The 72,089-nt window shown below is 31.4% G+C and overlaps 1 protein-coding gene across 1 annotated transcript; it reads left to right on the top strand.

The window, feature by feature from the left end:
- The first annotated feature begins 27,758 nt into the window (after positions 1 to 27,758).
- Positions 27,759 to 68,930, top strand: LOC143062584 (calcitonin receptor-like). Its single transcript, XM_076234246.1, has 13 exons — positions 27,759 to 27,915; positions 40,274 to 40,387; positions 43,746 to 43,834; positions 45,865 to 45,968; positions 47,231 to 47,357; positions 51,061 to 51,214; positions 54,486 to 54,552; positions 61,087 to 61,150; positions 61,686 to 61,765; positions 62,153 to 62,288; positions 64,489 to 64,530; positions 66,942 to 67,064; positions 68,307 to 68,930. Exons 1-13 carry the CDS (start codon positions 27,825 to 27,827, stop codon positions 68,352 to 68,354), a joined length of 1,239 nt encoding a protein of 412 aa, XP_076090361.1. The 5' UTR covers positions 27,759 to 27,824; the 3' UTR covers positions 68,355 to 68,930.
- The last annotated feature ends 3,159 nt before the right edge of the window (positions 68,931 to 72,089 follow it).

Below are 72,089 nucleotides of genomic sequence, written 5' to 3'. Positions count from 1 at the left end.
GACTATACAATATTAAAATTTCATAAACCCACTTTTTTTTTATCAATTATTAATGAAATTGAAACAGTCAAAATAGTTAAAGTAACATTAGTTCTGGAACATTTTAACATGCTTTCCATAGATACTTTTAATGTGATTATCTCCCTTTTATCAACACAACGCATGATTGCTCGCTTGAGAACTATGAATCGATTTTTGTCGTCTTATTGTCCACACACTGTAAGTTATGCTTTATTTGTATTATTATGTATATTTTGATATGTACCGTTAGTTTTCATAATGATTTCTGTGACGATTTGAAGTAATTGCACTGAAAAACCTTTGCAAATATGATCAAATATCTGATTTTAATTATCTTACATTGTATCAGTTTTTGGTCATTTTAGCAAGTTAAATACATTATATAGTAGTCCGATTCCCTTTTATGTAAGTATTTGGCCTGTATCGCCCTCGGCTGCTAGCTTGAGCCTGGTCTCTAAAATGTGTATTTTTTACTTTGTAAAGTGTCCCTTTTTTCGGTTAAAATTTTTCTATTGAACGCCATTTATGTCATAAATTTTTGTAAAATGAAAAATTGTATTTTTGACTACATATGTGTTTGTAATATTACTTCAGGTTGTTTTAATTTTATTTTTTTTGAAGTTTTTACCTTTTGACATCCAATAAAGATGCGATTGAAGAACTTTGTTTTTTATAAATGCATGTTGGATTCAACCGGTTAAACAGTAAAACTAAATAAACTCATCATAGATCATCATAGATACCAGGACTAAATTTAGTATATACGCCAGACGCGCGTTTCGTCTGCAAAAGACTCATCAGTGACGCTCGAATCCAAAAAAGTTAAAAAGGCCAAATAAAGTACGAAGTTGAAGAGCATTGAGGACCAAAGCTCCTAAAAGTTTTGCTGTCACTCCGGGATATGACAGAACATCATTTCTAATGAAGTATTCACTTACAAGTGAATAATTCGACCTCATCAAATCCGTATTCATGTAAACTTCAATTGAATCTCTTAGCAGGAGATGGGTTATGCATGATCTAGGCTGTTAAAAGAAAAGAATGTCAATATTGAAATTGAAACCAGGATTAACCATTTTGATTGGCTGATTCGATCTACAAAAACTCGTTCATATACAGGTAAACACGATTATTAACATATTGTTTTAATTCATAATATGAGACCATACAAACCCAGAAAACTCCAATTGCACGAGTTCGCTATCTATTTGTATCAAAAATTATGTTTACAACGGATTATATAACCCGGAAGGTAACCGCAATGATTATTTAGATGGCCTCTAGACTAAAATACACACGAAATGCTGATACATAATTACGAGTTTATTTCTTTGGATGTACGTTTCAGTATGTTATAAGTCGAATATGAGAATTTGAGTCAAATCGTTGAACTTGAATTTGACAGCTAGTGCCCCTTTAATATATATATGATATATGATGTCACCAATGACAACATAAGACTCAAAAGCACGTCTGCTGTCTCTACGAAATATGTTAGAAGGCTTGCCTCTGAACGTCTAAGTCCTCACTGGGATTTGGTGTATCACAAATATTCTGTGTAGTATTTTGTTTAATGTTGCCAGTTCTTTCCCTGCGTTTTTACAACAGCTAAAATTTCTGATTAATTTTGATTATTTAAATTATTCTCCCGTCGTTTATCGCACTTTATTGTTTTTTTTAACATATAAACTGTACTGTATATTGAATATTTTTGTTAATTATGTATTTATTTAAGTATCGATATAATTGCGCAAACGGAAGTTGTAGACTTTTGGTAATAGTTGATACATTTATCACTTTTGATCGCGTAGTTATTTGATCAGAGAGTAAAGGAGACTTGTAGATACATTTCGATACACCGGGCAAAAGAGTTTTTGCGTTATTTACTTATTTCGTTACATTTCTTTTCATTTTTTAATTGAATCTGATGGTCACATGGTATCTGTAGAAACTCATAAAAAGTACCAATTTTATAACCTGGTACTCCAGACGCACGATTCTTTAAATAAGACATATCAGGTGTGCTCGAATCAAAACAATTATGATTTTGTTTGGTTCAATTATTAATATAAGTGAACTGATGAAATAATATATGGTTTAAAGCAGCCAATTTGGTTCATTTTTTTTTTAAAAATAAGGAAACAAATATTTCCACGAATTATTCACTTGCAAATAAATAATTCGAGATCCGTATTCATATAACCTTCAATTTAACTCAATAGCTAAAGACTGCATAAATCGTGGTCAGAAGGAAAAGAAGGTCAACATTGAAGTGAAACAAAGGTGAACTATTTTGTTGACCGATTCGATCCACAAAAATCATTCTTATACAGGTAAAAACCAATTTTTTTAATAACTTTTTAATGAATCTATAACATAACAAATATACCTAGAAGAGATGCACGTGATTTATCAATGTTTATGTCTTAACGAGTAATATGGCAATCGGTTGTCTCCGGTGGTAATCTCGAAAGTTAATTAGATGGCGTGTAGACTAAAATATAAACGAAATTCTGATCGATATTATCGAGTACATGCAATGTTAACTGTTTATTCCAGATATATACATTTCACTTTGTACTTTGTTGGTTATTTTATTATTTTGATCTGATGAGTCTCATGTTAACGAAACGCGCGACTGGTATATTAGATTATAAGCCTGGTACCTTTGATAACTGTTAGTATGTTATAAATCAAATATGAGAATTTGACGGAAATGGGTTAACATGAATTTGACGGTTAGTGCTCCTTAAATGGCTTTTACCGCAAATATTTATATTTATATACCCCTTCACTGTAGTACCAGTTATGAGATTTTGAATTTCAGAATGGTTTGCTTCAATCACAATAAATGTTTGTTTTATCTACCTCATGAATAGATTACCTTAGCTGTATTTGGCAAAACGTTTAGGAATTTTTGGTATTCAATGCTCATCAACTTCGTACTTTATTTGGCCTTTAAATTTTTTTTAATTCGAGCATCACTGATGAGTCTTTTGTATACGAAACGCGCGTCTGGCGTATATATAAAATTTTAATCCTGGTATCTATGATGAGTTTATTTAATTTATTTTTTACAGACAAACTATTGTGTTGGTAAATATTTGGCGATTTCCCAGAAAACTGGAGTTATCTCTATTGCAGAAAATCATTCTTTCCCTTATATTTAATTATTTGTGTATGTTTGTGAATATAAGATATTCCATACTTATATTTCAATTATGTCTCATTATATCTGAGAAATGTAAGTTGAATCAATAGAAATGGAAAGTATTCACAAAATAATTTCAGATAAAGGAACATTTCAACGACATAGTTCTGATTCATTGTCTAGTAAGCTATACATTTTGTCCATTTAGGTTTCATTAGCACTTCAGCGTTTTCAATTTTATAAAATTTGTCATCATGTATCTCTAAAAATTCATTAATTGTCGAAATGCGTATACGGTGCTTTAACAATTGGAAGTTTAATTAATGTTATCATTTATAACATTTTCACAAGTTTTTATTTTGATATATGATAATAACAACTTGTACTTTGTAAGACACTGATACACTATCATGGTGCGTATTTTGCTTTATCTCGCAAGTTTGAATATTTAGAACATTACATTACATATGCTTTGATATACTTTTTTCTCACGGTAATGCATATTTTTAATATCAAAAAGCTGAATTCAATTAAACAGCTTTTGTTTGTTAATTTGGATTTTTAATTGAGTTCAGATTCGAATTGTGGGTAAAGCTTCCATAACAGAAAAAAATATAAAAAATACCGAACAAGGTAAATTCAAAAGGGAAAGTCCATAAAACTGACACCAAACATTTCTACCAACAGAACTAGTGGACAACAACTGTCATAATCCTGACTTAGTACTGACAATTTTTCTCGAAGATAATGGTGGATGAGACATGGTTATTTAAGCTAGCTAAACGTCCCAGTTGTTTATATTTTCGTTAAATTTACATAATGGAGTGAGCAAACCAAACATACATAAAAGTTAATGTGACAATAATTTGGAAGCATCTGCCAAGACTTACACACAACACAACTGCATGACTTACACACAACACAACTGACTTACACACAACATAACTGCATGACTTACACACAACACAACTGCATGACTTACACACAACACAACTGTATGACTTACAAATTCAAACAAACATACAAATAAATCTTACCAAGACTCCAAAAATAGAAGAGGGAAAAAAACTGGAGACGTTTATTTGTAGCACCGGTTTTAGCTCTGTGTATAATTCACACAGGTTTTTCTCTCTTAGCTGGCATGTTCCAAACGAATTTACTAGTTTGAACATCTGGAAACGATGATTACCTCATATTCAACGGTTAATAATAATAATAGATCTAAATGATGTGAAAATCGATCAGTAATTTTGTTATCATATCAACGTTAAATTATCTGTATAAATATAATTGGTATAGCGGATACGATGATATAAGTAATCTGAAATTATTAACGTTTACCTTTATTACACATGCCAATTGATGACAATGATAACGATGGTAGGAATATCCAAAACCCACGACGTAGAAGAAAACAAGAATAAAACGATTAGAAATGAAAGAATCCTGCGGCCAGATGAAGATAGATATATAAGGTTTGTGTTTTGCTCATTGTTGAGGACCATAAAGTTACGCTTGGTTGCTTACATCCTTGGACTTTGGTATATTGTTTTAATGGCAGTCACACCACATCTTCTTATATTTCGGGTGATTTATCAATAGTCTACATATAAGTATTAGTAGTCTTGGGTAAACATATTACTAGTCTATTTGAAACAAAAGTGTAGAAAAAGATGTTAAAGTCTAAATTAAGGTTCAATGTATAGGAAACAGCGAAGACCTGAAAAATTCACGATTAAGAAAGATTAATCGAATGTAAAATTTGAGGAATCCAAAATAAATAAAAATAAACCGGAGTTCAATAGATTGAAAATATCTAATGATAGAAAATATCTAATGATAAATGAAATGTCAATTCTATCAATCCTTATTTACAGATGACATCTTGGAGTCATTTACAGAAGAAACAGGAATAAAATAGTTAAAATTAAACTAACAATCGTTGACAAATATCAGTAGGTACTAGGTATTTATATGAGCCCTAATTGCATCCTTTTGGTGTATGTAGTATTGTTGTATAGATATAAATTATATGGCCTAACTCAATAGCGATCGATCTTTTATAAAGTTTTTGGACAAATTTATAAACACTAATAGTTACTATGGTAACTATTTTGCTTTTCATAATAAAGAATTATTTATATATACAGCCAAACAAATCAAGAGTTCTATGCTTGTGTTTTAGACAAAATGGAAAACCTTTCGTTCCAAATGTTATTTGTTAATGGGATGTTTCTGTTCTAGATTTTATAGAACCCAGCATATTCGATTTCCGGCTTGTCTGTAGTAACGTCTTAAATTTTATTGAACGTAACCTTAATATAAGTGGTAAATCATAAACGCCAAAAATACCATTATTTACGATATATAAAGGCAACAGCAGTTAACCGCTGTTCAAAATTCATAAATCGATTGAGAAAAGACAAATCCGGATTACAAACTAAATCCGAGGAAAACACATCATCTATTAGAGCAAAACAACTGAACAACAGAAACATTGAAGTGCAGCAAAACAAAGGCCAACATACATAGACACGGGCTATTTGATAACAACTTATATATTTTTGACTTGGTACATGACATTTGAAAAAAATGATGGTGGGTTGAACCTGAATTCATGGCTAGCCAAAAAGAGATGATTTTTCATTTCATATGGTTAATTACCCATTTTTAGATGATGAAGTTCATTTGGCACCATTTAATATATATCTTTACTTGTTCTATTCGCTCATGTTTGTAACAGCGTATTTGATTACGAAATAAATCTTTATAAAACTAAAAAACTTTTACACCAGGGTTATTGATATCACAGACAAGTCAAAACATTTACTTAATTTTGTCTTCAGTACAGCATAAATTTTGAAATATAAATCAACATGCAGATATCGAATACGTTCAGGTATTTTACATCCAATCTTTTATGGTGAAATTTTATACGAAGCACATAATCGTCATTCACCTCTAAAGCTAACCAAACCTTCAAAAAGACTTATTCAACAGGGAATAGTTTCGATACTGTTGTCGGTCATTAAAGGTGGCATATTTTGAAATTAATATTCATTTACTCATTTTGTATCGGAAATAAACACATTTATTCTAAACCCAGTGGTTGGCATGATACTGGTTTTGTTGTTCTCGTATATTTCATGATGGTACGATACCAAATCTGTAACCGAACAGATTGTACTTGATTTTCAAATGATGAAGACATAATCTTGCAATCAGTTTAATTGAGATCTGGAGCTATCATGTGCAGTAACTGCTAGTAGTCCTTTGTAAATAAATGTATCATTGTCATTTTGCTTATATAGTTTCTTCCGTTACCTATTCTGAAAAATCGGACTCGGACTCGATGTTAGTTGAGTTTTACTGTGCGTATTGCTGTTTGCTTATTTATTCTGTATTGACTAGAGGTATAATCGGTGGGTAGAGATTCACATTCACAAAGCTTGTTTGACCTTTGTTAGTATTTTGTTTTAAATGTTAGTTCATTTATATCACTTGTATGGTTCGTTGTTTTCTGTAAGGTCGTTTTCACTAAACTGGTTCACATTGTGTGTCGGGCCACTTGAAGGCCGCCTCCGGATGTGTGATTTTTTCGCTATGTTGAAAACACATTGGAGGCCTTATGCTGTTTACTGCCCTTTCGTCGTGCTGTAACATATTAGACGATGGGGTATGAGTGCCAATGAGACAACTCTTCATTCAAGAAACAATTTCAAAAAGTAAACCATTAAAGGTCACAGTATGGACTTCAACACGTAGCCTTGACTCACAGCGAACAGCAAGCTATACACACGTTGTCCTTTAAACATTTTCCCAATTTCTATTCTCAATTTTAAGTGTTTATACAGCATAAAGTACAGTACAAGTATTATTTACATCAATTGATGTTTCAATATTGATTCTGACTGCGTCACATTTATTAAATCGTATTTTGGAAGTGATAGATAGAATATTGAAAGCAATCCGATTATCATATACTGTTTCGAAAACATTGACTAACATCTAATAATAACCACATCAAAATGAATAATATATGATTGTTTATTATACTCATATGAGTTTCCTCATCTACAACAAGGAATGCATTTTAGAATTATACAAAATGTTCAAACCACAGCTTAAAACAGGTTTCCGACAGATTACGGAACTTTTGTACAGCATAATGTTTTTATGATAGTCCAGTCAAAGTTTTTTCGTTGCTTCTTTAAATTGGTTACAATTTGTTTTTATTAACTTCAATACAAACAATATCCTATCAGCTTGAATTTAAAATAACAAAAAACATTTGAATGTAGGAGTCTTTAATTACCATTAAAGAAATTAAGAGTGAATATAAAATTTAAAGGTTGTTTAAATGTTTACAACAGTCGAAAAGTCCTAGTAAAAAGAGGCTTGACAGTGTATATGGTACTTAAGTATTATTCAATATTGTAAAAACATGGAACATGACAAAAACTGTCATAACGTTACATGTATCAATATTTGACAGTTATGAGAAGTATTTTGTTCTTTTAACTTGTGTCTTGTATACTTTTATTTGTCTGTATGCCTTTTTATTTGTTAGCCATGGTGTTGTCAGTTTAATGTCTTTTTATGAGTTTGACTGTCCCTCTGGTATCTTTCGCCCCTCTTTTGTCACATATACTTCCATGACTTCTAGTCTCGGACTTACTGATTTCCAGTTACTTTTTGTGGTCATTTACTATTATCCACTGGTTTTATAATGGTTAACCACCATTACTTAAAATCAATACTTAGTATTCATGATCGATTGCAGTGACCGCAGGGGAATCCTCTATGATAATCCATAGTAATCATGATCGCTTAAAGTGATCACGGAGGATCCTGTATAATCATCCTGCGGCAACAGCAGATATTTCTATGCATGTATGTGCATGTGTGAACCTCTTGCAACAAATTGTTTACAGTGTTTACTACATTTACAGTTTCATCGTAAAATGGGACTAAGCTTAGTCTTTTTTTGTTCTGTTGATATGATCTCCATATATAAAAAAAGAAGATGTGGTATGATTGCCAATGAGACAACTGTTCACAAGAGACCAAAATGACACAGACATGAACAACTATAGGTCACCGTACGGCCTTCAACAATGAACAAAGCCCATACCGCATAGTCAGCTATAAAAGGCCCCGATATGACAATGTAAAACAATTTAAACGAGAAAACTAATGGCCTTATTTGTATAAAAAATTAACGAAGAACAAATATGTAACACAAAAACAAACGACAACCACTGAATTACAGGCTCCTGACTTGGGACAGGCACACACATGAATAATGTGGCGGGGTTAAACATGTTAGCAGGATCCCAACCCTCCCCCTAACCTGGGACAGTAGTATAACAGTACAACATAAGAACGAACTATAAAAATCAGTTGAAAAAGGCTTAACTCATCAGATGGAATAATACAAGTGGACGTGACCGAGAACTTGTAAATCCCGACAACAAAAAGACACTAGGAACTTGTAATGATCCCTCCCATACAGTCATTCATATCTTGATACTTTTTTGATATCGTGTTCTTGTTGTGTTCATGAGTATAAGAAGTACTAAAAATGTGTTTATATTTAATACATTTTCTTATTCATTTGTATACTTGAACAGAATCTTGAATTAATTAATAAAGTCTGAAAGGAATTTCCACAATTTTGTTCCTTAATTAACAAAACTAGTGATATTCTTCAAGCGGTTGATTTTTTTTCTTTATTTTATTGATATATGAATACAATTCTTTGATTAGGACATGTAAGTGCAGAGTGTTCTTTGTGACATGACTAGGATGTTTTAAACATGACAAAATTGACATTTTTACATATAGTGTATGGACGAAATAGATATAAGCCAATGCTTTACACAAACAAATATTGTCTGCTTATTAACGTCTTTGAATAAGACATCTTGTAAAACAGCGCCTGTTTCGATGAGGTATTCGCTCATTTCACATCTAAATATTGATATTGTATATAATGACAAAACCTTAAATATAATACAGACGAGTCTGTCTTATGTACACCCGACAGATGTTATTTTGTAAATTTATAGTATATATTGTTTTTTATATGAATTAAAGGGACTGCTAATGACTTCTCAATTCGTTGTATACTGAAATTGATGAGTTGACCATGTGAAGAAAGTAGTGTTTTGCTTTATACAAAGGAAGGAAATGGTGATATGAAATACATTTCAGGATGGATGCCTTTGGCTTATCTCAAATATCATAGTAATTTAAATGAATAAATACATTGTAATATTATCTTCATAAATGTAACGTTTTACAAATATTGCTATACTTGATACAGTGAAGCAAATCACTGTCTTGTTTTCAAACAAAATACCTTGTGCATATGCTAATTTGCAAAATTAGATTTTTGTGAAATCTCCATAAACAGTTTTAACTGCTGTAACTGCTTCATAATATTCAGTCTGGCCAGACCTCAAGCTGTACCTAAGACGTCCTATCTTATTTTGTGTTGTCATTCTTCTACAACTACTATTTAGTTCCTTTGAAGACAAAGGACGTGTTCGCTTTAGTGATGATGCACTTTTCGCGCGTTTAATTTCCTCTGCTTTCAATCGGTCTTTCGGACACAATGTACGATCTTCCTCATCAATCTTATTCGTTGGTATGTTATGTGTTGGTGTTGAAACCCTCGAAATAATTTTCTTTAATTGTGTCCTGGACTTAGGACGCCAGAATGCAGGTGCTTTCGGAAGTCCAATATTACGTCCAACAAACAACTCCATAAACTTCTCCTCGAACCGTTCCGGCGGCTTGATCTGTTGTTCATGGTAACGTTTCTGTATATTTAAATCCTGATTGCCATCGTACTCCCGGAATTGTATTTTCACTGGATGTTCACTAGAAAGCATATGTTTAATATTTTTCTCTCTGGCTGTAAATGAAGACATAGCAAACGTCGCCATGTTTGAGACTATGCCGTATGTTAAAATATGTTTAACAGAAGCTATTGAATTTAATTAATACTCACATTCAACCTATTATATACATGCACTTAAATTTAGGGGGTTGATAATATTTTAAATACCCAGTCATCATTGTCTAATTGTATGGAGGTTTAAGTAATTCTTTAATGTGGGAAATGTGTGACCTAGGTCTAAAATATTCAGATACAGATAAAGTGATAAAAATCGGAATTGATATCTTTTAATTAGTATTAAAATATTGAACCGTCAGAATACAATACGACATATGCCTGTAACTATATTTAAACTTTTAAAAGTACATGCAAATACAGATATTCACTGTACTATTGTTAACTGACCATTTCATGAACTGACTAAATAAAATCTCTCCTTTTCACAATTTTACAAAATCAAACTTGCAGGCATATCTAGCATATTTGTCTTCAAGAAAAACAGTACATTACCAGAGTGTCAATTTAGAAATTATTTCCGTTCAGTATACAGTCTGCACATTGTTTTACCTACTTACCTTCACCTAGGAAATTGAAAATGTTCGTTTCTCTTTATTATCGAAATAATATACAAAACTTTAATTCAAAAACATAACAAAAGTATCATGTGCAAATTATTTCCCTTGGTTGAACTCTAATTCAGTTCAAAATGAGGAAAACATATTCTCTTGTTTTTTTAATAAAATATACATGACCAAGAATAAGAATCTAACAAAACGATAGTAATTATATTTACTTCCATTAAAATAGCCAATCATACAACACAAGACATTGATGAAGAGTGGAGGTGGATTCAGGCAAGTATATTTTACTAATACATTCACATATCTCTCCTTGATATTCAGAAATATCCATTTTATGTGAATCAACTTAATATACTTGCCTGATACATTTACATTATAGAATACTCACTGATTTGTAAATTAATTTGGGGTGTAAAAAGTAAAAACACAAAAATACTGAACTCCGAGGAAAATTCAAAAAGGAAAATCCAAAATCAAAAGGCAAAATCAAAAGTCCAAACACATCAAACGAATGGATAACAACTGTCATATATATATAAAAGCGTAGTACATTTTTTATGAAGTGCGGAAGCGCTTTATTCTAAAAATTTACGTACTGTCAACGCTTTAACAACCCTATGAAATTATTGAAATAAGCATTCAATACTTAATTTTCACTTTGATCATAGGAACACGATTACTATAAAAATTTTGTGGAAACGTGTGTTATTATGTTTGTTTCAATTCATGCAAATTATTTTGAAATGAAAAATGACGCGATATTGCTATTGGCCAATCAAAATAACGTATACTAATGAAACATACATCTAATGTAAGTATTAAGGAATAAGGTCTTAACGTCTTCGGGTAACGTTAACATTATCTTGATTTAGCTTATCCTTTTATGTATTTTATGGTCATAAGCTTTATCCCCCCTTCGCGATTGATATACTGTACTACACTGGTATTGTCGCATCTGACTAAAACCCAATTGTTAAAAAGGGTTAGGATTGATCATTTACACACTGATTACAAAGCAGTGAATTGTCTTCGGAAGGTGGTTCAATTTCTTCTTTAAAATCCATCACCAATAACATCATTACACCAAAAAACAGTAACTAAACATATATACACATGGTATTTACAACTGTACTAATCATCATTCTGAAATAAAACATATCTATACTATTAAACGAGAAGAGCTCATTTTGTGTGTCGCTTCTCTTCCTTCCACAATAAATAAATCATCATCCCTCTATGTCCTATAGATACATGGCATAGTCGCATTTGTCATCCATTCATATGATTATTCAGAATGAGTTATTTTGGGAGAAAAACGAGAAGAAGAGCGTCCGGATATTATTTCCGACATTGGACGAAATTTTAAGTCAGATTAGACTTCCGGTTTGCGTTTTCCTTATACTTTGAACATACATTATACAGAGTATTTTCTATCTGAAATCATTTTCAAGTTAACTATCCGCAGCGGTCACAGAGTTTATTAATTGAGAGAGTCTGTATAATATATCAATGACCGCTGGCCCGTGGATCGATAAGTAAAGTCAGAATTGAAAGTAAAAACCAAATACACTTTATTTATAGTAAAGAATGTACATAATATACAGATGATCGCTAAAATTATCCATGTGTGTTATTAAAATTAATAGAAACCAAAGGAGATTTTTTTGGGAAAAAAGGAGGAGCCGGGCTAGAAAAACAACTGTCATGTCCCAAAGAATCTATGACTTTTGATACCTTTTCTGAAATTCATTAAATCTTTTACAAAAATTTATTGATTTCAATAAAAGAAGATGTGGTATGTTTGCCAAAGAGACAGCTCTCCACAAGAGACAAAAATGACACAGTAATTAACAACTAAAGGTCACTGTACGGCCTTCAACAATGAGCAAAGCCCATATCCCATAGTCCGCTATAAAAGGCCCCGAAATGACAATGTAAAACAATTCTAACGAGAAAACTAACGGCCTTATATATGTACACAATATGAACGAAAACAGATATGCAATTTATAGTAATGAATGTACATAATATACATTTAAGCGCTAAAATTATCCATGTGTTATTAAAATTAATAGAAAATAAAAAAGGGGGAATTTTGGGAATAAAAGGATGAGCCGGGCTAGAAAACAACTGTCCTGTCCCAAGGCACCTTAGACTAATGATACCTTTTCTGAAATTCTCCAGTCATTAAATCTTTTACAAAATTTCATTGATTACAAAAAAAAAGATGTGGTAGGATCGCCAAAGAGACAACTCTCCACAAGAGACAAAAATGACCCAGAAATTAACAACTATAGGTCACCGTACGGCCTTCAACAATGAGCAAAGCCCATACCGCATAGTCAGCTATAAAAAGCCCCGAAATGACAGTGTAAAACAATTCAAACGAGAAAACTAACGGCCTTATTTATGTCCAAAATATGAACGAAAAACAAATATGTAACACGCAAACTAACGACAACCACTATTTACAGGCTCCTGACTTGCATGTTCATAATATACTAAATATATGTTCACACTGTGATTAATAGAAAACAAAAAAATGGGAATTTTTGAAATAAAGAAGAAGGGTTAAAAAAAAAAACATTTTCCTGTCCCCAAGTACCTATTCCTGAAATTTTCAAGTCATTAAATCTTCCTACAACACTTTACATACTTTCAACCACGCTCTGAATGCCCGCGATTTCGCGGGTGTGTTCTAGTATATTTTATTCTAAAATTTTGTAGGTATCTAAATCCCTCAAATAAAACTTAACAAATGTGAATTCAGATGACCAATCTGCAGCATCCAAAATAGATTGGGTGGATGCCCCTTTGTATAATGCCCATCTTGGAGCAATTGTATGAGTGGAATGAGCATTAACTTTTAAATGTTTATCTGAATATGATTCGTTTATTGCTTGGACAATTTTAACTAGCAATGTAGCTGTACCTACTGGTTTGTGAGGTTCTTTCATAGCAATAAAAAGTTCGACTTTGTTAATTGAAACTTCTGTCCACTAACTTTAGTTCTTTCTAAATATACAGAAATGAACCTTTTAGGATCTAATAAGGTCTATCTTTGAAATGTGGTACATAAATTTTAACCCCAAAATGACTTTGTCTATCCTGTTTGTCTAATAAAAGTTATACCCTTATCTTGTATCTTCATTGACTCTTGATCAATCCTAAGACTCTGTAAATCACTGCATCTTCGGAATCACCCGGGTGGTTGCGATGAGAGTAATTTTGAACATACCTAACATATACATACTGTGTAAGTGTAGATAAAATTGAAATTGTTATGTTGTGGCCAAACCGGTTCTTGGGATGAACACTAAATTAAAAAAAAATCTGGAGCCCAGCGAGACGAATTAATTTGTTTAAAATGGGTATGGACGAATAGTGTTATATCTAATGCAGGGCAAGTTCATGTTGTTTTGTTTTAGAAAATATATTGATTTTAGAGTTTCAGTTAATTTCATGTATTTAGGTGAACGAAAATCGAAGGTACAATACAAAAAATGGTCAAATATACTATTTAAAACATATGTTTGTGACAAATCAACATGAGCTTGTCCTGCATTTTACGTAATAGTATTCGTCCATACCAATTTTAAGCAAATTAAGTAGTCTCGCAGGCATCCAGAGTTTTTTGAAAAATTAGTGTTTGGCCAAAACATTACAATTTCAAGTTTATTTACAATTTACACAGTGTGTATATGTTAAGTATGTTTAAATGAACAAATGTTCTCATAGTTTAAGTTTGATAGTGCCGGTTATCTTTCTTACTGCGATATATGAATTAAGCAACCAGTTTTACAAAAATTAAAGAAGAAATATCTCAAACATGAAAAAATTATGAAATATTAAATAAAAATTTGCTCCAAGAAACAAGTTAAAAAAAAGCACAAAACATCCTTTACATTTACTTACAAATGTCTTGCAGTGCAATACTTCGACCTAATTGTGTGGTCGTGGGTATGCAATCTTTCATTATACCCTTATAAGTCGATTTGCTGATTATGTAACGAATTATGCAACTGTTAGTTTAAATGTCAAAATATTAAACCAAAAATATATAATTTATTTTTTGATTTCCAAAACAGGCATATCAGAATCACTTCTGTCTGTCAAAATTTATTCGTGGTTGAACAAACTTCTAAAATTATACTACATTCATCATGTTTTAAAAGTTGTTGTTTTGAGATATCAACTATCCAACCAACAAATAATAATAAGATACCAACTTACAATTTAACTGAAAATAAATAGACGAACAATTCTGTTGTCTTTAATTTTAAATAATGAAAAACACTGACAACGAAGGATAACGTTTGCAATAATATTTTATTTGTACGTTTCGCATGCATACAAGCACAATGTTCAATAACCAATCAGGTGTAAAAGTATTAACCAAAATACAGAACCGAAAAAAACCCGTAACAAAATCAAACGTTACACTAACAACAAACGGACGAATGGAAAAACAACTCATATGCATTTTCAGACGACAATAATGGACCAAACCTGGTTGTATATCTAGCTACCCCGTCCCACAACCTGTAGACGATACAGTTTGTAAGCTAATAAAAATTGTTTGAACTTAGCAGTATTTCAATTTGATCAGCATAGCTCATTATGAGTAATATTATAAGTCAATCATATAATTCATCATTTTCCGCTAAACAGCTGATGTCCACTCTCTAAATATTTCAAAATTGGATGACAATGCCGAGGGCATCTTTCTAATCGAACTTGAAATAAAGAATACACCCGATACAGCTAATCTGTCTCTTATCTTCACTTGAATCAAGCAATTTTATTTTGAGGTCGATTGAGATTATAATTTCATGTCAAAAGAGAGAATTTCATCATCCCATTGTGACCTTTCCATTGCAATGTAGCACCAGTATAAGGAGCATATATCTACCAGTTGATACACTATTCCAGGGCTTGCGTTTCTCAAGGATGAATTCCTCAATAGTGGGTTGCTACTCACAAGAAAGTTATCGAACTAAGAGTTCAAAGTTGTGAATTTGAAATCATCCCCTTGAAAATCTTACGGACATCAAAACGAGTTGATTGACCGTTATTGGATATCTGTTTCACATATGACAACTGATATGTTCCCACCAACGTATTCACAATCCTGTCCTCCTTCTCAAAATATATGACCTGCTGAATTACACTTATTCCTGGGTTTGTACTTACATCAGCAACATGATGTGCGCCACATGTACATGTAGGGTAAGATCTGCTTACCCTTCCGGTGCACCTGGGGCCACCCCTAGTTTTTTTGGGGTTCGTGTTGCTCAGTCTTACGTTTTCTATTATGTGTTTATATACTGTAGTTTGTCTTTTGGTCCTTTTATAGTATATCCATTGCGTTGTAAGTAAATTTTTGACTTATGGGATTGAATGTCCCATTGGTATCTCTCGACTCTCTTATATAAATTATTTGGATTTATGAAACCTCTTCTAAATGTTCTATGGAATGCTAACTATATCCGTATTTCAATAATAAATTACATAAAAAAGAATACGAGGAATCATTTTTGGGGTCGTATTTGCTGTATATTATTAAATAAACTCATCATAGAAACCAGGTTTAAAGTTTGTATTTATGCCAGACTCGCGTTTTGTCTACAAAAGACTCATCGGTGACGCTGGAATCCAAAAAAGTTAAAAAGACAAAAAAAAGAACAATGTTGAGCCGCATTGGGGACCAAAATTCTTAAAAGTTTTGCCAAATACAGCTAGAGTAATCTATTACTGAGGTAGAAAAGCCTTAGTATTTCAAAAATTCAAATGTTCAAGGCATTGGTAAAAAGGGATGGATTTTTTTAAAAAATAACTGATGTTAAATATTTGCCAAATTTTACACTACGTCTGTCATTTCAACACTTAAAACAATACGGAAGAAGAAACACATTTCAATACACTTGGAGCAGTATGAAACAAGAAAAAGAACTCGTATATGATTGCTATGTATTCTTACCACAAAAGTATGGATACCAGTTTCTTTAATCATTAATACCCATAATTCCCAATGTTAAGGTGATGCCTATTAAATAGGTCAACAGGTCAGATTGTTTATCCTATATTCACACCGTGGTTAATTTAAAAGGAATCGTAATCAAACAGGAAAAGTCACAACAGCACTGTCCTTAGGTCTGTAATTTAACTTAAAGGAAATATCAACATTGCTATTAAACTAAAAAACGGAATAACTGAAAATTGATAAAAAATTTCCCTTTTTTAGACGAATATGTTCCTTTAACTCTTCTATGAGTAAACTTTACAACCAGCAATTCCAGTGTATGTAGTGATGTTCCAAAATATATATTAACGTAATATATGTATAACATATCAATTATTCAGCTTTTCAATTCATTTATACAAATTCTTCATTTGGAAATTTTGGTACGATACATATTAACTTAAGGATTATTTGAATGAACTTATTCCTAAATGTTATCAATTTAGGATCGTAGTAAGATCTTGGAACAGTGTGAGCTGTTATCGGTACTGACATTGACTTTATTTTGAGATAAGTCAAATGTGATTATTTTGTGATATACCTTACTGCTATAAAAGATAAAAAAAGAGAAGCACATTTCTTCAGAATGCCTGAACAGTTTTCGTCAGCCATTTACGCTAGACAAGAAGCGCCGAGACATGATAAATGTTTAATACAAGAAGATTTAAAGTATATGATAACCATTCAGACAACTATAATTCACCAAAGACCAATGACTAACATTTGATTATATTGTTGATAGTAAATGTATGTTACATAACTTAAACCTTTATTGACATTAGTGTACTAACTCTTATGTCGGTACTTATATTTTGGCATTGCACCAGGTCATTTAAAAAAAATACTTTTGACGTTCTTTCTTTAAATCTGTTAAGAGATGTGCTAATAGAAAGTTTGGTCTGTGAGAACAAATTTTGTGCATGAATCGAAATTTGCTTTGAAATTTTAGTAAAAAGTAATATAGCAGAAATACAAAACTTCGAGGAAAATTAAAAACGAAAAGTCCTGTATCAAATGTCAATATCAAAATCTGCAACACATCAAACAAATGGAAAGCATCTGTCATATTCCTGACTTGGTAATTTATGACGTCTTTTCTTTCGGTCAGTTTAGAGATGTACTGATTGCATATTTAGTCGATTTCTGTACAAAAAAAAGCAACAGTAGTATACCGCTATTCAATAGATATAAATCGATTCAGCGAAAACAAATCCGGTTCACAAACCAAAACCGAAGGAAACAACCTTTAAGAGTTAACTTTAACAACGGAACAACAAAAACACAATGTCAACTTTCAATCATTACTTCTCTTTACAGATTTTAAGAAAAGACGCAATAAATATTTTAAACCATGACCTAATGCTTTGCCGAAATACAAAATCAGGAATATGGCAGTTATAATCAAATAGTCCGTTTCTATGTATTTTTGTGTTTGATTTTTGTTGTTCTGTCGATTAAATATTTTGACTGAATTCGCATGGAGTAGACGTATGCATAGCAAATGAAGTTGACTATGTCGATGTCCCTGCTCTCGATCTTGCAATACCGTAGTTGATTTAAATTGATTTGCGTAATTAAAACGAATTTACTAGATTTCGACATACGTGACCAACTATGTCCCCTTATTTTGCTTTAACGCAATGCATATATTTTAAATAATTTTGGCTAAAGGAATTTTACCTGTAAAATAAAAAGAACATTTATTTGTTAACCATGCAGGAGGATAAAATGTTTGAATGCCATAAAAACTCGCATAGTTCCAGTCTGACAGGCTGTCATGTTTTTTTAACGATTGCTCACAAACTATTAGGTACATATGAAGACACTACAACCTTCTCCGACATGATCTTCTATTTTCGAGCCTTGTTGTAGTTGTTCGCATTGTCGCGTGCATGGCGAAAAAAATATACCAGTTTTGTGATGTTTCGTTTAATCTAGGAAATTTCGGACCAACGACATTAAACGTCCGAGGCCAGCTCGATACTATTACTTAAATGAGTTGATTTAAAGGATTAAAAGTATTTCGGGAATAAAAATAATGATAATAAGATGTAACGGCTTTGCATAGGAGAGTTCGTTGAAAACAATGCATGTATGTGTTCTACGAAATAAGAAAAACCTTAAATTTGAAGTGTTTTTTACACTGTCTCGTAATAAAAATTGCAAAACAAACTTTGGCAAAACATATCATTTCAGCCGGTTTAATGTATTTACAAAGCACATTTTTACTGACAGTGTAACATGTTGGTAGGTATACCATGACAAGATTACTGTAAATTTATCCTACATTGACATACGGGTGATGGCATAGTTCATTAGTTGACCACAATAGAGTTTCTCGAAAATTTTCAAGTAAGCACATTGATTTTACAAAACGAAAATAAATGTTCCACAAATTCTTTAAATTAGTTTTTTTGACTTCTTATACTCTTTGGAGATAGATTTTGTTTACAGTATATTCATAGAAAAACTACACTGTTTTGATTTGTTAAAATAGCAACACAATAAAAATGTTTTGTATAAGTTTATTACATTTAAACTTCATTTCTTGGCTCTCGCTAATTTGGGAAAGCAAATACCGAGGCTACATCGATGTAGTATACTTCCTTTGCTACGCATTGTATTTCACTAAGCACAATTATTACTGTGCTCTTTGAATATTTCTAAGATCTAGGTCAACAAGTTCTACTGATAATAATCATCAATTCTCATACTTACTTATTTTTTATTTAATTTTTATTTAATTTACTCTTTTTATTTTTAGTCATTTCTCATACTTACTTTTTTTTATTGTATTTTTATTTCCTTTACTCTTTTTAGTTTTTAGACATAGAGCTATTAGTCCAATTTCTAAATTGAAGCTCTTCTGTTGATTTTCTTTTAATATTTTTCAAAATTTGTCTATACTTTAAAATTATTTTTGATGAATAATTTTTAAATTTTCATATATTGAGTTGTATTTTTTTCGGTCTCTATTTTGATTCTATTGAACATAGATTTTTTTATATGTTTTTAAAAATTTGTTTATATATATATATGTACTTGTATCATTGTTTTTTTATGCATTGTAAAGAGCTTAGAGTTAATGTTTATTTAGATAAGCGCTATATTAAGCACTGTGAACAACAACAACAACAATAATAATAATAATAATAATAATAATAATAATAATAATAATAATGTTCGGATTCAAAAAACAGATCAAATATAACGCAGCCTTCATTTTTCCATTTATAAGTCATTTATTCACTATTCCATCCATTCGAAAAGGGTGAGATAACAGGGAAACAAAATACCGTTTGGTCTGTTTAGTAGAAGAAATAATAACTTTGTTTATTCTTTACAGTTTTGATGATCTGGCAACCCCAAACAAAACAAAAATTGGAGTAGAACTTTAAACCACTCGGTACCGAGGATCCTACTCCAATTCACTAATGATAAACATTGTAGGGTATGTACAAATGTTACCTGACACATTGTTATAAAGTATACGTAAACTTCATTTAATATGTGAATGTTTCTTTTTGTAAATGTATTCGGGGTGTTAAAGCGTTGACCGAAATACATTTTGTATAAATGAGCATTTAGTACAAATGAACGCCCGGTTAGCGCTTTTAAAACGCTATAAATTTACAAAAGGAAGTATCAATACTTATAGATCGGATCATGAAAGCACGATTTCTAACAATTTTTCCCTTTATTTACCTGTGCACTTTTTTGTGGAAGCTCGTGTCATCATGAATGTTGCATTTCATTTGAAAATGAAGATTGATTTCAGAATGATATGAGCTTGCTTTTATCCAATCAAAATAACTTATTATAATGAAACATACATGTAATGTAATTATATTACAATATCATCACCTTTTCCATCATGCCTTAGAAGTCTTTTGATTACTCCATATTTTTAATGATCATCAATTTCCAATGAATAACAAAAAAAATAAACACTTATCAATATAAAGTGCTGCTATCATTTATTAATCCAATTCTTTGTAATCCTGCTTCTTCTGTTTGAGGAAGACTGTATAATTATTCATGCATTGACCTCAGTATCAATTATATGGTCATTTTTACAAATTTTCCTGTTACAAAACTTTGAATTTTTCGAAAAACTAAGGATTTTCTTATCCCAGGAATAGATTACCGTAGCCGTATTTGGCACAACTTTTTGGAATTATGGGTCCTCAATGCTCTTCAACTTTGTACTTGTTTGGCCTTATAACCATTTTGATTTGAGCGTCACTGATGAGTTTTATGTAGACGAAATGCGCATCTGGCGTATCAAATTATAATCCTGGTACCTTTGATAACTGTTTACAAAACTAAATAGTTTGGTTTCATTAAAGGGATCTGGTTTGTTCACACGCAATGATCATTTTTGTCGATTGAGCATAGTTTCAGAAACAGTATTAATTTTTTTTTTCTACAAGCTGGGAAGTGTTTATATGTTATCAATCTTTCAATGTCTTTACTTTAATTGTAACTAAGTTTTATACTAAATAAAGTAAAAAATACGTTTCGGTGATATATACAATTCTAATGACCGTAAAATTTTGTGAACTCAATTCCTTTCGCAGTCCTTAAATTTATGAGTTTATTTGGCCTCACTTTACTTATAAACTTATTAGCTTGGTGAGTATTTGTTTACTAAAACAAATCTAAAGCTACAATTTAGAAAGGTTTGCAAACCTGCCTTTTTATTTTACAAGCAAAGTGCAATTTGTTCTCGATCAGATGTAGTTTAAGAACTATGCATACACTTTTATCTTCGTTGGCTCTTTCAAACATATCGTATTTCGTATGTGTTTAAAAAATCAAATTTTAATAATTAAAGACGGTTTCGTAAAACGACCAAATAGTACACTAATGAACCTTAGAAATAGTATCTTACAATTGAGTTTCTTCTTCAATAATCTATTCAAATTAAATATAGTATCTTTATAAACATAAATCTAGTACTATCCAAGATCTGATATTGATTTGTACTGGATTGAACACATATTAATCCCAATTTCTACTTCTGTTGAAACATACATAAGACAACGGTTTGATATAACATGACATATATCCCATGTCACCATAAAATGAAAATTCGATAAACCCCGTACATTTATTATTTATCAACATTTCAAATTTTGATGTTTGTTGATGTATAAACGTTGCATTGAAAGGGCTGGTGTTGTAGAATCAATTTGTTAATGTATATTAAAACTGAAATCCATGAAAAAGCATGGTTCTTGGTACATTTATAAATGGAAAATCACGTGTTACTTATAATCAATCTCCTTTGCTGCTTTAAATCAATGTGAGACCAAACAAGTAAATAATAATAATAGAAAGTATTAGATAACAGAAAGTGTCTAAAAACGTTGTCTCTTATAATAAGATAAAGTTATATATGGACAAGTATACCGCTTATCAATACAGAGAGGTCACTGCTTTATGTATAGACTAACCATGAAAATACCATGAATTTATCAATAGAACATTACTTAAATTTAATATTTGATAATTGGATTAATTATTGGTAATGCCACTTATTCTAATGGAGCGATTAATATAGAACATTAATTTCGAACAAAACAATTTGTAACATCCATCACATCTATAGATATATATCAAAGTGTATTAATATAAATATATTGAGAACTAAATAAAGGGGCTAAATGTCCGGATTGAAACAGAAACATTGTAGAAAAAGAAGAATGCCAATAGAAATAAAAATCGTAACTAAACACAATGGAACTAGTTATGCAGATCGTCGTGTGTGGTTTCAATATCAATGAAACTGTGAATATAATATTCATCAATATTTACAATTTCTAACAAAAATAGAAAAAAAGTTACATTTACATTATGAAAATAATATATCGATTATTTTATATCCATTAAAATATCCCCTAGGTATTCGTTTTCATTACAGATTTTCGTTTTAAATTTCTTTAAACTCCCACAGGAATGATCCAAATCCTGTTGAAACAAATTCTACTTGACGTATTTGATCTTTATGCAACTTTATAAAATCAAACTGTTTATTATATAAGAAATATGAAATTCGTTCGATTGATTTTGATATTTAAACATTTCACCCAGTTTATTTTGAATATTAAATACATAATCAGAGAGAAGCCATAAGTTATCGTTCTACCATTGCTGTATTCACTTTCTACATTATCTCTTTTTATTACTAAGGCTATATTATTTATACATATCGTTAAGAAGGATAGGATGTCTTAACGATATTTATTTTTTGATAGCCTTTTGGGGTTCGTGTTGCTTAGCCTTAGTTTTCTATGTTGTGACTTGTGTACTATTATTTGTCTGTTTGTCGTTTTATTTTTTTAGCCATGGCGTTTACAGTTTATTTTTGATTCATGAGTTTGACTGTCCCTCTATTATCTTTCGCCCTTTTTATATAAATGTTCACAAGGAATGATCCCGAACGATTCTAGACATGTAATATTTTTGACTGTTTGGAGACTACTGTAAAAACATTTATTTTCGTGGGGTTAAAAGTTCGTGGTTTTGTCTCTCTATACATTCTTTCCACGAAATAAAAGAAATGAAATCCTCCCCGAAAATTTCTGCATTTACAGTATTTATTATTCAGCAGTATACACTAATTATAACGAAAATAACCAAAACTACAACTCTAACAATTATAACGAAAGTGAATCATGTCTTTAATTTAAATTGAAATATTGGGATATTTTAAAATTCAAAGCTTCTGCAAAGGAATGAAATGTTAACACATGTATCAGAAAGTGAGTAAGAATTGAAATACGCGTGTCCATTTTTTTTTTTGTTTTCGTATTAAAAATAGTAGAACAAAAATTGTGCCTTTTGATTTTAAGATTAATCTAAAATGCACCTTTAAAAAGGCATATTCGAAAGAAAAGTAAAATAAACATATTTGAAATAACAGAGTTGAAAGGTTACCATTATGTATATTTTTCTGATACTGACATATTTCAGATTGACTTTTACGGTAGATAATTACATTGAATATTAATGGGGCTGGTAAATGAGATTCGTGCGTAATTTGATAGTCCGAGAGATTAGTTTGTAATGAGGTTTCCCTAGCATGTCAATCTCGTTAGTTAAGATGTCGTTTGCTAGATTATTTGTCACATTTTCCAATAAATATCAATTGTATATAATTTCGACCAATGTAAACTAAAGAAGTCGAGCAAAAACATTCTGCTACGTCATTTCTGATTTTATCATTTATCGGCTGCTATGAAAAGTGAATGGTGACTTTTTATATTAAACGGTAAACATCTGCAAGAATTGAGAACAAAAAAGGAACAAAATTCCGATTATATTAACGAACGTTTTGTATCTGTCTATGTCGGTGCATACCGGTTCTTTTCTAGAAAATCTATGCAAAATGATAGTGTTTTTAAATAATTTACAATAGACTTTGTAATAAACAATAAAAAGATGTCATAGGATTGCCGATGCGTCAACTGCATCTGCAACCAAATGGCGTATACGTAAACAGCTAAAGGGCACAGTCCTGGAATGATACAAAGCTCTATCCAAACAAAAATGGTAGGTGCTACAAGGTCTCCTGTACGGGAAAATCTATTTGTTTGTTCTAATTTATCTATTTCCCCTTTGCAAACTAGAAAAGAACATATAAAAGTGCAAGATGTTTACTGTAGAGTGTATATATATATATATATATATATATATATATATATATATATATATATATATATATATATATATATATATATATATATATATATACTTGTCATTCATCAAGACATATTCAAGTACATTCATTTAAAAGTAGAAGAAAGAACCAAGAATGTATATTGAATCCATGTAAAAGCATTAACAGCACTAAATGATGCCCGAGTCTAAAATATTTGATATGCAATAGTAGTTATCAAAGGTACCAGGATTATAATTTAGTACGCCAGGCGAGTGTTTCGTCTACATAAGACTCATCAGTGACGTTCATATCAAAATATTTATAAAGTATATATTTTTGTTATTTAAAACATTCCAATCCCAAGCCTTATTTCAACTAATAAATACACCATGATCTTAGTTGTCAACCTGTAAATTCCCAAACGGTTAAGTGTAAAGACGTTATAAGCAGTAGAATAAAATAGTGATATTGTGATATCCCAAATATGAGTATCGACAGGAAGTGGAAGCATGATTGTTAATACATGGGTAACAATATGTGTTTAGCAATGTATTTAAATATCAAAAATAAACTCAAAAATAGTCCTTGGTCTTTGACAAATAATTGTATCAATTGTTATCAATTGTTATCATACCTCATCTCTTTGTTTTTAAGTGAAACCCAACATTGGTGTTCCTTGTCCAATTTTAACACTGTCGGACACCGTTGTCATTGTTGTCCAGTATTTTCTCTGACAGAAGTTATATCTTGAATTAAATCACATCATATTATTTTACTTTAGAGAAGACAAACTTCTGTGACTTCAGGACAACAGGAAAACGCAATTTGGAACTAAAAGTCAAGCAATTGTATGCAAAAAGCTGCACGAACCATTGTTTCATTAAGATCACACTGTCTTTGCAGAAAACCTATAAAGTTCACATATCTGTTCAAATTTTGTGGATATCTTTTTTCATAATCTAAAGTATGAATTTCATATTACTCTAAAAATATGAGATTAAAAATATATATATGTATGCATTCCAATGAACACTTATTATATTTTAATGGCGTAAAGTACCGTACTATACATAGGTTACTTTTCGGAACTTTTGGTCTTAAACTTTGTAGTTGGTATGGCTTTCAAACTTTTTTCATCTGAGCATAGTTTTGTGTGGACGTAGCGAGCATCTGGCGTATATTTTTTTTTTACCTGTTACCTTGCGTCTGGCGTATAATTTTTTTTACCTGTTACCTCGCGTCTGGCGTATATTTTTTTTACCTGTTAACCTTGATGGCTATTATTCCATTGTTTCTCTGTCCTATATTTTCTCCCATTTATTTATTATAGCCCTGTCGTGTAATGTTGTCATTTTAATGTTATAATTAATACTACCATTAAAGCGGGAGGTTTTGCATGCCACAACACCAGGTTCAACCCACCATTTTTTTCACAAAATGCCCTGTACCAAGTCAGGAAAATGGCCATTGTTACATTATAGTTCGTTTCTGTGTGTTTTACATTTCGGTGTTGTGTCGTAGTTCTCTTATATTTGATACGCTCCCCTCAGTTTTAGTTTGTAACCCGGATTTGTTTTTTCTCTATCGGTTTATGAATTTTGAACAGCGGTATACTACTGTTGCCTTTATATAATACGCATATAGATAATAGACTGATATCAAAAAATTGTTTACTTTCCACGAGAAAGCACAAAGATATGAACAATAACAGATCACCCTTAAACCCTCTCTTTCTACATAAGAAATTGCCTGTAACAAGTCAGGAATGTGACAGTATGTTTGCCATTTGATTGGGGATTTTCCTTTTTGAATTTTCCTCGGAGTTTAGTATTTTTGTGATTTATTTTTTTCGATCGTCAACAATGGCGATTATCCATATCACATAGCAACCAATAGATTATGACAAAATTTAAAACAAATCAAAAATGAAAACAATTTAAAACAACAACAATGAACTATAAGCAAATATGGTAGATAGCGACAAATGAAATCCACTGCATTACATATTCTGTTTTGGAACATGCACATTTTCTAGGTTTGACATGATTTTGAGCGATCACTTCCATATCCTTGGGCAGTGTTGTAATATAATAGCATAAGGATCAAAACACTGTTATATAAGTTTAAAATGACTCATCAAATTGGTAATAACCAGCAACAACAAAATATGAGAAAACCCAAAAGACAATTAACATTCTTAGATACCCACAATAAATGCATTCCACTTCAAATCTGTATTCAACTAATAAATAAACCATGTTCTTTGGTGTTTATTGACTATAAGTACACTTCCAAAGGATTAAGTTTATAGACGTCATGTGCAGTATGAGACACATACTGACCTTGAGCAATCCCAAGTATAAGTATAAACATGATGTAGGAGCACGATTGTTAATGTTTGGGTAGCAATATATGTTAGTTGTGTATTAAAACATCAAAAATCAAATCAAAGTAAGTCATAGGTCTTTGATAAATATTTGTATCAATTGTTCATTTTTAAAACATCCCCTTGTTTTTACTACCCGAGTCACACTATATGTTAAGCAATGTATTAAAGTATCAAAAATAAACTCAAAATTAATCATTAATCATTGATAGATATTTTTATCTATTGTTATCATACTTAATCTCCATGGTTTAAAGTTAAAGCATACATTTGTTGTCTTTTTGATGACTGTCAAAAATCGCCAGGATCAAATTGTCGACGTGCTTCATGTATCTTCTATGAAAGCGCAAAAAGAAAATTATGGTCATTCGTATTCAACACTTGATGAAAAGAGACGTTTATCTTCTTTTTTAACAATCTTCAAGGAATTTAGATTGTTTCTTTGGAATCTTCTGCATTTTTAAAAAATAAGTTGGAAGTTAAAATTATCTGTAAAAAGTTAAATAAGAAATATACCAAACTCGAAGGAAATTTCAAATGGAAAGTCCCTTATCAAATGACAAAAAAGCCCAAACAATCCAACGAATGGAAAACAATTGTCATTTTCCTGACTTGATGCAGGCATTTCCTTATGTAGAAAATTGTTGGTTTTTAATCCGGTTTGATAACTAGCTAAACCTCCTACTTGTATGACAGTCGCATGAAATTCTTTGTATTAAATTGTAATGTGTTGCTTTTTAAACTGACAAATTGTATATACCATAATTGCTGTTACATATTTCTACCGACAGAAGCTGTGTTTAAAAATGAGTTTAATTAAAATCATGTATCTTTTATGGCGAAAAGTGCCCAGTGGATTGAGATAGTCGTTGCTGGGATAAGTCACAAATTATCCACTAATCAATTACGGATAAGACACTTCACTAATACGGGAATCTTATAGCTTTTTAATCAGATCTTTACATTCGTATGTTGATGGTTTTGGAGTGTTGTTCATTTTACGTTGTGGCAGCTAATGTGACGAATCAATAAAACATAACTATAGTCTGATGATTTTATGAAACTTCATTGAGTGACTGGAGAGGTGATAATGGACTTATTAAGTGAGACTTTTCTGAGGATAAGGGATTTACAACAAAAATGTAATACTAACATACGGAAATATAAGCCACCATTAGATGGTAAGAATGTTTTCTTTAAATTAATCAACTACTGTTTTGTCTTGGAAGAAACTAAATAATTTAAGACTTACATCAAATTGCTCTTATATACTACCAGATAAAGACTGAAATCCTCACACAGATTTTAGTAATATTGTTATCCTTAGAAACTAACAGGCGGGAAATTATGTATTTTAAGTAGTAAAAAATAAAGTTTTGGTTATACCAACTTGAAACAGTACAAATTGTCATTATTTTAGCCTTTCAGAAATATATGCTTGCTTATTTAATGTATCATTGTCATTTTGTTTCTTTTCTTACTTATTGTGACATTGGAACTCAGTATTCTTTTGAACTGAGTTTTACTGTTCCCATTGCTGTTTTGTTTTTATTCTACATTGGTTAGAGGTATAGGAGGAGGGTTGAGATCTCACAAAACATGTTTAACCCCGTCCCAAGTCAGGAGCCTCTGGCCTTAGTTAGTATTGTTTTTTTTTTATATTTAAGTTCAATTATATGTTTTGGATTTGAGAAGACGTCCGTTTTCATTGAACTGGTACCCATTTTTTTTTAGGGACTAGCTGAGGCCAACCTCTGTGCGTGGGCCTTTCTCGCTGCGTTGAAGACCCATTGGTGGCCTTCGGCTGTTCTCTGATCTTTTGTCGGGTTTTTGCCTGTTTGACATATTCTCCATTTCCATTTTCAATTTTATTAAAAAGTTTTCTCAGGACATATATTGTGCAAATGAGCGTGTGGTGAACTTAAGAACCATATTTTCGCTTCTTCTGAAATGTTTTCTCTTCTTTTTGGCGATTAACAATTAAATTCTAAAAAGTTTGATTAAATATGCAATTTATGACACGGATTGGCATTTAATAATGTGTAAGAATATTTTTACACGAAGTAAATAAGTGATTTATTTCATAATTTAAACTGTTTGAACATATACCGAATATTTGATTTTTGTTCTATTCGTTTTTCATACAATTATGTGAAAAAGTAAGAAAAGTTCCCCACCCTTTTCAAAGGTTATTTGACTACGGCAGTCATTGTAATTTAGGCAGTGGGTTTTCGGCATATGAAAAAAAAAACATCTACCAAAGCATAATCAGTTTTTTAATGATATTTGCTATTAGTTTTCACTGTGAGTGTGTTGGCAAATTATACATAGTTGCATGGACAAAGAATACATATTCTCACCCCCTCATTTCAAATTGTGGTTATTAATATAAAGTGTCTATATTTTCATTTATAGATTACAACAAATGTTAGGGTGTTATGTTATAGGATGCAGGGTGTTATGATATAGATGCAGGGTGTTATGATGAGTCACATGGAAACCAACACGCGATATTCCTGCTCTTTTCTACCGAAATTTAACCACATTATTGAGATAATCCAAAAACTAATACGAAGTGAAAAAAGTATTGAGTAGTTAATGAACTTCAATTCAATCGATGGCTATAACGTTTGATATATAAAATGAATTTTGTCTGAAAGGCTTATTGAAAAAGCATACATAATACCTGGAAAAGGTTCTGGATGATTAAAGCCACTATTTTGAGATCAACAGTAAAAAGTCAAGGTCATATCAAAGGTGTGTAGCAATCACCCTCATTGCATACATAAGTGTCTACTTTACACAAAGTGTATACTTTACACATTTTCATTAAGACTATTACAAAGATTCTGGGGTTCGTATATATTTGCGACCATTCGTTTTTCGTTTTGAAATATAAAAAAAACAAAACAAAAAACGACAGTGTCTTCATTTTTCGTGTTTGATTTCTTAAAACTCTAGCCAACAAATGTGGTTGACTTTCTTCACATAAGGCCATATCAGCCATTCCTATAGTGGACAGGTACCTTTATACCACTCATTTACAGTGGAAAAATTCCGAGCAACCATATATTTTCGGGTTCATTGGGACAAAACCCCAAAAATATCAATATAAAAAGATTAGTGTTTGTATCAATTGTAAATTAATAACGAATTCCTTTAGGGACGACATCAAAAGATCGATGTAGGATGAAAAACTTAAATCAAATAGTTTGGGGGTGGGGGTAAAATTCTACAAGTTTTGTATATCTAAAATCGATTTTTACATATATCCCTTTTGGTAAATCAATTTTTCCCAAATTAAGTAAACAGGGGGTGGGGGTCAGTGAAAAAACTAGGTGAATTAAGTTTTTTAACCTACATTGAACTTTTGATGTCGTTCCTTAAAGAACACACATTGTTTACAAAATTGTACCGAATTTTTTAATTACATAGATTTGTTTGTACACATTATAATCCAGAAATAGTTGAATAATATGGCAAAGCAAGTTCAATGTAAAATTAAAAAGTTTTAACACAGGTCTTTTTAATTTTCAAGAACAAGACGAAATGAACAGAATTTCGAAAGGACGACCAAACTATTTGTTGAGTTGGGTATAGATTATGCGTGATTATTTCGTTTTTCGCTGAATTTTTTTTTTATTGTGTAAGGCCACACCAATTTAATTCCTTGTTCGACGGACCCGCCCGCACTTATTTTTTTCAAAACAGAATTTTTTAATTTTTTTTTATATTCCCGCTTCCTGCATCTGTAACTGTAATCATGTCTATTTCCCGCACCGTTTTTTGTAAATGATATAAAAAGATATCAACATGTGTTTTTAAAATCACAGTCTAAACCTGTTTATAACGATTTTAAACCTATAAGCACCCCACCACACTGTGTAAATATCTGTGAGAATATTTGTTTCAGCATGAAACCAATTTATCAAAAGTGGGAGTGCTCCGATATAAATATATAACAGCGGAAATACCTGTAAAGAACAAAACGTTGGTTTCTTTCCCCCTTACTCATATTCCCTATCAAAAAAACTATCCATAGCCGCTGCATGTTTATGCACCTGTCCTGATTGATTCAGGGGCCTGTCGTTCGGCAGTTGTCGTTTGTTGATGCGGTTCATTGGTATTTTCCCGTTTGCCGGTTTGGATATATAAATTAGATCGTTGGTTTTCCTGTTCGAATTATGTACACTAATAATTTTAGGGTCCTTTATAGCTTGTTGTTTGATGACGGTCTGGATCAAAGCCCTGTGTTAAAGGCCGTACTTTGACCTGTGTTTGTCATTATCAGGTTGGGAGCAACCCTGCCTCAGACAAGGGGTCATTTTACTGATATAGAAATGAAAATAGAAATACCAAGAATTTGTATAGTGCTACTAAAAAACCTTTGAAAACTTAGAATTTTTTACTCAAAAAGAGAAGAAATACATCATATTTTAAATCACTTTTCTAAAAGAGGGTTCCACTTATTTTTAATAATATTGAACTGTTAACGTAAATATGTTAACAAAATATGGTAAAAGTCCAGGAATATTACAAAATTCTTTGACATGTTTATTTGACTATTTAATACAAGATAGATATATAGTTCTTTGGGAACATATGAGCCCTTTTGTACTAAAGTGGTCTTTTTTACAAAAAAATATATTATAACTTATATCAGGGACTTTCTATACTTACTAAGTATAGAAAGTCCCTGCTTATATTGACCCCTCTTAAAAGGGATATTAAAAAAATTAAGGGGTTGTTCCCAAACTGATTATGACTTGGATGGAGAATTGTCTCATTGTCAGTCACACATACATAGACCAGATTTAATTATTCAGTTATTTCTTGGTGAATAGGGGAAAATTACTTCATAAATTAAAGAAATGTCAAAGTACAAGTGATAAATCAAGTTTTAATAAATGTCAAAACCTACTATTTTATGTTTACAAAAAAAAAATTAATCGCTCGCCTTAACTTTTCAAGCTTCGCCTCAAAGATTTGCAAATTGAATATTTTTTTATTAAAATTTTCAAATCGCTCGCTCGCCCCAAATTTTGGAGTCTAAAAATCCGTAGAACAAGATATTAAATTGGTGTGGCCTTATTTGTTCTATTTTGATTTTGTTTAATTGAAAGACCCCATTCTAAAAAAACACATTAATTAGCATTCTTTATCCCCATCTCAAAATATTGACTGGTCCTTTTATGGCTTTAAATACGTTCAACAGTTATTTTAATTTATTCTGTGTGCAGATGTTTTTTTCCAAATTCTCCTTCTTGAAACAAATACATTGCAAGTTTTGCAAAATTTCATTTTTAACAAACTAACCAGAATGGCCTTGTAAGATTTTACTATCACTTTGCGTCAGTCGTCTGTAAACATTTTATTTTATACAAATCTTGTCTTAAACTGCTCAATAGATTGAAACCATTTTTGTCGGCTTCATTTTTTGGATGTCAATTACTAGTATAAAGTTCTAGAATTCTGTGCAGATTGATTAAAAAAAAAACATGGTCGCTATGTCTAAAATAAGAACATATGGGTCACACTACAGCTTTGGCTACTTTCATTAGATACAAACATATAGGGTAAAAAAGAAAGAATAACTTGTTCTATATACTCTGTATAAATTTGAGTAAATAGCCTTTAATAAAATAGAAACTATGTCATAACAATGGTTCAATATAATTAATATATTCTATAACATTAGATGTGTAATTGTCATAAGAATGTTTTAGACATATTCCCCATTGCTATTCTCAATTTTATTTTATCTAAGATATCTATATCTTAATCTATTACCTGTCATACATCACAAAATGTAAACATACGTTGGTTCGAAAATCAACATTGACGTTTTCGTTCCATCAGAGAACAGATTAGCGACAACACGCAGTTACCATAGTTACTCATAATAAGATACATGGCGGAAAAATCGAGAAAAAAAAATATCACAACATTGCACAGAAACAATTAAAAAGTCAACACATAAGCGAATATATGTACTTTTTCATCTTGAGTTTTTGCTTTATAACGTCACTTAAGGGCATACGATACAGTTTTGAACCTGTATTTACAAGTTGATGAAAATTTGCATATAGGCTATTTTTGACCTGATTAAATCAAATATGTAATAAAAAATATACCTTCATGTGCTACTTTTTGAGTAAAATGAGGTCGAAATTTTGTATATTTGCTCAAAATTCAGATTTGTGTCCGTATTTTCTTTTTCGAAAGAAAGACATAACTTTTTTGTTTTAAAAGATAAACACAAATGGTTTTTTGTTCAATAATCGGTAATTTCTGTATTTTATAAGTATTATTAAAAATTATGCAATTTTTATTCAGAAATAACTCATATTTATCAAATGTTCATGATAAGAGGAACAAACGTCATTTTTTGCTGCATGTTTATCAAAATTAAAAAAAATCCTCTATTTACAGTTTTATAAAATTTGGGTCACATAATCTCCTTGCAAAATAAAACAAATTGCCGTTTTAAAAAATAGGGGTCCATGCACTCGTTTTCAAATTAAATCAGTTTGAATGATAAAAATCAGTCGAAAAAATGCATCTTTTCCCGATATGTCATAGTTTGACGTCGCGAAAATAACATTTTACGTTAGCAACGTCATTACCTCCCCTGTAACTGTATCGTATGCCCTTAATAGCCATCAGTCTCAAAGATTATCTACATATAAAGTCTGCGTGATACGTTGACACAATCATATCAATTCATTAATAATAAGGTACTGCTGAGCACAAAAATATACGTCAAACTAAACATTTTAAATCCCAAAAGGGAATTTTCTTCATCTGTGTTGTAATATATCAAGGTCTCCGTTCTATGATGTTTACAATTTTTCCGTAAGACATTACTTCTTTCAAAAAAAAAAAAAAACTAGAGTTAATGACTTTGGCTTCGTTAATTGACAGATATAAATTGAATATCTTCGTAACTTCTCAGTGCGTATTACATTCAGAAAAGGTTAATATCATGATTTTGGTGCTACTTATTCTTTTCTATGTATTGAAAACAATTTCATGCTTGTTAACCACTGATACATTTGATTGCAACAGCATTTCTCGATTTAACTCGTGTTTAACTTACTGATAATTTTGGATCTGATAAAGTGTTAATTTTACAGGGTTATTGATCATAGAATGTACTGCATTTTCTTAATATCTTACTTTAATTTTTCAGACAACACAGCATTATATATAAAAAAGAAGATGTGGTATAATTGTCAATGAGACAACTCTCCACAATAGCCCACAGAAATTAACAACTATAGGTAGCCTTCAACTATGAGCAAAGACCATACCGCATAGTCAGCTATAAAAGGCCCCGAAATGACAAATGTAAAACAATTGAAACGAAAAACTAACGGCCTAGTTTATGATAAAAAATAACGAAAAACAAACATGTAACACAACAACAATCGACAACCACTGAATTACAGGCTCCTGACTTGGGATAGGCACATACATACAGAATGTAGCTGGGTTAAACATGTTAGCGGATCTCAACCCTCCCCTATCATGGGACAGTGGTGTAACATTATAACATAGGAACTCACTATAAAAATCAGTTGAAAAAGGTTGAACTCATCAGATGGATACAAATAGAAATACTACAAAGAGTTGTCGTGGCCGGGTACTTGTCTATCCCAACAAAAAAACCCATGAAGTGCAGATCTTAGAGTACTCGCAGTTACTGACAGCTAGTTCAAAGCCACTAACAAGTAGTAAAATAAAATAAAAAATAAAAAGGCTGTTTTATTAGAAATTCTTGTTTGCTGAACATCAGTAAATTCGATTATAACAAATGAGGGTTAATTGTTCAGACTCTACAACACCTTTTTGCTTAGGGCTAAGTAAAACCCGCCTCCTGTCGGTGGATTTTCTTGCTGTATTGAAGGCCCTCTGGTAGCCTTGAGCTGTTTTCTGCCCTTTGATCGATTTCTTTAATACTTTCCCCGTTTCAATTCTCAATTGTATTATTTTAAGTGGCTGATATAACCTATGACAATAGGTTTCTGCATTTGTTTTTTGGTCTTACTTTGTTCCTTAGACAGCACAAGCGGCGAACCCGAACAAAGGATATATATCTCAATGCGCTTTGTTTTCTAAACTGACTGCATTTAAATTAAGCGAACAAATAAGACATGTATTTACTTTCGCCGCGGGTTAACTGATGTCGGTATAAAACACGTTTTAATACGACTAAGAGTCTCATAACTTGCTAGTCTAATAGCAAATTGTAACCCCTTGAATAAACAGTGTCTTTGCCTCGGCTGACAGTAGTTTCTCGAGTAACAATCTGCTTTATCGCCCTCTCAGGTTTGTGTTATTCATATAGTAACTTCGTTTGCTCATTGTTTAAGAATTGAATAGTTATTCATAAGTCCTAAGTTATTTTAGCTCCAGTGAGTAAAACACATTGGACAAAAGCTTAAAGACTGATGATGTAAAGTGCAAAGCAATTTATGAGTATTATTGTAAACATCGCTAGGTTTTTGGTAGCGTCGACATATAAATTCTTCATACCTAGCCAACAGATAGTGTTAACAGTATTGCTTTGTAAATGAATTCAGATTTAGAAGCTTTTTAAAAAGTAAACTATCCAATTCGACTAAAATTGGATTTGCAAATTGTGAGACAGTTTGGCAGTTTATGTGCATTACTATTTGTTTTTATAAAGACAAATCAGTTATTATTTATTCCGGCTGTTGAAAATTGATATTTGTTTTTTTATGCTCGATTCTTTAGCCATATAATTAATTAATTAAGAACACCTAAATGTCAAATAAGCTTAACGTAATTTTTTTCCCTCCAATTGCAAGTTATTTCAAGCATAACTGCCAAGTTTTGTCTCGGTCAGATCTATAGTTTCAGAGAAAATGACTATAATGTAAGGCCATATCCTACGGCGATTTCAGTCTAATTTCTTCGAAAAATCCTAATTTCAGTGTATCATTATAAAATGCAGTGTTGACTAATATCTGATCATATACTTATGATCTAAGCATTCAAACAATTAAATAGGATACAAAAGACAACTTTAAGATGATATACAATTTTATTGCACCTTTTAGAGTTCATTTGAAGGTCTGTTTTGGTCTGTTTTGGTCTGTTTTGGTCCATTTTTCCTTCTTCCTTCTTTTTTCATCAAAACTTGATATCTTTTGCCTAAAAAATAAAACAAATGTAATTGTTTTCCCAAAAAAATGAAAGAAATGCAATGTTAAATCAATAATTAAAGTGTTTTAGCTGAAAGAACTGTCTCTATAAATGTCAACAGTCTCCACCGAAGTTTCTATAAGCCCTTATGTGTAACTTGAGTTTTTGGTCTGTTCCCCGAGTGTGACAAATAACGGTTCCCTTTCAGTCAATCATTTATTGTTACTGATATCAAAGTCACTTCATTTATTTATTGCAGTATATTTCTAATAGATTAACATTATACATTGTATTATACATTAGAAAATGATTTTTCAACACAATGCTCGTCAGATCATGGTTAACACTGAAATGAAAAAATCACATGTTGTATAAACAAAACTGTAAGGGTGATTTAAAATTTGACACGTAAAATGGGGACTAGCATGGCAAGCTATAAGAAAGGTCTCAATGTAATATATGTATGTGGATTCAAAAGTGTATTTCATAAATTATATCATATGAAGAAAAAATAAGACTTCTCTTTAAAACCATTATTGTTTTACCATTTTAAATCAAACAGTCTTGGTAGGGTTTGTGTTTTCGACACCTTGTTGGGTGTGTACCACGACAAACTTGGCGGTCTTGGTTGATATGAGGCGGCTCGAAAGACAAGTGCTCAGGGTTGATGCATCTCTTCTGATGACACAGATGAGACACATCAAATTCCTCTGATAGGTCAAATTTCTCAGTGTGCAACATGTATGCAAATCTGTGACCATACAATGTTCTTTTTTTTCTGTCCCAAGGAAACCTAACACTATACACTGAATACAGCTTTGTCTGTCCACCCATTTGACTTAGCAAACACCCGTAAACCCCCATTTCAAGGCAATTTTCCCTCAAACGTGCTTTCTGTGTCTCAATCCATTCCGAATAGTCCATTTTTATAACGTATGAACTAGTTTAGTAATAATTTTTTAAAATGAAAGTACAATAAGGTCACCAGTGCACGTGTAGTTTCCCTAAATAGGTGTAATACCACCATTGATTTCCCCTATTAGTCTTTGTTAAATTGGCACTTTAAAAAAAATTGTACAGTATTTACCTTTATTTCAACCAAAGAAATAATTTGCATGAATAAAGTTTAATCCTTTCCAGTGCTACAGTGAAAATTTCACACTACATTTCATTGCATATAAGAAAGTAACCAACACCGGAAGTAAACAACCCAATTTTTACACTGTTATTTACTGGTTACCTGCTTTGGTAACTATGTAACCTCAACTTTCCAAAATATTTTATAAGACCATCAAATAAAAAAAGAATGATGCTTTCAGACACCCAACATACATGTTTATGACTCAGAAAAATTTAAGTGCATTAATATGCAGGGTTAATTTTCTACAACTGTCAAATTCAAGGGAATATTTTTTTAGACCTACTTTCGTATGCAACCGGATGTGACGTACCATGATTTGGTGGTATTACACCTTAAAAGAATGATAATAAATCCCCCACCCCATTTTTTTACTAGCAAGATAACAAGTTCGATGACACCAACTGTTTTTTTGTTTTCTTTAAGCATAGTTTAAAACACATCTTATAACCTAAATTAATTTTTGATCCGATAATACTGTTAGTTTTAATGTTTTAATTTCAAGCAAATCTATGTCTATGCAATTTTGTATATTATATCAAATGATTGTTAAAACAAGCCACGTTGGACAATGGCTATTTCTTGAGGCAATGATACCAATGACCTTAATTAACCTAGAAAATTATAAAGATGGTGAGATAGTTTTTATCTCGACTACTACTTATTAGTTATAAATATTCACGATGTGTGTTTCAATCCAAAAATGTTATTGGAACATATTCAACTGCCTTTGTATTCTTTTTAAATATTATTGAAGCAAATGCTTTATATCTGTTTTCAGACTCCAATTTCCATATTCTTAATGCACACTGCACTTTATCATTGTGAAATAATGCGTTTGTATTGACAGTATTTCTTGGTTGTCAAGATAGGAAATTGAATAACAACGTGAGATTTATGAAACTGAGTGTAAACAAATAGGAAAAAAATGTCTAACTATGTTTTTGGACCATTGTGGAACTAGAAGGAAGATTGAAATGTCATTTTCATTATCTCGACATTACTTTCCCATAGAATGCCATCCCGAGTGTGCTATATCAAAACTGACATACTGATAATAAAGCAGAATTTTCCTTTTATAAATATGCCTTTTCCCGACAAATTAGTCTATTACAATTCTATTGTGTTCTTCACCGCATACTATCCGTAAATGAACGGATATGAAAGCATGCCAGCAACGGTTAATGCAATTTTGCATGTTACGTCTAACTAAAATCTGTGTTCTATTTAATTAAAACTATTTTAACATTTTATTTTTCTGAAAAGAGCAAATATCATTTAATAAAACTATAAATTAGGGAAGTGACAATACACTAGACTGAATGTGACAGCGACAATTCTTAGAAAATCGAAATTACCTCATTTCATATTTGATTCGTCAATGTTGCATGGCAAGTTCTACTCGAGTACGCTGTCTTTTATAAATAACAGAAACAAACGCATACAGCCGTATCAAATACCATTAGTATCTCATAATCAAAGGAATCACCAAGAAATGATCGACGAAGCTGCGTAAAATGCATCCAAATGATGTTCACTCTTGTATTTGAGTAAAAGTAATATTTAGCAGATTTGCATTCGAAAATGTACATAAGATAATTGACGATCAAGTATTTGTTCAGAAATTAACAGTCACTGTGTTTGGATATGATACGGATTTTTTGTTATTTAAATTTGCTGTTACAAAACGATAGAAATTATTATAAATGAGGGAATGTATCTCCCTCATGCAAAGCTCTGATTCCTTTCACGGATTTGGCTATACTTTTTGGACCTTTTGGATTATCGCTCTTCATCTTTTATATAAGCTTTGGATTTCAAAGATTTTGGCCACGAGCATCACTGAAGAGACATGTATTGTCGAAATGCGAATCTGGTGCAAGAAAATTTGTACCGTTAATTTTATTACTATTAGACTAGTTTACATGTTTGTTTTTTTCTCTAAACTTATAACATTTTTTAATAAAAGTTCGGAAGTAAACAGTTTTCATGGAAATAACATTAGTGTAAATATACATCTTTTTCTCCAAAACCTGATATTAATTGGCTTTGAACTATCTGTCAGTAACTATTATTTACTATTTATACTATTTTTATTTTCCAAATTAAAGGGCCCATTAAGAGCATAACATTAACTGCTAGTACTCTCAGATCTCAACTTGGTGTCGTTTTTTTGTTGTGGGGTGTATAGATACGCTGTCACATACGGTCTGCTTTCATTTGTTTTTTATCGATCGGATGAGTTGAGCTCTTTTCCACTGGCTATATAGTTTGTATTTATAATGTACGGTTACACCACTCTTCTATGTAAGGGTGATTGTTTGGCGTCAGCAAAATTAGTTTGACCCCGTAACAATCCCTAGCCTATACGAGTAGTTATGTGGTTGTCGGTTGTTCATGTCCGTCATATTGGTTTTTCGAAAAAGAAATTGTTATAAATTAAATTAGGCTGTTAGTTTTCTCAATTGAATTGATTTTTATTTTTTTTTATGTTAGAGCTTTTTATAATTGACTACACGTTTTTGCTCTATTCGTTGCTAAGGGTACGTGTGCTTAAATGCTTACATCCAATTCATTCGAACTTTGGTGGATAGCTATCCCATTTGCAATCATACCACATCTCCGTATTTTTTATACTGATTGTTTTAAAAGAAGCTGTAATTTGTTTTTAAAGAAAGAATAATTGATTATATTGTGTTTTGACAAATAATATAGTTAAGTAAGGATAAAAGTGTTGCTGGTAATAGACTATTTAATTTAGCATGCATATTGCTTCGTTTGTCTCGTATACAAAATGTGAAGAAATTTCAATGTTTTCAATGCGTCATCATGTTTAATATATGAGACCTAGATCAGAAAGGCGATTTGTAGTGAATGTATTTGTCCTATTTCATATTCCGAGGATAACTGATCATATTCTATGTGATTACCATATCTTATTAAATCAGACAAAAACATAACGAAATAATTAATTAATATTCGGAACTTGTGCGAGTTACGTTATCGTACTAGCGTCTTTCTATTCTATTGTTTTCTGTCTTAATGTCTCCTATGGGTTGACAGTTAATAAACTTAATGCGTATATAGTAAAGATGGTGTTATAAATAGACCATAGAGAACTGAACATGAATTATAAACAAACCCATACGGTTAGGGGTTTAACAGTTTCAAAAGTAATTATAAACCTCGAATTCTAATAAAGCATTTCATACAAATATTTCATATTTCAGGTAATCTGTATTGCAATGCTACATCAGACACATTAGGGGGATGTTGGAATATAACACGTGCTGGTCAATCAGCTAAAATACCATGTCCAGAATTAATGAAAACTTCGTCCTACGGTAAGTAATGCAGATATGAAAAAAGTTTGGTGTGGTAATAAAAGTAAATCACAAACATACAGAACTCAGAGGGAAATTCAAATAGAAATGTCGATAATCAAATGACCAAACATATCAAACGAATGGATAACAACTGTCATATATCTGACTTGGTACAAGCATTTTCTTATATAATAGCTAAACCTCTCACTTGCATGACCGTCGCATAAAATTCCGTAATATTGACAACGATGTGTGAACAAAACAAAGACATAATAGTATGAATGACGGGATATATAAGTACGAACCACGACATATGTAATAAAGAAACACTAAAAGGAATAGAGACAAAACATATAAGCAAAAATGAAAGCCAAGGATACAAAAATTATCATAGAACAATAACACAATGACTGGATGTAAAAGTACAGTCACGTGATATGGATACCACCATGCAGTAAAAGTAATATTATACAATTACTGTCTTTTGATGAGGTAAATATGCGGTTTTATTGACTTTTGAAAAATGATATTCACTGAGGCCGACGGCCGAAGTGAATATCAGTTTTTCAAAAGTCAATAAAACCCAATATTTACCGAAACAAAAGACAGTAATTGTTTTATTCCATATTCCGAGAGAAGAAAATGTATTTAATGACAAACATATACCAATTTTTTTTACATGAAACATTTTACCATAACGTTGCATGCATGTAAAAGCGCGTGACGTTTAGCGCGGTGAATAACACTTTCTCAGGTGAATATGCTTTTTTATTCAAAATCCAATTCATATAAAGAAACCTACTAAAATAATACCAATATGGAATAATCATGAAGATAAATAAAAGAATACTATAGCACGTTATTTAGATGATACACAACGTTAGTACCAATAATTTATACTTCAAATAAAGAATTATCCTTGACTTATCAATATACTATTCATTAATCAATGATGAGAATTATACATAAGCCCAATGTTAAAAACAGGATTTTTTTCGTTTTACTGAGCAATATCTCTTATTTGATTAACATATTTTTCAAGGCTTTGGATATGGATCATGCCTCAACATTTGACTTGTTTTTCTAACCACTCATTAAAGATGTAATGTTAACTTATATGTCATGCGACAGACAGAATGAAACCATGTTATGTCGTTTCATTATTAGAGCTACAAATATATAGATGCTTTAGGTTACTGATTTGCTTATGGTACATGTACATATATGTACTCTTTCGTTTCTTTAATGGTACTCAGACAGTAATTGAATCGTCTAGTAAAATCAGTAAATGAAACTTGACGTATTTTGTTGTTTTTTAAGCATATTATTGCAAGTTATTGTAAGTCATGGAAAGCACTTATAATCATTGAAGTTAATAAACGTCAAATTTTAAAAACATCATGTGATTGTTATATAACAAAGGAAGATGTGCGGTATCTGTCAATTGTGAAACTGCACTATAACAACACAAACAACTTTTAGTTACCCAAAGTGTATCATACAGTCTTCTACAGGAGTCTATACTACATAATCGAGACTAAAACGTTATGCTCAGGACTGCTAAATCTGCCACCAGATTTGTCAGTTGACCATAACATTAAGATTTGAAAAAAGACCACCTCTGTAGACGCTTATGAAATGATAGAGGCCCATTAATATATATATACTAGAACACACCCGTGATATCGCGGGTCCGTGACTAAATTTAAGTATATAACTATGCGTAAACCTTATTTTAGTATTGGTATTGTCATCTGGTAAAGTCATGCCGATTATAAGATACACAGTTTTCTCAGCTGTCAAACTCACTCTGTGTGTACCTGTCGACCTGCAACTTATTAATTATTGGTAATAATAATTATTTGGAAAACATAAGGTCCCGGAATGGAGTATTTTTTAATCAACAGCATTGTCTTATATTAGTTATAAATAAAGTTGAATTCTTTGATTCGCTGTTTTACGTCATGCACGCTAACAAATTGAAAACTGTACCTATACGCCTTGTTTTAAGTCAAGATTTTAAGTATTCGTATTGTTATCTTAGAAAGTCTTCCTGATAAAAATACTACAATAGGGAACAATTTGACAATGGTTGAATTTAGTAGTGTCAACCCTGTGATTATGAACCGTGTATATAGCAAAATCCTAAATACACCGTTAAACTTTGGTGGTGCGCCTGTCAGATGCGGAACGTACAGATAAGATAATAGGTGAATATACTATTGGTATCGGTATCGGATTCGATCCGGAACTTGTTAATTATTGGCAATATTAATTATGTGGAAAACAAAAGGGTCTGGAGTGGTGTAATTTTTAATCTACACCATTGTCCTATATTAGCTATATATAAAGTTGAATTCTTTGATTTGTCGTTTTTACCCGATGACGGCTGACAAATTGGACCTCGTTATTTTAGTATTATAGATATATCTATTTCGACACCCCTCTTCGAAATAGATATATCTAATAATCGATCAAAGAAGTAACAAATGATAACTTAACTAAAGATCATAAAAGGGAAGCATTTTATTCAATCGTTTAAATGACCTACAGTTGTTAAAGTGTATGTCTTATTGACAACAATATGTTTTTCCTTTTTATAACCATAGATCCTTTCAAGTTGGTTACAAACTGTACAGAATTGCATTGTAGAAAAAAAAAAACATGACAGTTTTGCTTCTAACTATGAATTAGGGAAATAATGTTTTATCACAAATCTACCAAGCACAGTGATTGAACACCAACATTGTTATTATATTAACTTTATTACTAGTAAGTCATAAACACAAAGACCAAACGGGACACTCTCAGAAATAAAAGGATATTTATTTTCAATAATAGTAGTTGTCTCAATGCCAATTATATCTATTTTCCATAAAAATGTTAGCCAGCCCAAATTACTAATAAGTTAAATTACTCTTTGGCTGTCCTATTAGTGGCTGTCGATCTCCATGATGGAGTCCTGATTGAAACATCTACATATAAATGTTATTACTTGACCGCAGATTTCACCTTTCAGAAGGTTGTGCCTCATCGTTTCTATGAAAGGTAAACGACTATCAACAGGAAATTTAACTGAAAAAAATGCACATGAATACATCGAAATATATTTCAATTAGACAGCAATCCATCGCCAAAATAAAACAAAATTAACAATACAAAAAAAAAAAAACAAAAAAAAAAACAATACCTTGAAAAAATTCTACAGGTTTATTTTTTTCTCCCAATTTTTGAAGGTATCTTTAAATAGTCTGTTTGTAGCGGTTTCTTGTTTGCTTTCTTTAATTATTTCTTTAAAAAAAGTTTGTTATTTCGATAGTTAATTTTATCTTAACATAGTATTTTCAATGTATTTCATGTAAGATTATAATTGTAGGATCAGCCTATTTGAACTGTACAGAGCATGGAACATGGAATACAATTAACGGATCTATAAGAGGAGATTATACTCATTGCCAGTTCTGGGTAAATAGATGTAATGCGTAATTACGTTCAAATAATACTTAAAGAGCTTCCGACTGTGACGTACGGTGTTTTTAAAATCTATTTTTTGTAAATAATTATTTATATCCCATCTCCGTTTGGTAATTATTTAGTACTAATGACATATTTTTCGTAGGTGCGCTCGATACCAAAAGTTTGTAAAGCCGAATACATTAATCATTTCAAAGTATCATAACAAAAAGACAAAAGTAAATGCAATGCGTTAATTCACTTGTTGTAAACCAAGATAAAATAACAGCAAATTACAAACAAACGAAAATGTGTTATAAATTAAACTTGTTGGTATGAATAACATGATATTCTAAATTAATTTCATGCACATTTGAAAAAATCCTTCCCTCAAGAAGTCAAATATTGAAGTTGTAAAATGTTGAAAATGAGATTTATAGACTATTGGTTGTTTTGTCGTTTTCTGCTTTTGTCTGATTATAACCAGTACATCTCCATAGTGTCTTAACGCGAACAAGAAATAAAATAAATCAAATATGGACACTTTTTAAACACGAGTCAGTAGTCAATTAATCTAGTTATTTTTTTCCAATCACAGAAGAGCATTCAAAACCTACTTCTAAACCTACTTTCAAAACCTACCTCAAAATTTTTATTTAAAAAAACCGTAGATGTTTTCCTCATCGGAATGATGCTTTTTCCAATTTTCTACTTATTATAATAGTCAAGATTAAAAGCAGTATTACATTTGAGGGCTAATAAACACTATTGATGAAAAACACTCTTAATGTTGATTGTTCCGATCCAGTAAAAAAGAAAATCTAGAGAATTATATAAAGAGATAGCATTTACTTTTAAATGCTTTATTGCTTTTCTTCAAAACAAGTCATATCATTTCCCGAACGGGTTTAATTTCTAGGCTACTCAATCCAAACAACCAAGAAAAAATGAACATTTTAATAATTACTCAGTTTTTCAAATATCTAAAGGAAACCTTAACATAGATTAACATTCAGATAGGTTGCTATAATATATAAGCCTTTGTAAACATGCAATAACACTCGGTGGTAGAATTTATTGGCTCTCAAGTCTTGTGGAAGATTTGCTTAGCTCCTAGGTTTCATTTATACCAGAACGTCCTTGTGAATGAATTGTGGCTTGTCAGATGGTGGAATTTCTTGGTTGCCATTTATTTTATCTAGCAATACTATCTGTGAAAAGAATTTGTGAGTTGACAAAAGATAGGTTTGTTATTAAAAATTATAGGCTGCCAGGGTTTTTAATCCACCCATACACAGGCAAATTTTGTTCACGTGAATTTCACATGAGTTTCATTTCACGTGAATTTTTGTTGATGTGAATATCACGTGAAATTCACATGAAAAATGTTCACTTGAAATTCACGTGAAATTTATGTGAAACTCACATCATCTGAATTACGTGAAATTAACGTGAACCTCATGTGAAATTCATGTGAACAAAATTTGCCTGTGTAACACCTGTTGGCAAAATTTCCAGGATTTAACTCTGACATAATTTTTATGCTGTATGAAGACATAGACTAGCTATCGGGCCTTTGGACATAATTTCTCACGACTATTAGTAAACAATAACATATTCATATTCTTGAATGAATTTTTGAACGCTGTTAACAATCATGAACTAGCCATCTGGCTTTTTCATAGAGTTCAAAGGATATCAGTGTACATAGTTTAGCAATTTTACCTTTAAAGCTGTCAGTTGATATTGGCTAGATTCATGGTATATTAGAACATTTCTTTTGATGATTGTGTACATGAAAAATATTTTCAAAAGATATTTTTTTGGCTTATTATTGTAGAAATTACATGTTAATATATTCACAAATTGAAAATGTCGACTTCCTTAGTTACAGACAAGGAGATAGAGAATTTTACGCTAACTGTCATCCAAACTTTCTATTGAAATTGATTCATGCAGATCTTTACTGGAAGTTATACATACATGAAGCTGTATTACATTCATGGACCTGAAGTATGATTTAAATTGTTAATTTTCTTTAGGATGCAGGGAAAGGCGACCATCTTCCAGTGTATGTTTTCATTGCAGGAAATGTAGTATCCATCATTCTACTTAGTGTTGCGCTAACGATATTCTTCAGATTTAGGTAATATTCTTTGCATGCCAAAATCGTAAGTTAACCAAATAAACACTATTTTATTTAGAAGTCCGAAGTGCATTTCTTGGTTAACCTTTAATTATGAACGCTCAAAATCAAATATTTGTAAAATGTCAATCTTAAAGTATAAGTTATAAATTACATCATTAACGAAGCACTGTAAATGAGTGGCCGTTCATGTCAGAATAACGACACTTCTTTCACTATTTTAATCTTTAATCGAGATGGTTCCAACTGTTCAAGTGTCCCGATATTTTTAACCACTATTAAGATACTTGTTAAAATCATCTTGTTATACTTTAGATTTGTATCATGATACTTCCTCAAAGCATTACGATTCATTTTTTACTCACTTCAGCATCGTGTTGGAAACTAAAAGCATCGAGATATAGGTCAACAGCATGACGATGGATGTCAAAAGCATCATGCTTCAAGTTACAATCATCGCGATGGAAGTCAAAAGCTTCATTATGAAAGTAAAAAATAAATCTCATAATGGAATTCAAAAGCATCATGTTAGAACATCTGGTTCCAAATCATATTTTTACACAATCAACTTGTAGATTATGAGATTCGCTTTCATTGGTAAGCTGCAAAAAGGCATCGCGCACTTACAATTTTGATTTGTATCATTATACTTTCAACTTCCATCATAATGCGTTTAGCTGTAATGGTAATGCTTTTAATCTCCATCATGATGTTTTTGACCTCCATTGCGAAGTTTATAACTTCCGATATTATGCTTTTGACTTCCATCATGATGCTTTTTAGTTCCATTGCGATGCTTTTGTCAGTTTAATTATATCATAATGCTTTCGACAAGTATAATTATACTAGTATCATTATACTAGTATCATTATACTTGTCAAAAATATCGTGAAACTTGTTTAAAACAAAATGATAGGAAATTATCATGATGGAGATATCGTTATATCGACATGAACGGCCAATCAAAACTGTCTGCTGAGGAGATTATGTAATCAACTGCTTGTCCGATATTTTAACAAAATGGACCTTATTACATGTTACTACATGTGGTTCGATCATAGTTGCAGTCGGTATTTTATTAATGTACCACTTGATGATCATTTATGTGGACTCAATTAAGATGATTTTCTTTTCATGTCTGCTGCGTAGTTCAAAGGAGTAAAGTGTATACAAAACAAATTCTTATTTCAATTATTTGTTAAAGTTACACATGTTTATATAAAATTCGCTTCAATGTCATTAAAATATAATTATTTCTTCAGGCAACTAAAGTGTGGAAGGATATTCATACATAAGAACCTTTTCCTGTCCTATATTTTAACTGGACTAACATGGATATTATATAATTCGTTAGTAGTCCTCAATTCAGATCTCCTGGAACATAATTACGTAAGTTGTTACCTTTGTATAAAATATTGTATTGAAGTTATGGGTAATATGCGTATGGTCCAATCAGAGGGGTTGATTTAGATCCGGATATGTAGGTATGTTTGATTTGTTTGTCACATACTAGCCGCAGTTCGTACGTGCATGAATTTAACTTAAAAGTCATATATTATACAATTAATTTGTCTGACACATATAAAATACAGTCACTTGGTAACATAAAATCAAGTGACCTTCTATAATCGGTCGGATCAAATGTATCCCCAAGGACACATATCGAGAAAAATGTCACGAGCTGAATTGGTATGTTGAGTTTTGAACTTATTTGTGTTACAGAGAACACATATGAATGCTGACTTTCAATAATTGAAGAGACAAATCATGTTGAAATTAAACTTATTAATACACTATTGAAGTATTTATTTCAAGAATTTTTGTTATATGTCATCTCTCTCGTTATAGGGTATGCACGACTACCTTTTTCCTGAGATAGGCTTGTGCATTGTCGTCGGATACAGGTTTCCACTAATCAACAGTGTTTTTTTTTTTCTGGACGGCTTCGACTATCCGTAAGGGAAATATTTTGGAAAGATTTAAGAGAAAATGTTCATTTATTATATATAGAAGCATTGAAAAACGACATGTTAGTCACTTTTTTTTTTATAAACTAGAGGCTCTAAAGAGCATGTGTCACTCACCTTTATTTACTGATGCTTTGGAAATCATGTAAAATAAGGTTAAAATCATAATTTATAGTATGAGATATCATTATATACTATAATAATATCTAAGATAATAGCAAAAAACTGCAAAATTTCCATAAAATTACTATTACTGGTTGTCGGATTTGTCTGAAAATTTCAGGGCAGAGATATCTAAATCTGATGAACATTTTTGCCACCAGTCAGATTTGCTCTAAATGCTTCAGTTTCAGAGATATAAACCAAAAACTGCATTTAACCCTGTCTACTATTTTTAGCCATGTCTGCCATCTTGGTTCACGGGTAGGGTCGTAAAAATAATATTGTATTTGTTATTATGATATTACATCCGGCTTTCATCAAATACGGCGGGCGCTCGGCAAATTGATATTTGCGTTTATGCTGTTTTCTTTATAGGCATAGATAGTATAGATAACACTAGCATTTAGTTGTTACCTTCATATACTAGCATTTAGTTGTTACCTGTATATAATATCTTTTAGTTTTTACATTTGTTTGAGCGTTGACGTGTTTATTGATATTTCATATTTAAGAGGTTAATTTTGTGCATGAAACATGATTTGTTTCTTCAATTACAGAAAGTCAGAACTCATATGTGTTCTCTGTAAATAAGTTCAAAACCCAACATACAAATGCAGCTCGTCACATTTTTCTCGATATGTGTCCTTGGGGATACATTTGATCCGACCGATTATAGAAGAGCATTTGGTTTTATGTTAACAAGTGACTGTGTTTTATATGCGTCTGACAAATTAACTGTTTGCAATAACGTCAGTAGGAAGATGTTTACATATTATGTTATAATGGTTCCGACGAGTTCAGACAAACATCTCGTTAATATTTTGATCTGCAATGGGAAAACAAACGTATGATTATGAAGTTTAACAAATGTAGAAGTAATAATTGTCATGATTTTTAAAATTTAATAATAATTTTCGTGAAATAATTCACCAAGGGGATGAATCTCAACGAAATCTACAGTTCTCAATTGAATTATGACACCCTCAACGGAGTGACATATTGTTATTCTACGTTTCTTTTTATTCTTTTTTTTTTTCCTTTTCTTCCACACTTTTTTTGTCTCCTATTTATCAAAAATTGAATGGACCAAAGATAATGGAACTATACAATAATGTTCACCACCATGTGAAGATTTGCAATTTGGGGTTGGCACCTTCAAGATTCTGCCGTTACCATGGAAACAGCAAAAATGTTGAAACATCAAAACGCTCTTAAACAAAAATGTGTCCAGTACACAGATGCCCCACTCGCACTATCAATTTCTATGTTCAGTGGACCGTGAAATTGGGATCAAAATCTAATTTGCCATTTAAATTTAGAAAGATCACATCAAAGGGAACATGTGTAATAAGCTTCAAGTTGATTGGACTTTAACTTCATCAAAAACTACCTTGACCAAAAACTTTATCCTGAAACTTTCACTGTCATTTTCTATGTTCAGTGGACCGTGAATTTGGGGTCAAAAAATTAATTGGGCATAAAGATTAGAAAGGTCATATCATAATTAATGAAACCTCACACAAATATTTAACTGTCATATGCAGATATGACATTTGATTTTGGAAATTCCAAAATAGCCGCCGGTACTATGGAAACAGTAAACAAAAATGTCCAAAATTTCAAGATGCTCCAAACTAAATGAAACTTAACAGAAATGATTGTTTGAATGTGTAGATGTACTCTTTGACTTTAGAACTTTCAAAATGGCGCTGCCATAACGCTAGAAATAGGGGGAAAGGCGCCTCCGTTATTGCTAGCAATTACAAATCTAGTTATCATTGCTACTATGTCAGCCTGGATGAACTTCTTTTATTAGATACTATTAAGACTCATTTAGTTACAGAAAAGTCAAATTCTAACAAAATGTTGATGCATGGAATTTTATGTGACTGTCAAACAAGTGAGAGGCTTGGCTTACTGTAAAACCAGGGTTAGTCCACAATTTTCTACTTAAGAAAATGCCTGTACCAAGTCAGTTATATTATAGTTGTTTTCCATTCGTTGGATTGCTTAGGCTTTTGGTTTTTGCTATTTGATTAGGGACTTTCCATTTGAATTTTCCTTGGAGTTTGGTATATTTCTTATTTTACTTTTTACAGATAATTTAAACTTCAAACTTGATTTTTAAAAAAGCAGAATATATCAAAGAAATAATCAGATATTTTTTTTGGATTTTGGATTAAACGAGACATTATATGCAATGATATTGCTAAACGCGTACCACAAAATTTAAGAATATTTAAGAAGCCGATATAGGATGTTTTATAGAAATCAACAAAACCCATCGAATTTCTTACAAAATAATTTGAAGTTTCATCACAGAAGTATTCAAGACTTCCTTTGTACGTTTAATTTCACGTTTATTGATACTAAGCACCGTAATAAAAACTGAAAATACATTTTATACATGTGTTTCGTCCGATTTTTTTTCTTCCGCCGAGTTTTGATAGTTTGCTCTGGTTATATCAGCATAAAAGATTTAAATCTTGCACATACTGAAAGATTTAGACACAGCATTGTTTAGTTGTACATGAATTTCGATGTAATAAAGTAAGAAAGCTTTCAAAACTTAATGCCAAATATTAAGTATGCTAGACAGTGAGCACGTTATGTTAAAAAAATTCGACAAAATCGTCTACAAAGCACCTTGATTCAGGAATTAACGGTCCAAATTTCCTCACAAATTTACTTCATTTATAAATTCAAAATTAATTAAACCTGTACAAAAAATGACTATTCCTTGATGATGATACAATCGATGGCTTTACAATGAACATTGAATTGAATTGTTCCAATTATAAATTTAAAAATTAATATTTGTATTCTACTCTTTTAACAAAAGTTCATGAATTTCTTTGTACTTTCTTGCTTATCATTTACTGACGGACAGACCACTCAATTTAGCATATCTATCTTGCCTGTTAGTCCTTATTGGAGATATCTTTAAATATTATCATTTTAAGGTATGGTGCCAGGTATTACATGTGTTGGCTCATTTCTCTATGGTTTGTAATTTTGCTTGGATGTTTTGCGAAGGATTATATCTACATACTTTACTACAGAAGGCATACCAAGGGCAAAGAGTCCTCATCATAATTTGCTCGATAATAGGTTGGGGTGAGTATAAAAATAATCAACTGACAATATCGCGCACATTTAAATCCATGACGAACTGATTATGTCCTTTCAAAAGTATCATTCTCCACCTGTGCTGCATACAGTTTTCAATTTATATTTTTTCTTCAGTTTCTTTTTTTCTGAAATGACAGTCAGTTTCAACGACCAACTATCTCAACATCCTATGTACTTTATTGGTTTCAAACCAAACCGTTGGTTTTTTTTGTAAAAATTCTCAAAGTAATAATGTAAGACAATCTGTATTTAACTCAATTTCTCAAATGTTAATAATAATTTCGATTGATTAGCAGTGTCGATCAATATTAAAAAGTTGAGTTTAAGGTTTAGATGTCAAGTTCATATAGTACATTTTTGTCAAAATATGTAAATAAACTCCTCATATATACCAGGGGCCTGTTTATTGAAACTGTCCTATAGTCGCCGTCAGCTGAAATTCGTAGCGGTTATCAGTAAAAATAATCTAAACTATCAATCGCGTTCACTCGAGATATAGTTTTTCACATTCCATTCATAAATCGCAAAAAGAAAAACCACTACTGACCTACCTGTAATAATCCTGACCTTCACATTTTCCAGAATATTTTCCATTGTAATTCCGCCATCTTCGTTTCTATGAGGATCATTTGTTTACATATGACATTCGTCACTGTACGCAGTTTCCTGAAATGTTCCTTTCATTGATGTGATAAGGTTTCCCGCGCTTTATGCAAATTTTATGAAATTGAACTCCACGGAAACACTTCCGGTAAAAACAATGGCTGATTCCACCATTCAAAATCGTCTATGAAAAAGTGAAGGTCAGGATTATTACAGTACGATCACTTAAAAGGTAGGTCAGTAGTTGTTTTTCTTTTTGCGATTTATGAATGGAATGTGAAAAACTATATCTCGAGTGAACGCGATTGATAGTTTAGATTATTTTTACCGATAACCGCTACGAATTTCAGCTGACGGCGACTATAGGATGGAAATAAGGATAAAGTTAGGATCGACTTACGACACGTCTCAGCATGCACATCGAAGCTATCTTTGGATCATCTCAGCTAGGATGTCCTAACCGCTGTCCTAAGTATTGGCGTAAAAGAAATTAGCAAATTGAAAATTATAATTTTAAATATTGTATCAAATTTAACCAATAACTATGATTAAAAAAAAAGATTTATGATTATAAAATAATTATTAGTTTAAAATAAAAGGTAATAAATAGTTTTCATATTATAATTGTACATTTTAAACTCTATGAAACAAAACATATGACAAAAAATGTAATAATGTATTATATAAGAATTGAACAAACTAATTGCAAATAGTTAAAACTAAATATGTAATCGGTAAAATCACTGTATGCATTGAATGAGCTGAATTCGAAGTTTCACACTTAAAAGTTCAAACGCAAATCTCGTGCATCTTTCATTTGAATACTGAGTACCTCAACTATTTTATTACGTGTGTATATGAGCAAGGGAAGAAATAAGAATTTTACCGATACAATACTACAGACTCTCCTGGACGACGTTGAACAAAGTCAATCATTGCCGTTTTGTTGCAAATTGTCAAATGTTGCAACCAATGGTGCTGAAAAGAGGTATTTGCATCTAATATTCATCATGTTAAGGAGCTACCATTTGATTTTTAGACTTTGCCAAAAAAAAAAAAAAAAAAAAAAAAAAATAGGTGGATGACAATTTATGTAAAAACTGTCAGGATAAACTAATAAAAAAGGCTGGCCCGAATAGGGTGAAAAATTAAAAGGAAGGAAATATATTACAACCAGAAGAAAGCATGGCAATATTTTTTATTCTAGCCCCCGGTACACTCGGCCATAAAAATGAAATAGAACCTTTACAGGCCTTATTTGTTTATAAAAAAAATTATCATATGTATATCCTAAAGTTATGACCATCCTAAGACCATCTTGAGACACCTAAATTTGTATGCTAAAGTTAGGAAAATTCCTAGGATTTTCCTAAGTTCCAACATGTTTGATAAACCCACTTAGGACTAAGATTTGTCATAAGTTGGTCGTAGGACACGTCCTAATCCAAAGAGAGCTTCGATAAACACGCCCCAGGACTACTAAAATTTTACACTTACGCCAGACGCGCGTTTCGTCTACAAAAGACTCATCAGTGACGCTCGAATCAAAAAATGTTTAAGACATTTGTTTTGTTTTAAATAACATTAATGATAACAAACTTACCTTAAACATTAAATTAAGTAATTGTAAGTCTTAAGTACACGTAACGACACTTCATGTTTTGATTGTTTAATCTTAAAAGTTTCAAGTTGTAGATGTTTTTGTTGTATATTGAATTATACTTAATAAACAGATATTTAAACCAAAAGAGGATTTCTGCAACAATAATAAGAGTGATGCTCAGAAAAAGACACCCGGTCTCTTCAATAATTATATGTACGGTAAAAGTTCTTATAAATATAGAAATTTTTCAGCATCGAAAGAAGGAGTTATTGAAATGCTAGGTATCCAAGGCTCCGTGTTAAAGACCATACTTTGACCTATAGTGGGTTTTCTTTTACAATTGTGACTTGGATGGAGAGTTGTCTCATTGGCACTTATGCCACATCTTCTTATATTTAAATAGATACATTTGATACTAGTATAAGGCGATTTTGATCTTTCCTCACTTTCTGTTTAACATTAAGACAACTATCTTCTAGAGTTTAAATGACATTGATATAAGTAATTATGGTTCAATATACGAGCTTCAACAATGAGAAAAACTCATACCATATAGTCAGCTATAAAAGGTCCATACATAAAAAATGTATAACAATTTAAACAAGAAATAAGTGGTCTAATTAGAACAATTCATTATACAAAAGTACAATAGTGACAAACATGAACCAAATTCAACAATTCGATTGGCTCCTGACTGTAGAAAGGTAAATAAAGGAACATGTTCGTGAATGCTAAACCCTTCCCTGACCTTGGATACTGATGTATGTCATAGCTATCGGACTTCCCCTTCTTTCTGTTATTCATGGATAGTAGTTATGTTTTAAACATCAATCTAATCTATAAAATTTGTCTTTTGCATGACTTTTATTATGGAAAAAAATGTTCTCTCTTCGACAAAGTCAAAGACTCTAGCGTTAAAACTACATCAACCAACCAATCTATCAATCAATCAAGTATTTATGACTATAATAAATATGATCATACTTAAAAATTGTATAGCTCCGAATACTTCATTTTCCTGTTTTCAATTACTTGATGTTTTCTTTTTAGTGGTCCCAATTTTCCCAACCATCATATATGCAGTCCTTAGAGCCATATCAACAGTAGACAATACAGTGTAAGTTTTATTGGGTGTAGGAGTCCATCAAGTAGTCAAAGTTTGTTTTCGTTTAACACACAACAACTGCATTTGAACAAACTAAAGATGCCGAATGTCAACTGGTTTCATCAAATTTACTCGTAACCCTTTTGTTTTTGTCTGTAACTACATTTAATATGATAGCTTTTTTATTATCTCCATAATTTTCTTTATACTGTAATGCTGATTTTTGGAACACAGAATATACAATATTTTTTTCTCAAAAGTACACAAATAAACATTTCATTTTAGAAATAGGCAAAAATGTCAATATTGTGGATGAAAAAAAGATGATAATTTAAAAACTTCATCTTTTCCCTGATTTAAAGAAGAATCCTGAGGGAAATTCCCTCATACACAATATAAAACAGAAAATAAACACTCATAGTCAGAACAATTCAGATGAATCAATTATTGCATGTTCTATTTTATGACTTCGTTACTATTTCTTTTGTCTATATATCAAATTGAAATCATTTACCGCTGTTATTTATATCTCTTAAAAGTCTTCTGTAACGCTGACGATACTGAAGATAATTGGTAATGTTCTGAGTTAATAATTGCCATTATATTCTACAATATGTGATTCCTGTTTACGCCTCAATTGATAATTGAAAAACCAAAAAATCGAATTTTCAATATATAATGATCTACAATTAAAACGGAAACCGTTATCATAACTCGAAGAAGCAGATACGCTTATTAAAATGAAATTCTATCACGACAGTCTGTTAAGTATTAAATCAAAAGTAAGCTGCTGAGGAAATTGATAAGACCTGATCAGATGATTATTTATGATGTGTTGCATATTTGTGCATCACACATTCTGCAAAAAACATCATCATTCAAAACAGGTTTAGATATTTTTATGAATTTGATAAAAAAAAAAAAAACGCACATCAAAAGACATGTAAGCACACCAAAAGATAGGTTAGCAAAAAGAACAAGATGATGACACCAAACAAAGAAAATACAATCATCCGATGATTGTCGTATTTGAAGTTTGTACACACACATTGAGCGTATGCTTGATCGGACTATGCTTGACATGGATTGATTAAAACAAGGTAAAATAGACTCCATATTTAGTCATCGAGGGTATCATCAGCTCAGAAGTAAATACTTCGACCCTTATATGTTTAATAACATACCGTTTATTATTTTGAAATTATCAAGACACTAAGGTTTAAACTCCCTCAAGCAAAGTTGACCAGGTATATATTTGACAATTTTTTTGAGTTTTTGTTGTTGTCATAAAACATTACAATTGTTTCCTTTATCATACATTCTTGGCTTTCAAATATTGGGCTTTCTGACGAATATGAATACATAAAGGTAATTGCCCCCTTTTTAAATGCTCTTTTAATTTGTCTTTCCATATGGTTTAATGTAAGCAGCACTGATAAATCTCTTGATTACGAAACGTGCGTCTTGCGCTCCCAAATTACAAAACAAGTTTATCTAATGAGTTTCTACAACCACTGCGTCGATGAAACTGCTGGTGGTTTTGTCCACGGAGATTACACCATTTGTATTTATCAAGTTATTTTTGAAATTTTGTTTCCTACGTTTTTAATTTATTCTTCCAACTGATGAATCTTATGTAGACGAGACACCAGTAATCAAATTTAGATTTGAAACGGTTATTCTTATCTTAATAGATTAAACAATAAAACAATCAAAAATATTTTTTGTCATTTTGCTGTTTAATATTCTACAATAAATTCAGTACTATTTAGAGAATTATCTTGGATGAATTGAGATCTAGTCAGTCTGTGTCCATATACCAATCATCATCATTCTTATTTGTCTGAAAAGCTACTGGACAGTACTGATTTAATTGTGAACAAATTATCTGAACAGAACTGAAATGACCTCAGTGGAAACGTCTGAAAGTTGACTTTAATTCTGTGCATACCTAAATTACATTTTTTAGACTTTTGGATATTGTAAAGATAAAGGTAACCGTTTCAGACTAAAATTCATTTACCAGTGCATACAAAATATTAAGAATAATATTGTGCCTAATATGTGCTTCTTCATTTGTGAATCACTTACACTATTTAAGCACGGATTGTTCATGTTTTGAGGAAATTAATGTTGTAACTTGGCCGATTAACTCGTAAATGTAATAAAAGTTAACACTTTTATGTTAAATTTACGAGTCAGTGGCCAATTATACACGTCAATTACTTTTAAAAAAATATTTTCATCCATATTAGTCAAAACCATAATACCTTTTTTAATAACTTCCTTGGAAACCCAAAGTTATACTACCCCTAGAATTTGGAATCAATTCTTCAAGAGTTCATAATCTCAGCACGTTAAAGCTTGTGAAAGTAAATTATTAAAGGAATCCGAGAACAACATGTTTGATATAAGGCCCGATCGAAAGCAATCCTAGTCAGGAGCCTGTCATTCAGTGGTTGTCGTTTCTTTCTGTACATTCAATGTATTTGTTTCGTTCATTATTTTGTACATAAATTAGGCTGTAAGTTATCTCATTTGAATTGTTTTACATTTGTTATTTCGAGGCCGTGTTTGGCTGGCTATTCGGTATTGTTGACTTTGCTCATTGTTAAAGGCTGTAAGATGGCCTATAGTTGTTAATTTCTGTGTCATTCATCTCTTGTGGAGATATGTCTTATTGGAAATCATACCACATCTTATTTTTGTATTAACATTCAATGCATGATTGCACAATATTTTTGAAGCACAAGACATTTAAAAATATTAGAAAATCTCTTAACATATGTTTTTATGAGTTATAGTATGTATTGCAATATTGTCTATGCCCGTGTCACACTGTCCCGATTTTTACGCCGATGTCAACACGATTATGGAAATTTTCAAAATCGGGACTGATCGTATCCAGATCGGGCTATTCGTAGTGCCATCTTTAACCATCGTAGAACCATCGGCCACTTTTTCTAGCCTTCGGGGACAACTTCGGGAAGGGTTCTAAATTTTTTAACATGTTAAAAAATCCCCGAAGGTACGTCCGATGTTGATGGTTCGTATTGAGTTCGTATCACCATCCTCACAATCGTAATGTCACCTGGAATGCATCTTTGAACATCGTATTGTATTCGTGTTTCCATCGTTTCCATCGGGCAGTTTTGACATTACGATGTCTACACGAATGAATCACGAAGCTACCCGAAGGTCTTACGATGACAACACGACTTCGTGAAGACCTCGTAATCCCGTCGTGTTGCCATCGAATAAAAGTACGAAGGCGACAAGATGGACCTACGACGGCAATAAATCCAGCTAAATGTAAGTTAATTTTCGCTCTAAAATACATTTAAAGTGCCATGCGCGATATGCACTGGTCAGTCTAATACGACAGTTAAGAAAGACATTCACAAAACATGGAGCTCATATCATATTCTATGAGAACAAGAAAGGCGACAGCGTTGTTTATATTGATTCAAATGGAACAAGAAGAGCAGCTATTACAGGCTCAGGATTTACTTTTACAAGTAATATATCATTTTTGGTCAATTTTTCATATCAAGTAACATAATGAAAATCGTAAACGCGCCTCGTACACCAACACTGCAGGTACACGTATATAGGGAAACAAACTTTTTCTGCATTATTCTGATTTTTTATGTATCGTCTGAGTTGTTGTCCCACGAATGTTTACTCCATAACCATTTTGTTTTCTATATGTCATATTTTGCCGCATTTGTTGCTTTCCCCACATCCTTCCTTTTGTCTATATTATTATGACATTCTCCTGGAAAGAGCTCTTTTTGAATAAAAGGGATCAACGAACCCATTACCTTACCTTTTAGATAGATCAGTAAACATGGGCATAATTATGGGTGATTATTCAGACTAGAGCACACATTTTACAGTAGTCCTATAACATATGACCTCGGGGGCATTATTTACTATTTCTATTTACTGTTCTGATATTTTTTTTTACTATCAATGTGCCAATTCAAAAAAAAATAAAAAATGAAAATATCAGTATAAAAACGTTAAAAATTGAATAAGAATGCGAAGTCATATGTTATAGGACTAGTGGCATTATATGCAGAGACTCGGAGTCAAGTTTTACCCTTCAAGCCCACGGTCTTCCGTCTTATGATTAAACCAGAAATTAAATGTACAATATAATATATATTCAATATTGATCAAACAATTTAAAACGCGCGATGCTTTAGGCATATAATTTAAACGCATCGTCAGGCGTGTAGCTACGTTTACGTCCAAACGCCCGGGCGTTCACTTGAATTTTGGTTAAAAAAATAATCTCAATAAATCAAAAAGATCTGGTTTAAAAGCTTGTAATTGCGAATAAAAGTGATGGAATTTACTTTCGATCAAATGGTACTGTATTATATATTTATTTTGTTATTTTTCTGTCAGTCAAAGTCTGAATCTACTGGGAAATCTTTTTACTTTTGAAAGTTGTTATAAGCAATTCATTATCAGCTGAGATTCTAATATGAGCTTTGATTTTAGCCGAGCCTGTGACATTTTTGTCGCGAAAGCAAGAAATAGCGATCCTGGTTTTCGTCAGGCGTGTCAACATTTAGGTTTAATATGTTTACATTTTTTTTTTAATATCAATTATTTTGTCAAATCTTCGTGAAATTTTACGAAAGTTGGACAGAAGCTTTTTATTCTCATTAGAGTATACAGAGCATCACTGTCTGTGGTTAAAGTTTGTTACACTTCAAATATTTTGTCAAACCTTTGTCGAATTTTATGAAACTTTGGCAAAAGCTTTTTTGTGATTTATTCAAATTCAGATTCAAATATTTATTTAAGATATGACTGTAATATTTTTTTCTGTTTATGAAGAAATAACATGAAAAATTTGGTGCACACTGAATAACGCGCGTAGCGGGTTATTAATCAGTGTGCACCACATTTTTAATGTTGTTTCGAATAGACGGAAAAATATTTCAATCATTTCTTATAATTTAATTCTGAATTCCATTTTAAACCGTAGAAAACCATAAAAAAAAAACGTTGATAACGTCACGGTCACATGACTAAATTATGTCTATGGGCTGATAACAAAATAACGTCAGCCAATCAGAAGACGCGTTACATCCAAAATTAAATTATTGCCATATAACTTTAACCATAAAGTTTGTGACATACAAAATAAGCAAAGAAATTAATGTATGAAGCAAAATTTTAAGAATATAAAGTTATATATATCTTTTTCCATTGACATACGGACTTACCTTTTAGCAATTAACAGACGGTCTGTGATTATTATTTTTTACATGATAAATTTGTAATAATTTTTCTGATATTGTCATATTCCATCTCACGAAAAAAATCTACAGAAAATGTTTGATCATTTAAACCCCTGCAATGGGCTGATAAATGGATTCAATTTTCGCTAGGAAGCGGTAATCCAGACGAACACCATAGTCCCACGGAACCCTTTATGAATTTTCATAATGCACCTGAACATCTATTAAAATTAATCATTTCATATTCATTAACGTCATTTGCACAAAAGGGGTTTTGTTTGAGTTACTGCTTTGCGCTACGGTTCCTTATAAACGTTATTTTAAAGTAACTGGTTTGGATATTTTCTCTAACACCAATGACCATTGGATTCTAAATCAACACAATGGCCAATGCATTAATTAAAACATAAAAGATTAATAAGATAGTCTCTAAAGTATGTTCAACTTGCTATTGATTGGTTTTTTTTTTATGTCAGAAAAGTGCTTCCCCTCGAACCCACTACTAGTAGATGTTAGAACTTGGATTCGATTGGGGCCTTCAAACTTCTCGCCGAGGTTAGGGCGTACACTCAAAAGTAGCCTGGCTACGCCACTGATCGTAAGCTGTACACGACGTCTTTTAGACATCGTATGGCCATCGTGCCATCATTGTAATCCATCATGTAGCCTTCGTAATCCATTGTGTAGCCTTCGTGATCCATCGTGTAGGCTTCGGCTGAGATATGAATTTTAAATACCCGTCTTCGGTTAACCTTCGTATATCCATCTTTTGCTATCGTATATAATTTCGGCACCATCGTATAGACTCCGTTATTCATCGTACTTGCTTCGGTCACTTTTTGGTATTTTAACGAGATCGGGACCAACTTCGTACGAACTTACAATTTTCGCATTCGGGTGTCCATCGTATATAAAAATCGGGACAGTGTGACGCGGGCACTATGACTCCTTGTGGCGATTTCGTCTTAAAGTTAGGGCATTCCTAGTACAATTTCACCCACGGTGACAAAACAATGTTATACATATGAAATCGAAAAATCTTCGTCTAAAGAATGCACCTCTTCAGATGTAATGCTCAGAGGATTCACAATACTTTTACAAAATATTTGTTGCGAAATTATTTGAGACAAAACATCTCCGTGTGCATTTTAAAAACCCTATCCACATAGATAAAAGTTGTTGTAATGCTACTAAATGTATTGCAAATTATCATTTAAAAGTTTTATTATAATATAATTATCGCTGTAAATAGTAAAAACACTAACATTTAATAAATATGTTGTAGTTGTTGGATGAATGAGAGTAGTCTTCAATGGATTATGTATGGACCAATAGTTATTTCTCTGGCTGTAAGTACTTAACATGAACACATAACTTAGAACCCTGTTTTCATTAATAAGACAAGTAATAACATTGGTGTAGACACGATTTGCAGCTGTTATTTGTTATCAAATTTTCTATTTTCAATGGTAATGTGGATAAAAATTTTCCTTTTTATTTACTATGATATAGATAGAAACACTATTTTTTGTGTTGAAAAACATAAACAATATAAGAGCGTGCACTTAATCCAATATTTAGACGTAGATAAAAAACAATGCAAGGTACAATAATGATCTTTTGGTCTGATTTGAATTATTTTTGTCATTCTCCCACGAAAGAGAATAAATAAGAAAAGGACACCATATTGTTCCTTTTTTTCCAGAGACTATAACTATCATAGTTACATGTGGTACGAAATATACTTAATGGTCATATTGGAAATTAAGGCAAACGAGTCAGCTGTTTGAATAGAAGTCATATACAGGTGACGATTACACGTGTACAATGTGTATGTAAGAATCTCATATATTTTTCATATTTACATCAATCTTATTTTTGTAGGTTAATATCATATTTCTTATCAATATTGTTCGATTACTGATGACAAAATTAAAGGATCTACCAGAAGCAGCGCAAAATAAGTAAGTAAACAATAACATGTATACAATATAATATTTGAATTTGGAACCTCAAGTAATGGAAACGTTCAAATGTTTACTCTTTTAAAATCGTTTCATATAAGTACATACAATTCATCCTTTATTCAAATTTTTCAAATATATGTCTCTATATTTATGTAAAGTATTAAAATAGAGGAATATAATCTATAATCTAAATATAATCATAAATATAAAATAAAGAAAAGAACTCATTAAATTTGCACTACATTCATTATATATCCGTCGACAGATCGTTTTTGAAATTTACAAACTGAACATTTCGTCACATATACATTGTAAGATTAAGATACTTCAAATGTAAACATACCATTATAAATGTTTACCTATATGATACATATTTTTATCCAGGAAAGCAGCCAGAGCAACGTTAGTTCTGATACCATTATTAGGATTTCAATACTTACTTTTGCCGATGAGACCTGACCATGGATCACCATTTGAAGATGTCTATAGTTATTGTTCTGCTATTTTAACGTCATGCCAGGTTAGAATTATCTTAGGAGTACATGTAATAATTAAGAGAAATGTATACAAACATTAAACCAATATGACACTTTAATGCTTTTTTTAAAGCATATATGGGAAGCTATCTGTTAAACTTTGGCAAAGATACAAGGCCTACAATTTGTAACGCCAGACGCTCGTTTCGTCTGCGGAGGAATCACTTGACCCGGTCGAATAAAAACGTAAACAGAAGAGTATAAACATGTGTCTATTGATAACGAGTCTAATTTTGTTAACCTTAGACTCAACTTGGCGCAACTTGGTTTTGTTGTCGTTTAGAAGCTTATTCATATGTCTTTTATTCATACATTTGGAATACGTATAAAGTCAGTATACTACATCGTCCCTTTCACGGTTAAAATTATTTATGCTAAACAATTGCTAAAAATATTTATTGTGGTACTTGGTAGAGTTCATCAAATATACAAATTGTTTTTTTCTATTAAATCTTATTTTACATGCACGCTAAATTGATAAGATTAAATATTACTAGAACCAACTCACGATATCGCGGGTCCGTGACTAAATGAAAGTTTATAATTGTGTTCAAGCATTATTTGTAATCTGGATTTTTAGTAATGTTATTGTCATATAATAAAGTCATGTTGATTTAGAAAAAAGGAAATTTGTTATGACAATTTTGATTTTTTTTATTGGAATGTCCTTAGGTAAACATTGCTCCAACAGAGTTAAAAAAATGAATGGCTCAAGTTGACAGTCGATACACTCAACAATTGTTATCACGGATTGGTTGACTTGATACGATTTGTCGGTGTCTCAACTCACTAGCGACAGGTTTTTGCAGTCTTATATCCTAAGATACCAAAAACAGTTGTCTGATATGTAATTTTATCAATTGTTTTATAAGTCTCGATTTTGACATTTTGATTAAGTGTGAATTATTCGCAAGGCGGGTGAGCCATTCATACCCGTAGTCGCTTATTTTGTGGACGCACCAAGTCTAGCAACCTTTTTATTCCATCAGTTTGATTAAAGTTTACCATGACTTGTCCCTCCCCGATCGATTTGAAGGATTTGAACATCGGTTTGTACTACTGTCAGAATTTAGTGTTTATACTTTCTTGTTTTGCAGGTACAGTTGTGTAAACAATAGACTTTATTAACTGTTATCATTAGCATTATAAAGTTGAGTGAGTTCTTCATCGAAGGAAGGTTCTTAACAGTAAACTAAAAGTGACAATAGCGTAGTCGTGCACAGTAAGCACACATCGGAATGCTGTTAATTTGAAGATAAATAGATTTACAATAACTTCCTTAATTATTGTCAATCTAGAAGCTAGTAGGCTTAATCCTGTCAACCCATTCTTGTTTTTTTGCTAAGGAATGTGAGAAAATCTAGTTTAGGATCGAATATTTATGAAATAATGATATCATTTTTCCATCAAGGTCTAAGGGGGGAAATATAAAGCATAGAAACACGGTACCGTGTATGGTGTTTTGTCATTATCATCATTAGGATCTCTGAATATTATCTCATTTTCAGTTTTGAAAAACCATTTCCCCGCATAATGGACCTTCTGTCATTTACAATTAATTTTAATGTCATTTTATTGTCAATACGGGATCATTTAAATGTTTAGATTGCAAACTGGCTGACAAAATGTTTGTTTCAGTCAGTAAATTATTTCCTATAGTTGTAAACCAACACGAACCATATTACTAGTAATCTAAAAAGAATATATAAAACGAGCTTAAGAAGCAGAACAAAAAACGGTGCTTACCTTAATTTTATTCTGTTTTGTTGTATGTTTAAATAAAAAAACATCATATTTTTTTTATCAAATAAGCATAAGGTTTCAATTGTATCCTATGTTTGGTCATTGGCATTTAAGTTTCTGCCTTTTTTGTTATTCATACACATTTTTAATTTGAAAGCTATTTGTATCCATATGTGTATTTCGGACGAAGCACATGTGCTCTCCGCTAACGTTTGGTGGCGTTTGCATTTTACATTGTGTTATTTCCAGTGTAGTATTTAGGAGATTATTCTTAGCCTTTTATGGGTCAATTATTTACCGGACGTTATTCTTATAATTATGAATGTGCATTGCCCAGTTACATATCTTCTTAATTTCTACATCATTGTGTCAATCGTTTCCATCATTTAACATGCATTGTTCTAATGTATGTATTTACACTCTAAAAATATTATTTTTTAGGGGGCCTTTGTTTCCATAATATATTGCTTCTGCAATGGTGAGGTATGTACAATGTTTTTCATATCTTCCATTTAAGATATTAGAAGTACCTTGATAAAAATTTCGTCAGTTGTCTTAGCAAAACGTTTGCACCAAAAGATGCCTCTTTCAAAATATACATTTCGTAAGGAACGTCGATCCTTTGAATTTTTCGAGTAAATACCAGTACTCAAATATAATCAAACAGTCATGAATTTTCATCGTCAAAATGATCTTTCCATTATTCCACCTAATTGTGTTCAATCGTTAAAATGGAAGCGGGCGTAATGGTGACACGTTGTCAATTAAATTCTTGAAAACCGACAAATCTATGCACATAGCATCATTAAGATCCTTAAATAACAGTTGCATTTCAAACACAAATGTATTTACTAGCTTGAAAGCATCATTTGATGTACTTTAATGCCTTTTATCAACTTAAAATTGTTTTCTGACGGATTGCAAGGTGTTATTTTCGAAAGGTGAAAAACAGTAAGAATAAAATAAAAATGCTTTTAAGGTGGTACCAAACACTACAGGGAGATAACTCTGTAATATCAGCTAAACGTTTTAATTACGTTGCGTTGTGAAGGCAATATAAAGCTTCTCAATGATCAAAATTAGTGTTTGTCAAACTGCTATATAACCAGTGTAATTTTTCTGATAAAACGCTTGGTTCAAATTATTTTAATTTTTTATATTTTTGTAAAAGGGTCAAAGTAAATACTTTGTAAAAATTTTATGAAAATTAAACGAGCCAAATTAATTTTAGTGAAAGTGTTGGGTACCACCTTAAGTTAAACGCAAAACAGTTTCACAAGTTAAGTGTTCCTACAGAAAAAAATGTTTTTCAAACAAACAAAAAAACGATAAATAAATTGTAGTACAATTGTGTTCAAAAGTCATAAATCGATTGAGAGAAAACAAATGCGGGTTACAAACTAAACCGAGGAAACACATCAATTTTAAACGAAAAGTAAAGGAACAACAGGAACACAGTAGTGCATAAAAAAACACCACCATACATAGAAACGAACTATTGGATAACAATTGCCATATTCCTGACTTTGTACAGGAAATTTTAAAAAAGGTAGATTGAACCTGTTCTAATGGATAGCTTAACTGCCGCTTTATGACAATGTTATAAATTATCGTTGAAATGACAGCACAACGTGATAGAAATACAGCACACACACACACAACAACATTTATCACAGCAAAACGCACAAACGGCACTTCATGCAATCTGCAGAACTACAACGAACATATTTCATTCACGACAAACACCACAGGATATAAAAATAGTGACGCGCTTACGTAACTAACATGCAAACTGGAACTTTATACAATTATTTTTACTATACTCGTCGAAAGAAGGTTCATGACAATGATGTTATGGAAAGGCAATTTTATAGTAATTTGGACTACAACGATAAGACAACAGATTATCCAACGGAAACTATAACAAAAATATAAAAAATGAATTCATGAATGTTGGATGTGCAAAATAACGAGACATTCGGTAATAATCTAACACAACCCTGGTATCTATGATGAATTTCTGTTTTTATGACTCATATATGACCAATATATTCATTTCTTAGTACTATACATTTTTAATGTTATTATACCAACACGTATAATAAATATATAAGAATAATGTAATCTGAAGCGAGATTCTGTATTAATTAATTTTGTGTGTACGTTTTCAAGACAAAACAGTCAACCTAAACACCCCCTGAAGATACACTGGTGTACCCGACCTTATCTATTCGATTACACTATTGCTTATTTTAAGGATATTGACGAGCATAAACAAAAATCTTACAGGTAAAAAAAATGACCTTGTGCTTAAAAAGTTCAATAATTGATCTTTCGGTGGAATTTGTGCATCTGCATAAAAAGATCCTCATGTATTTGAACAAATCGTACTGTTTTTTTGTTTTTAATTTAAATATTTACAAATACCTCGAGGCTCCATGCTGTAATTTTGGTATACAAATATTAAAAAACAGATATACAAGGTGCTTAGTATTTTGTCTTAATCGGCATAGCTTGGTGCGTTTGTTATTTATTCATCTCTTGAGTAACAAGGGATGATATTTTATAAATTTCAAAGTAAACACATGAAGACTTTCAAATGCAAATTAAAAACAAGATCGAGTAAACTTTTAAAACGAAATTAATTGCCTGGAAGTTGGACTTAAAATTTGTCCAAATAAACCTTCATTTCTTACATATCATTAGAATGGAAAAACATAATGTCAAACTACCTGTGTGTTGATACATTAAGTAAGTTATGCCTTCAAATAACAATCATTATATACATTCATTGGACATTATTTGTAATTTAAGGTTATAAGATTTATGAAAGTGTATTGTTGCTTGTTTGCATTTCTAAAAACGTAATTGTTGTTTTTCTGTATTTAAAACAGGTAGTTTCGCTGTTGAATCGAAAATGGAAACAATATAGACTTATGCATTGCACTGGAAGAGCGGAACAAAGATGTCCGTCGATGAAATCCAATGATACAGAAAAAATGTGCTTGGAATCAGTGGTACGTAATATATATTGACGTGAAGAACGCACTAATATTTGGTATGATAGTGGTCCTCAACTTTGAGCTGATGTTCAATGTCTGTTTACAATTGAAATGGGATGATCTAGTATTAAGCCATTTTAGATATCTAACAAGAGGCGACAGATATTAACTGGAGTATACACATTGATCTATTATATGAAGAGACCCAAGAAAAACCTGATGTAATCCAAGAAAAACCTGATGTAATCACAAAAACTATCAAACAAAAGGCGACAACTATTCACCGGAGTAAACACATTGATCTATTATATGAAGAAACCCAAGAGAAACCTGATGTAATCACAAAACCCCAGACAGGATGTGACGAAAGGATATGCGTCTCCTGCTACGCACGCATTGTCCTCCATGCGAACCAAGACTCGGTGAAATATGAAACTTTAAATGTTTAGTCGGCAATTTTTCATTCTAGGGAAATCGGACTAGATGGGTTGATTTTAGATCGGACGACTATTCTGGTGTCTTTTTCATCGATCAGTAGTATTTACACATAAATGGACATAACGTTAGATTAAGGATAAATAAATGATTTACAAAACACATTTTAAACTATAAAGTTAAGCATACAGAATCATGTTTTTGAGATATTTTCAGATGATATATTGGCTACATGAAATTAAAGTTCAAGTAAGAAAGACGTAAAAATATAAAGTACAAAGGAAGATAAACAACACTCAATAACAAAGCTTTTAAAATATTAATTTAGTATATCTAATTTGACATAAGCATTTGTTTAACCGAAAATTATAGCATTCTATATTTTGATTTTGGATAAATTGTATTTGTAGAATCTGCTGATTGCATTTCCTTTTAACAAATTCCAATGTATCACTAAATGTTGGATACAGGAAACATGTCTTATAATCAAACTAAATGTACGAGAGGACCATCATGCAATTAAATGTTAATATAAAAACTAGTATATGACTTAGTTCATAGCTAACATGTCTTCAATAGTTGTATTATATAATAATTTTGACATGCAACAGAATAATAAGTCAAGCTAGAAGTTCGTGGATAGTATCTTTAAACCTTATGAATAGAAAAAAAGCTGATGTGGTATTATTGTCAAACTACCTGCCAGTTTCCATAAAAATTGATTGTGCTTACGGAAATTATTTGTTTACGTTTTTTAAATCATCATGAACATTACATTACCAATTTGATTGTATAGGTTAACATAATCTCATATCTTTTCAGAGAGAAGAAAGTCCTGAAATGATGGCGCTCACCGAAGCAAATCAGTAGAAACTGATCAGATGGCTTTGTTCTTTGCAACGGTATTAAATTCTGTGGATTTTTTGGACAGTTTCTCGGCAGAATACATGTTTCTTTGGTCACTCAAATTAGCAATGCGTTCTTAGTAATTCGACAGTTGATTCTTCTGAAATAATATAATATACATTTACAGGTTATGTATGAAGGAATTCATCTGTGAATTGCAGAAGCTTTATTTCTATTTAAGTTACCTGATATCAGATTTTGCCTTAGTCGTATTTTCCTTAATTCACTAAAATTCAAACGTTCACCAACTGATAATGACTAGCGTACATGTCATCTAATTTTATGAGTCTTATGTAGACGAAACAAGCGTAGCAAATTATATTGACAAGTTTTTATATACGTGTTCTCAATCTGCGTTTTTCTGAACTGGTGTGAGGATAACTAGCAAACAGAGAAATTTTTATAAAATCTTCTGCTAAAAACTAACGTCAATTTCATTGGTTGGTTTTATTTAGACAATGACTAGAAAGATGCCGTCTAGGTTACGTCAATGCAATCATAAATAGATGTTACATGGTGAATAAAAGACTTACTATATTATTTTTGTCGTTTACTTTAGAAGATATCCCCGTCACATGAATATTTGAAAGTTGTTAACTACGAAATATTGTCAAATACTTTACTGATGTCATGTGCTTTATCTTTTAATTAAAAAAAAAATATTGTAGGGGGATGTGGGTAAAATTGCTATGAGCAACATTGATTGATACAGTTCGAAAGAACTGTAGCATAGAAAAATATTTTCATTGTGTATGAACAATATTATCTTCGTGGATACACATGTTCTTACCATTACCGTTTGGAATAAATGATTTACGCATAAAAATAAAACAATAATTTGCCAAATATTGCAAACAACTTAATGTAGCAAATCAAGTTGGATGTTAAAAAAGAAAGTGTGTCAAAGTTTATATGTGCTGCAGACTAATTAATGATTGACCATCAAATTTAAGCAATTTTACATTTCCATTTTGGGTTCAGCTCATGCAAGTTTAATCAAAATTGTTAAAAACTTTGATATACCGAACTAGTTCAGGATTTTTATTAGATGCTATTAATTATCCTGGCTTATGTTGGCCGTTTGTACCTCGATTTCATAAAATTTGCTATGGATATTAACATGAAAATGAACACATGAATATGGGAATTATATATGTTTGGTACCTTTGACTTGCAATTATAATAAAGGCAGTCGTGCAAACGACATAGCGTAATAATTGTTTATCACAAACAACAAGCAACGATGATTACTAGAATAAAGTATCATGAACATGAAAAATTTATCATTGATACAAAGATTTGATAACAATGAAAATTCTTTCCTGAAATATCGTTCAATTCTCAAAACCTGGGGAAAGAAACTCTTACATCCTATCAAGACTAATCAACATGACGTGGTAAATAGAGCTTTATAAAATGTACAGCCAATAAAAAAAAAACACTAGAAAATATAATTACTAACGGTTTTATCTTGCACTACTATATTTCTGCCTTTCTTTCTAATGATTTTACATATTATGTCTTAAATATTTTAATTGAAATGAAAATAACACATTACAACTTTAGTGTTTTTCTGAGCTAACTGTTTACAGGAATGATCAGGCTTAAAAAGCTTAAAAGACAAGCCGTAAAACTATTTAAACAGGTTCAATCCACTATTTTCTACATTTGAACATGCCTGCACCAAGTCAGGAATATGACAGTTGTTGTCCATTCGTTTGATGTGTATATCATTTGATTTTGCCATTTGATTAGGGACTTTACGTTTTGAATTTTCCTCAGAGTACATGTAGTTTTTTTGTGATTTTACTTTATACTACTGTTGCCTTTATTTTATAAATACATATTTTAACGATATAAAATTGTTGCGTTAGTCAAATATATGTATCGATAAAAAGATTGTCTAATAAACATGATACATATTAGAATTTCCCTTTTATATAATATATGTATGCTCTTTTCCATCTGAAAAAGAGCTCAAAATATGTATTGTATCAATAGTTATTTTTGATATCAATATCAATTATCGGTAAGAATGTGATTGCACTTACGTTGGTTATGATTGATATTTTTTCATGTGTTAACAGTTTTATCATGATACACTTAATTGTTCTTCCCATTGCTTTTCCTCAAGCGGGAAAATCTATTTTCTCATTATTAGTAAGCATTTTCTTTTACATAGAAGAAATATAAAAATTCTACAGGCGTCTACAAGACTTCCACTATCGTGAAGTCGCATCCTTTACTTCTTCTCTTTAACAATTTAGTTGTCATGACCACTGCTCTAATGATGTAGGATTTGAATGAATAAGAAAAAAAGATCGGTAAATAGGACGGAATGGACAGGAACCAATTTCCGGATTACAAACTCAGTTGTAAGATACAAAATTACTACAATGATGAGACGTGAATGGACAATCAATCAGCTTAAAGAGAAATAATTTGATGACAACCGAATAAAACAAGTTGCTAAACAATATTTCAATAGACACAGAGAAGGGACCTTATAAATTATTGGGTTGTAGTCTGAGAACAATCTTAGAATATATGGCTCTGACTTGAGACTAGATCACCTGTTCAATTTACTTATCCAATATGTACTATCAAAGAGTATAAATTACAAACCGACAGCGGATTGGTTTATTTCTAGATTGTAATGTCGATTCAATATCAGTTTATTTTTTAAAATGCAAAAGTTTTTGCAAAAATTGAAATTTAATCGGACAACCTAATGTTTTGACGTAAATATAAAAATGTGGTAAGATTGCTTATGTAAAACCTCTCTACAAGAGACAAAATGACAGAGAAATTAACAACTATTGGTCATCGTACGGTCTACAACAATGAACAACATACCACATATTCAGTAATAAAAGGCCCCGAAATTGCAAAGGTAAAGCAATTCAAACGAGAAAACTAAAGGCCTTTCTCGGCAACCATTGAAATACAGGTTCCTGACTTGGGCCAGGCATATACAAAATGTACAACCACCCCCTTAACCTGAGACAATGTTGAAACATTCAAATTTGAGGACAAACTACAAAAATCGGTTGAAAAAGGTTTACTCATAAGCATAAGATATATGCAAATAAAAACATATCTAACAAAAACACAGAGTGGACGTAATAAACGGGTACTTGTACATTCGAACATCAAGATCTGAGAGTGCTTATAGTTACTGACAGTTAGTTAAAATCCATTTACAATTTATAAGAAAAATCATGCATCTAAGACTAAAAAGGTATTTACGTCAACTTCTATTTCACTATTTCAACCAATAAGATATTCTGTCAATGAAAAATACGACAAAAGTTAACATAAAAAAATAGAATAGAATAAAATGTAGGCGAAACTGATCTAAAAATAACAAAAATCATACAAAATGTGTCATTTATTTCACAATATCCGTAATCACAACTTACCAAAGACACATATTTTTAGATTTTGTGTTCATTACTAGTGTGAGACTGCCTCCTAGTCGTATTTGAAAAATAAACAGATACATGTAGATTAAATAATTTCATATATTCAAGTAAATGCAGAGACTTTGTAAGAACATTTCGAATCGTGTGAATCGACGGTCTTCCTAATGTTAACAAATTTTACCAAAAAAGGCTGTAATAATGAAACTTTACGGAGAGCTTAACAAGAAGAAACAAGCCAATAAAAGTTGGAAGATAAGCCTCTAAGCAAATAAAA

This window comes from Mytilus galloprovincialis, chromosome 2 (assembly GCF_965363235.1).
Source record: "Mytilus galloprovincialis chromosome 2, xbMytGall1.hap1.1, whole genome shotgun sequence".
NCBI lineage: Eukaryota > Metazoa > Mollusca > Bivalvia > Mytilida > Mytilidae > Mytilus > Mytilus galloprovincialis.
The sequence above is the reverse complement of the archived record's forward strand: the minus strand, read 5'-3'. Positions and strand labels throughout refer to the sequence as shown.

What these genes read in the sequence shown, in the direction of transcription:
- LOC143062584 (XM_076234246.1), top strand. Translation starts at nt 27,825, where the DNA reads ATGGACTTATTAAGTGAGACTTTTCTGAGGATAAGGGATTTACAACAA. An exon ending in TCAACAGTAGACAATACAGT is followed by an intron (nt 54,553 to 61,086) that starts GTAAGTTTTATT and finishes AATATGTTGTAG; the next exon opens with TTGTTGGATGAATGAGAGTA. An exon ending in ATTGCTTCTGCAATGGTGAG is followed by an intron (nt 64,531 to 66,941) that starts GTATGTACAATG and finishes TATTTAAAACAG; the next exon opens with GTAGTTTCGCTGTTGAATCG.